At 37.6% G+C, this 72089-nt stretch overlaps 1 long non-coding RNA gene and 1 pseudogene across 1 annotated transcript; one reads left to right on the plus strand and one right to left on the minus strand.

Moving 5' to 3' along the window:
• Nucleotides 1-10144: 10144 nt before the first annotated feature.
• LOC110743160 lies at nucleotides 10145-28928 on the minus strand. Its single transcript, XR_002521760.2, has 2 exons — nucleotides 21610-28928; nucleotides 10145-11028 (listed from the first exon to the last, which is right to left on the minus strand). It is a non-coding gene; the product is annotated as an uncharacterized LOC110743160 (long non-coding RNA).
• Nucleotides 28929-32216: 3288 nt separating this feature from the next.
• On the plus strand, nucleotides 32217-33266 carry LOC101009511 (annotated as a pseudogene).
• Nucleotides 33267-72089: the final 38823 nt, after the last annotated feature.

A 72089-nucleotide genomic window follows, 5' to 3' on the forward strand; every position in this document is an offset into this window, starting at 1 on the left:
TGTCTGTTTCTTCTTGTGTGAGTTTTATCGGATTTCATTTTTCAAGAAATTCGTCTATTTCCTCTAGGTTATCAAATTTATGGGCACAGAATTATTCATAGTATCCCTTTATTATCCTTCCAATGTCCATGGGCTCTGAAGTGAAATCTCCTCCTTCCAATAGTAGTAATTTGTGCCCTCTCTCTTTTTTTGCTAGCCTGGCTAGAAGCTTATCAATTTTGTTATCTTTTCAAAGAACCAGCTTTTGGTTTCAAAAATTTTCCCTATTGATTTTCTATTTCAATTTCTTTGATTTCTACTCTAATATTTATTGTTTCTTGTGCTTACTTTGGATTAATTTGCCCTTTCTCTAGTTTTCTATGGTAAAAGCTTGCATGATTGATTTTAGATCTTGCTGCTTTCCTAATATATGCATTCAATACTACAGTAGTTTCCCCTTACCCACAGGCGCTGTGTTCCAAGACTTCCAGTGGATGCCGGACACCTTGAATAGTACCCAGCCTACATGCTGTCAATCAGAACATGTTTCTATTTCTGTCTGTCTATTTCTGTCTTCCACCCACAAATGTAATGCATTTTTCATCTTCACTAGGCACTTAGAGTGGCCATACTTTTGCAGTATGAGGTGTGACAGCAAAACTAGCATGAATTTCTTTATCCTTCTTCACAATATCATGGATAAAAGACTCATTTTTACCATAGATGTTAGCAAGTTCAGCATATAATATTTTTCTTTTCTTATTAAGTCAAGAATGTTCACCTTTTCACTTAAAGGAAGTACTTTATGGCTTCCTTTGGCATATCTGAATTGCCAGCATTTCTGCTTTTGTGCTTTGGGGCCATTAAGTAAAATAAGGGTTACTTAAACACAAGCACTGCCATATCACAACAGTCAATCTAATAACCAAGACAACTCATGCCTGTAATCCCAACACTCCGGGAGGCCAAGGCAGGCAGATCACTTGAGGCCAGAAATTCGAGACCAGCCTGGCTCACATGGTGAAACCCCACCTCTACCAAAAAATACAAAAGTTAGCCAGGCGTGGTGGTATACCTGTAATCCCAGCTACTCGGGGTGGTGGGAGTGGTGGTGTGGAGGGGGGCAAAGCTAAGGCAGGAGAATCACTTGAACACAGGAGGTAGAGTTTGCAGTGAGCCAAGATTGAGCCACTGCACTCCAGCCTGGGTGACAGAGTTAGACCCTTTCTAAAAAAAAAAAAAAAAAAAAGACAGCTACTAAATGACTAATGGCCAGGTAGTGAATGTATACAAGGTGAACAAAGGAGGATTTACATCTCATAGGGGATGAAGTGGGAAGGCAAGAGATTTTATCATGCTACTCAGAACAGTATTCAATTTCAAACTTAAGAATTGTTTATTTTTGGAATTTTTCACTTAATATTTTCAGACTGTGGTTGACCACAGATAACTGAAACCACAAAAACTAAAACTGCAAATAAGGAAGTACTACTGTATACATTTCCCTTTAAGCATTTTAAAAACTTGTGGGATGCTTGCTGCATCCCACAAGTTTTGATAAGTTGTGTTTTCATTTTCATTTAGTTCAAAGTATTTAAAATTTTATCTTGAGATTTCTTCTTTGACCTATGTGTTACTTAGAAGTGTGTTGTTTAATCTCTAAGTATGTGGGGATTTTCCAACTACCTGTTTTTGATTTCTAGTTTAATTTTATTGCAGTCTGAGAAAAGACATTGACTGTATGATTCCTATTCCTTCAAATTTGTTATGATAAGTGTTTTTTGACCCAGAATGTGTTCTATACTGGTGAATGTTCCATGTAAGCTTGGAGGAATGTGTATTCTGCTGTTGTTAGATGAAGCAGTCAATAGATATCCATTATAACCAGTTGATTGATGGTGCTGTTGAGTTCAACTCTGTTGTTACTAATCTTCTTGCCTACTGGACCTGTCCATTTCTAATAGAGCGGTGTGTTAAAATCTCCAATAATAATACTGGATTTAACTATTAGTCCTTGCACTTGTATCAGTTTTGCTTACATATTTTGACACTCTGTTGTTATGTGCACATATTAGACTGTTCTAACACACTGATAAAGACAGACCTGAGAGTGGGCAATTTACAAAAGAAAGAGGTTTAATGGACTTACAGTTCCACATGGCTGAGGAAGCCTCACAATCATAGTAGAAGGCAAGGAGGAGCAAGTCACATCTTACATGGATGGCAGCAGGCAACAAGAGAAAGCTTGTGCAGGGAAACTCCCCTTATAATACCGTCAGATCTTGTGAGACTTGTTTGCTATCATGAAAACAGCATGGGGAAGACCTGCCCCCATGATTCAATTACCTCCCACTGGGTCCCTCTCACAACATGTGGGAATTCAAGATGAGATTTGGGTGGGGACACAGAGCCAAACCACGTCATTCCACCCTTGGGCCCTCCCAAATCTCATGTCCTCACATTTGAAAACCAATAATGCCTTCCCAACAGTCCCCCAAAGTCTTAATCCACTTCAGTATTAACTCAGAAGTCCACAGTCCAGTGTCTCATCTGAGACAAGACAAGTCCCTTCTACCTATGAGCCTGTAAAATCAAAAGCATGTTAGTCACTTTCTAGATACAAGGGAGGTATAAGCATTGTGTAAATACAGCCATTCCAAATGGGAGAAATAGGACAAAACAAAGGGGCTACAGGTCCCATGCAAGTCCAAAATCCAGTGGGGTGGTCAAAACTTAGAGCTCCAAAATGATCTCCTTTGACTCCATATCTCACATCTAGGTCACACTGATGCAAGAAGTAGGTTCCCATGGTCTTGGGCAGCTGTGCCCCTGTGGCTTTGCAGGGTATATCCTCCCAGCTGCTTTCATGGGCTGGTGTTGAGTGTCTGTGGTTTTTTCAGACACATGGTGCAAGCCGTTGGTGGATCTACCATTCTGGGGTCTGGACAGTGGCCCTCTTCTCACAGCTACAGTAGGTGGTGCCCAACTAGGGACTCTGTGTGGGGGCTTCAACCCCACATTTCCCTTCCTCACTGCCCTAGCACAGGTTCTCTATGAGAGCCCCGCTCATGGAGCTACAATTCAAGATAAGATTTGGGTGGGGCCACAATCAAATCATGTCGTGATGTTAAGAGAAACCCCCACCCCCTACCTAGAATTCTGTACCTTGTGAAATTATTTTTCAAAAGTGAAGAATTAAAAAAAAGAAAATGTGAAAGAGAAATAAAGACTTTCTCAGCAAACAAAAATGGAGTGAATTTGTTGCTAGGAGTGCCTTGAAAAAACATTAAGAGAAGTTCTTCAGACAGAAGAAAATAATATAGTTCAGAAACTCTCATCTATGTGAAGAGAAACAGAGCATCAAGAAGAAATAAGGGGAAGTAAAATGCAAACTTTTATTTTTTCTTATTCTTAATTGATCTAACAGTAGTTTGTTTTTAAAAATCTATATTTTTATGTATGCTTATGTGGGTACATATGTTTAAATATAGATATATTAAGCTTATGATACTTATATATGCTTATAAGTAAAATAAATGACAACAATAATATAAGGTATGGCAGAGAGAAGTTTGGAATATTTTATTACAAAGTACTGGTAATAATATGAAGTGGTAATGTGTTATTTGAAATTGGACTTGGATTAGTTGTAAATGTGTATTACAAACTAAGAGAATCACTTTTAAAAGTACAAAAAGAAGTATAACTGTTATGCTAAGAAAGGACAGAAAATGAAATCATATAAAATGCTCATTTAAAACCACAAAAGGCAGAAACAGAATAGAAGACAAAATAAGAACAAGGTAAATGAACAGAAAACATTAACAAATATGGTAGATATGAGTCCAGATCCATTGACAATCATTTTAAAACTCAGTGGCCTAAATACACTGATTGAAATACGTATCTCAAAGTGGATCAAAAAAGAAGGCCAAACTATCATTGTCTACAAAAAGCTCATCTTAAATATAAAGACACACATAGATTAAAAGAAAATGAGTGAAGATAATTATGCTAACACTAATCAAAAGAAAGCAGGAGTAGCTATGTAACTTCATACAGAGCAGATTTCAGAACAAGGAAAGTTATCAGGGATAAAGAGGGACACAACAAAATGATAAAAGGGTCAATACTCCATAAAGACATGACAGTCCTTAATGCACTGATATAGTTTGACTGTGTCTCAACCCAAATCTCTTCTTGAATTCCCATGTGTTGTGGGAGGGATCTGGTGGGAGGTAATTGAATCATGGGGGCAGGTCTTTCCTGTGCTGCTCCCATGATACTGAGTAAGTCTCACAAGATCTGATGGTATTATAAGGGGAGTTTCCCTGCACAACCTCTCTCTTTTGTCTGCTGCCATCCATGTAAGAGGTCACTTGCTCCTCCTTGCCTTCCACCATGATTGTGAGGCTTCCCCAGCCACATGGAACTGTAAGTTCATTAAATCTCTTTCTTTTGTAAATTGCCCAGTCTTGGGTATGTCTTTATCAGCAGCATGAGAACAGACTAATACAGCAAATTGGTACCAGTAGAGTGGGATGCTCCTGAAAAGATACCCAAAAATGTGGAAGTGACTTTGGAATTGGGTAACAGACAGAAGTTGGAATAGTTTGGAGGACTGACAATGCAATAGGAAAGAAAATCCCATTTTCAGAGGAGAAATTCAAGCCAGCTGCAAAAATTTGCATGAGTAACAAGGAGTCAGATGTTAATCACCAAGACAACGGGGAAAATGTCTCCAGGGCATGTCAGAGACCTTTGCAGCAGCCCCTCCCATCATAGGTCCAGAGGCTTAGGAGGAAAAAATGGTTTTGTGGGTGGAGCCCAGGGCCCCCCTTCTGTGTGCATCCTAGGGACTTAGTGTCCTGTGTCCCAGCCATTCCATGGCTAAAAGGGGTCAAGGTATGACTCAGGCCATGGCTTCAGAGGATGAAAGCCCCAGGCCTTGGCAGCTTCCACATAGTGTTGAGTCTGCAGGTGCACAGAAGTCAAGAATTGAGGTTTGGGAACCTCTGGTTAGATTTTAGAGGATGTATGGAAACTCCTGGATGTCCAGTAAGAAGTTTGTGCAGGGATGAGCCCTCATGAAGAACCTCTGCTAGGGAAGTGCAGAAGGAAAATGTGGGGTTGAAGCCCCCACACAAAGTCTCCACTGGGGCACTGCTTAGGGAAACTGTGAGAAGAGGGCCACTTCTCCAGACCCCAGAATGGTAGGTCAACTGACAGCTTGCACAATGTGCCTGGAGAAGCCACAGACACTCAACACCAGTCCGTGAAAGCAGCTGGAAGGGAGCCTGTACCCTGTAGAGCCAGGGGGCAGAGTTTCCAAAGACCATGGGAACCCACATCTTGCATCAGTCTGAACTGGATGTGAAACATGAAGTCAAAGGAGATCATTTTGGAGCTTTACAATTTGACTGCCCTGTTGGATTTCAGACTTGCATGGGGCCTTTAGCCCCTTCATTTTGGCCCATTTCTTCTATTTGGAATAGGTGTATCTACCAAAGCCTGTACCTTCATTGTATCTAGGAAGTAACAAACTTACTTTTGATTTTACAGGCTTGTAAGTGGAAGGGACTTGCCTTGTGTCAGATGAGACTTTTGAGTTAATGCTGAAATGAGTTAAGACTTCAGGGGACCATTGAGAAGGCATAATTGGTTTTGAAATGTGAGAAATGAGATTTGGGATGAGCCAGGGGTAGAATTATATGATTTGGCTGTGTCCCCACCCAAATCTCATATCTTCAATTGTAGCTCTCATAATTCCTCATGTGTCATGGGAGGGACCCCATAGGAGGTAATTAAATCATGGGGACAGTTTTCCCCATACTGTTCTCATGGTAGCGTGGTAGTGAGTAAGTCTCACAAGATCTGATAGTTTTATAAAGGGAAATCCATTTCACTTGGTTCTCATTTTCTCTTCTGTGCCACCATGTAAGACATGACTTTTGCCTCCCACCATCATTGTGAGGCCTTCCCAGCCATGTGGAATGTGAGTCAATTAAACCTGTTTTTCTTTATAAATTAATCAGTCTTGGGTGTCTCTTTATTAGCAGCATGAAAATGGACTAATACACACCATAAATAACTTACTCTACTCTCTTCATGCTTGCATGCATTCCTGCAGAAAATTTGATGTAATTCTTACTTTTGATTCTCTAGAGGTAAGGTGTTTTTTTTCCTATGACTTCTTTCAGGAAGTTGTCTTTGATTTGGTTTGGGTTTTGTTTTGTTTTTTGTTTTTTGTTTTTTTGCATTTATCCTGCTTGGTGTTCTCTCCACTTCCTGGAGATCTCTCCACTTCCTGGATCTCTCCTTGGTGTTCTCTCCACTTCCTGGATCTGTTTGATATCTGTCATGAATTTGGGGAAAATTGCATCCTTATTGCTTTAATTATTGCTTTTGCTTGCTCTTTCTTCTCCTGATATTTCCATTACATGTATTCACACCTTTTGTAGTTTTATCACATTTCTTAGATATTTCATTTCATTGTTTTTAGTATTTTACTCTTTGCTTTTCAGTTTTGAAAGTTTCTACTGACATATCCTTAAGCTCAGAGATTTTTTTTTCTCAGCTGTCTCCAGTCCACTAATGAGCTCACCAAAGTCATTCTTCATTTCTGTCACAGGGTTATTTATCTCTAGCATTTCTTTTTTTAGTATTTATTTTTTTCCCCTCTTAGAATTTCCATCACTCTGCTTACATTATGCGTCCATTCTTCCATGTTCTCTATTTTGTCCAGTAGAGCCCTTAACACATCAATCATAATTTTTTAGAATTCCTAATCTGGTAACTGCAACATTCCTGCTATATCCAACTCTGGGTCTGATGCTTACTTTTTTCAAACTGTACATTTTGCCTCTAAGTATGCTTTATAATTTCTTTGTTTAAAGGTGGGCATGGACTGGGTAAAAGGAACTGTAGTAAATAGGCCTTTAGTGAGGTAGGACAGTGTGGGTAGGGTAGATTTCTTTAGTACTGTGATGAGCACTCAGTGTTTTAGTGAGCCTGTGCCTCTGGATTCTGACCTTTGTATGTGCTTCTCACTTATCTCCCCTTTTAGGTGGAAGAGAATGGCTAGAGTGGGGTAGAGTTGAATATTTCCTTTCCTCAGTCAGCTGGGCTCTGAAAAACTCCAATAGGTTAGGCTCTGGTAAAAATAGTTTCTCCTGAGGGCAGGCCTTGTTAAGAAGAATGGCATGCTCTGGTATACTTTTAAATGATTACTTTCCCCCTTCCCCTGCCATAAGCATGAGAGGATTTTTCTTCAATATCTACTGTGAGAATAGGGTCAATCTCTTAATGGTAAACTCATGAAAGTGTGGGGGTTCCCATATGACTGGGTTCCCCTGGAGTTTTAACTCTTAGATTTCTCCACATTAAGGCTCTAAGAATTTGTCAATTAGAATTTAGGTTTATATAGCCCAACACTGGTTCCTGTGGAGGTTTCTGCTTGTGGGTTTCTTCTCCTTTAAGTTGTGATTCTCTGTATTCAGTCTCTCTAATTTTTAGGACAGTAGTTTGTCCTGTGACCTCACTTCTCTGATAGATCTGAGACGAGTTTTTATTTTCCAGGCCCTTTTCAGCTTTTTGTCTGTTGTTAGGATAAAGTAATGACTTCCAAACCCTTACATGTTACAATGGAAACCAGAGTTTTTAGTCCAGGTTTTTAAAGCAGAAGTAGGTCATTGATTATAAGCCTTCCTTCTTTTTAAACATAAGCATGTAAAGCTATAACTTTCCACATAAGCACTTTTTTAGCTGCATCTCACACATTTATAATGTTTTCTATTATCAATCAGTTCAAAAAATTTTCTAATCCCCAACATAATTTCTCACTTGACACATGGGTTATTCAAAAGAATGCTGCTGAATTTCTAAATATTGGGGATTTTCTACTTAAATTTGTTACCAATTTCCACTTTAATACTGTTGTGGTCACAAAATATACTATGTATCACTTCAATCTTTGATATTTGTTGAGATGTGTTTTATGATGCAGCATATGTTGATCTTTATGAATGTTCCATAAGTACTTGAAATAATTTATATCTGCCTTTGTTAATTAGATCAACTTGGTTAATAATGCTGTTCAAATCTTTTGTATATTTACTGATTATATTGTCTACTTAGGCAAAGCGATGCTAACATCACTATGTCAGTCAGGGTTCTCCAAAGAAACAGACACAATAGAAGATATACATATCTATGTATTAAGACAATTATTTAAGGAATTAGCTCCTGTGATTTTAGGAGCTGTCAAGTCTGAAATCAATAGGATACGTCAGCAGGCTGAAAACTCAGGTGTTAGTGCTTCAATCTTGAGGCAAAATATCTTCTGTTCCAGGAAACCTGTATTTGCTCTAGGGTTTTCAACTGATTAGGCGAACCCACATCCACATTATCATGTAATATCCTTTAGTTACAGTCAACTGAATGTAGATCTAACCACATGTACAACGTATCTTCAAAGCAACACCTAGATTGGTGTTTGATTAAATAACTGGGCACTGTAGCTTACTCAAGTTGACATATAAACCAAATCACCACACTAGCTAAATGAGAATTTGCCTATTTCTCCTTTTGTCCTGTCACCTTTTGTTTAATGCTCTGTCATTAGGTGCACAATTAAGACCTTTATATTTTCTTGATGAATTAATCCATTTATCATTATGAAACATACTTCCCTATCTCTGGTAATAATCTTTGTCTTGACATCTCCTTTGACTAATATTTATATAACCACACCAGCTTTCTTATACTTCATTTTTTCATGGTATTTTTCCCCAACTTATTGCTTTCAATCTGACTGTGTCATTTTATTTAAATATGTTTATTTTCTTTTTTTTTTTTTTCCCCCAAGATGGAGTCTCGCTCTGTCGCCCAGGTTGGAGTGCAATGGCGTGATCTCGGTTCACTGCAACCTCTGCCTCCCGGGTTGAAGCGATTCTTCTGCCTCAACCTCCCAAGTAGCTGGGACTACATGTGCGCACCACCATGTGCTAATTTTTGTATTTTTCATAGAGATGGGGTTTCACTATGTTGGCCAGGCTGGTCTCAAACTCCTGACCTCGTGATCTGCCTGCCTCAGCCTCCCAAAGTGCTGGGATTACAGGTGTGAGCCACTGAGCCGGGCCTTAAATATGTTTCTTATAAAGAGCATATAGATAGGTCTTTCTTTTTTCCTATCTGATAATCACTTTTTGGGGGGTGAGTGCTTAGTTCATTTATATTCAGCGTAATTATTAGTATGATTGGGTTACAACCTACCATTGATTTTTTATTTGTGACATTTGTCTCATTTCATCCCTTTTTTCTTGTCTTATTTTGGGTTAATAAAGTAGTGTTTAGTATTTAATTTAATCTCATCCATTGAATTTTTAGATATGCTTCTTTGTTTTTTACAGATTGCTCAGTGTAGAATATATGCCTTTAAGTTTATCCCAATCTACATTAAAATGATATTATATTACTTCACAAACAATGTAAGAACCTGGTAAATATATAATTCTAAGTGTCTATGCTTCTGTTCCTTGTGCTCTTATTTTCCTATATTTTACTTCTACATATGCTGTAGCTCAATACATTGTTATTATTTTTATCTTAAAAAGTCAATTTTTTGAAGAAGTTAAAATTTATAGGTACATATGTATTAAAAATAAAGATGCTAAAGTAGTCTTTAATCTTTGCTGTTTCTAGTACTCTTCATGCTTCATTTAGGTTCCAACTGGTATATTTCTTCAGCCTGAAAACCTCTTCATGGCATTTTGTGTAGTACAAAGCTACCAAAGACTAGTGCTCTCAGCTTTTGTCTACTGGAAATGTTTTTATTTTTGCCTTCTTTTTTAGGATATTTTTATTGGACATAGAATTCTATGTTGACTTTGTCTTTCTTTCAGTACTGTAAAGGCATCATTTCACTGTCTTCTGGCCTGCAAAGCTGGCCATCATTTAGATCATTGTTTCCCCATGCGAGGTTTCTTTTCCCTCTAAGATTTGTTTTTTGTTGTTGGTTTTCAGCAGTTTGAATATGATTTGTCTAGATGTGGTCACCTTTGTATTTGTCCTGCTTGGTGTGTGCATGAGTAGTAGGCAGAATTCTTCTAAGAAATGTGTTGCACAATCCTAATACTTAAACACAAGATAATGTGGAAGATTTTTCTGGTGCAGACACTTTACAAATATGGGTTTATTTTACTAGAAGGCAAAAAACTCTTATGCTCAATAGACTTTGGGAGAACCTCAGGCTTCTTCTGTCTTAAATCATGGTGGTGGGTAACTTCTGGAACACAAATTGTCATTTTGCAAAGCACAAGAACAAACTTTAAAAATGTGTCAATCTCTTGGATTACGGTCAGGAAAATCTCAGGTCAGACAAGTAATTTAAAGTAATTTAAGGTAAATACAGTTGACCTTTGAACTACATGGGTCCATATTTATACATGGATTGTTTTCCATCTCTGCCACCCCTGAGATGGCAAGACCAATCCCTTCTCTTATTGCTCCTCCTCAGCCTACCCAGTTTGAAGATGATGAGAATGAAGACCTTTATTATGAGCCACTTCCACTCAGTGGAGAGTAAATACCTTTTCTCTTTCTTGTGATTTTCTTAATAACATTTTCTTTGCTCTAGCTTACTTTATTATAAAAATACAGTACCTAATACATATAACATATAAAATATGTGTTAATAAATCATTTATATTATCAGTAGGCTTCTAGTCAACAGTAGGTTATTAGTAATTAAGTTTTGGGAGAGTCAAAACTTGTACTTGAATTTTCAACTGTGCCAGTGATCAGTACCTCTACCCTCTCTGTTATTCAAGGATTAACTGTAATTTGCAGATCTGACACTCTTGTTGGGATTTTGTTTGTTTAGGTTGTCACATGTTCATATCTTGGAGCTAGAAAGAACAAAGCATTATATTTCTAGTGACTTGGTTGGTGTTCTAGTCAAAGTACCCAACAACTGGTGTAGTCATGCCCGGTCATCAGCAGAGAGTTGGTCATGGGCAGCAGTAAGGCACAGGAGTCTGGATCTGTAATCTGTGGAAAGAAAGGGAAGACTAAATGAAGACAGAGAAGACCTTAAAATCCATGCCTTTTTCTACCTCTGATTTTGGATTCCTCTCTGATAAATACCTACCCTGTTTTTCTAAAATAGAGTTAAGAGAGGGGAAAAAAAATCATGGATCACATCAGGAATTTAATTTTTAATCATCATACCTTAAATAATTATTGATCAAATCTTACCTTTTTTTGAGATCACTAGTCAGTCTAAAGGATTTCAAGCTGACATAACAATATTCCTTAATTTTGCCAGAACTGCTAATTAATGGTAATAATATAAAGTCTTGGTATGGATCCAGTCTCGAAGGATTGAAGCCAAAGTGAATATCCTGTGGACTCTAGATGAACAGCTCATTTACATCTAGATGCTCCGATTGAATTTGAATAGTTGTTCTTCCATCTCAGGAGAAAAGAGCTACATTCATGTCTATGTTGGCTTATATCCAAACAAAAATAAATAAATATTAACTTTGGCATACGCATGTATTAAAATTACATATTTAAGTATTTTTCTTTGTGGGAAACACTGATTTCAAAATGTCTTTTTCTAAATAATAGTAAGAAAAATAAAACTATAAAATGATCTGTGTATGATCTTTGTACATTTTAAAATTATGTCCTCCAATATTTAATAGCACTGAAATACTCAACAGCTACAGTGCTAATCTCAAGTTAATATTTTTATTTGGTCTTATAAATAAATGGGAAGATTTTTTTCATGCTAATAAAGTCACAGACTATTAGTATAATTTACAATTTCATGTTGTTAATTTGCTGTATATCAAAATGTATTTAATCACATAAAACTTACAACATACATGAGATGGTAGACTAGGCAACATTTTTAAAAAAGGTATTTCGAAGCTACGCAATTTTGCTTATAGTAAAAAGTTCAACTAATAAAAATACCCTAAAATTAGAAATTCAGATTTCTTTTATGTAATGAGTATAGTGATTTTATTCCTAAACTTGAGAGCAATAGCATGAAAGAAGCAAATTAGTCAATTTAATAATTCATTTACTCATTTGTCCCACCAATTGTTTTTATTGTGTGTTAATGCTGGAGATAGGTGGTAAACACAACAAATGCAATCCCTGCCTTTCAAGAGCAATCAGAGCTGCTTCAGGAATAGACAATAACCAACAAACTGTGCAATTAGAATTGTGGTAAGTGAAATTAGGCAGAAATACACAGAACGAAGGAAAGTCTTGCTTCTCTGAGGAAATGACATTTCAACTCAGATATGAAGGATGAGTAAGAGTGAGATGAAAGGAGTGGGAGGTCTATAAGCAGAGGGAAGACAGCATGAGGGAGCCTCTTAAAAGAGGGGATTGATAAGTATTCATGGATGGAATACAGTAAGGGGAGGCAGAAGTTAGAGAAGAGGTTTGTGAGGTTAGCAGGGGAGGATCACACACATCATTGTATGTCCTATTAAGGATGTTGGTCTTCATCTTAAGAGCAATGTGCTGGTAGTTATTGAGAAGTTTTAAGCAGGGAGAAATGTGATAAGATTTTGCATTTTAGAAAGTCAACCAACTGGCAACAAAGTAGAGAATGGCTTGGACTGGTTTCATAATAGATAAGACCAGTTAAGAGACTCTTCTGGAAATTCAGCCCTAAAAAAGGGAATAGTTTGATTTGGAGTGGTGGGGATATAGAATAAGATTCAATGTTGTGACATTTAGTAAACAGAATCAACAGGAATTAGAGACTGATTAAACATGGAATGGAAGGTACAATTAAGGGAAATGAGTAAAGAATGATGTCCATGATGTCCCAGTTGCTGGGGTGTGGACATTGGTGCCATTTGCTGAGGGGAACAACACTGGAAGTGGCTCACAATTTTCTTTTTTGCATGGTTGCAGAGGGAGTAGAGACACAATTGAGAATTAAGTTTAGGCATTCTGAGTTTGATGTGCCTATGAAATGATCAAGAGGAGATGGTGAGTCAGCAATTTTAAATCCAGAACCAACAGGAGACATAAATTTGAAAGCGTTAGATAACTGAAGCCATGAGTGTAGGTGAGATTGTCTCAACAAATTTTCTCAACAGAAGTTCTACAGAATCCTATTGGGCTGCTAAGTGTCTCGAGAGCTTCCGTGTGGAATACTGATTGAAGAAATATTAAACATCAGATTTTGTCCTACTGTACATAGGACAATATTTATTTAGATAAATCCATTCTCAGATACTGATGCCAGGTGAGGGAGGCCTTGGATATCTGTTGAGTACTATGCTACACAAAGGTGAGGAAGGTAGGAAAATGATGTCCAACTTCTCCCTCCAAGTTACCTTTCCCACCTCCCTTTATACACAGCCTACTGACAAGGAAGCAAATAAGCTCTACAGGTGTAACAGACAATCAGTGGGACCTTTTCACCTTAAAGAAGATACTTATACACACCAAGACTGATGTGATCCCTGCTGCTTGTTGTAATAAATGCTGAACGTGAATTTGGTAAGTTAAAAATAGACCATATTGTAGGTTTTGCATTTCTTGAGATTTTCTCAGTTATTGTACCTTTCTGTTTTTGTTTTTTTGTTGTTGTTGTTGTTATGGTTTTTTGTTTGTTTGTTTCAGTTTTTTGAGATGGAGTCTGGCCCTGTCACCCAGGCTGGAGTATAATGGCATGATCTCAGCTCACTGCAACCTCCCGCTCCCAGGTTCAAGCAATTCTCCTGCCTCAGTCTCCAGAGTAGCTGGGATTACAGGCGCGTGCCACCACTCCCAGCTAATTTTTGTGTTTTTAGTAGAGAGAGGGTTTCACCATGTTGGCCAGGCTGGTCTTGATCTCCTGACCTCGTGATCTGCCTGCGTCGGCCTCCCAAAGTGCTAGGATTACAGACGTGAGCCACCGTGCCCTGCTGTACCTTTCTGTTTTATATTTTATCTGCGTTTGTGTTCCACAAATATATCTGAACATTGGGTTGATGATTTCTGAAGATGAAGTATGAGATAGAAAAGAAAGATTCTAGGCTTAGGCTTCTGGACAGTTTTGATAAGGTTGGATAAGGAAATAAAATCTTTTGAGTCAATTCACTGCCCCAGTGCAGAGAATCCAAAAGGAAGTTCACCTTTACAATGAAAGCTACTTAACAATGAGTTTTATATCCCAGTTGATCTATTCTATTGTGCACAGTCAATACCAAACAACTAAAAATGCAGCAATAACTAGCAAAATTGAAAAGACATTTAACTACAAATTACAGTCATTTAACAAATAAAGATGCTGATTATTTTAAACAATAATTTGAAACTCAAACAAAATAAATATTTTGTTTTAAAAAAAAGTCACACTCAAGGAAAAGGCTCTGAAAGCAAATTATTTTGGAGTTATCCAAAGCATGAAGTATAGCCTAGGAAAGGAAAAGTTGCATAGTTGATGAGAACTTAATAATGATAGCAGGTAAAGTCATAATTAGGAAAATGCTAGAATGAGATTCCATACAAAAAACTGAAAAAGTCATGCTCTCAACCAGCATAGTATGTTGACATATTGATGGCATGCCACATGATGCTGAAGGTATTTTGTATAATACATTGAAAAATTACGGCTTCTTTGTCCATTTTGATGAATAAACAAATTTCACCAATAAACATCATGCTGTAGCATTTGTAAGATTTATAAATAATGTTGAAATTTAAGTACTTTTTTTTTCTACTGCAGAATGTTGCCCAAAACAAGTAAAGGAGAAGATGCTTTTTCTCTTCATCTTTATATCTGAAAACAGAAAGTCTATTTTGCAAGAATGGCACTGGCATCTGCATTGATGGTACCCCAAGAAAATTCACCTTCACACTGACATCACAAGACACTGACTTCTTTCCAGAGAACTACTGGTGTTGAAAACTCTTAAATACAAAATGAAAAAAAAAAAAATCTGAGTAACGCTACAAGGATGATTACTATTAAACACAGATCAGTTCACTGAAGATGGCTTGAAGATGGTATGAGAATCTTGAAGGAGGCCACCTAACAAACCTTCTTCTACATCCAGTGGATTGGCAGAGGAAGAGTTCTCAACAGGGTGTTTGAGGTGAAAGGGAGCACTTCCAAGAAATTAGTAGGTCAGATTTTGCTAGAGGCTTTCAAGATAAAGAGTGGCTGCAGAAACTAGGCTATTTAGCAGCCGTTTTCCATCACCTTATCCAGACGAACAAGTCTTTGTATAGCCCAGAATTTTTTTTTTTTATTTCAAATAACAGGATTCTTGAATTTAAAGAAATTGAATCTTTAGGAAAAAGCAAGTCACAGAAGGAAATTGTGAAATGTTTCACAATGCTGTTTGGGCTTGAAATTGAAGGAGGATATGAGCGTATTGAAAACCATCCAGAGAACTGCAGAGCCACACTGAGTGTACTTTTCCCTTCAGTCCAAGTGTCTGACTTGGTGAGGGATGCTTTCTCTAGATTTTCTCCTTACATGAGAACTTGATTTTCAGAGCAGAGGAAGAACTCTGAGCTTCTGAAGTCTGATTATTCACTACAAATGACGATAAGAGTTCTGCCCCTATATGAGTTCTGGGTTTCTATGAAGACAGAGTATCCTGCCATTTACAGTGAAGCAGTGAATATTTTGCTGTGGTTTTCAACTTTTTTGATTTATGAGCAACGTTTTCTTATTTAAGAAACACCAAAAACAAGGACAGAAATTGCCTGATCATCGTCGAAAATGAAGTAGTTGAATGCTTACTTCTTACATTTGACCTAGAATTGAGTATTTTTGCAGCAAAAACCAAGCACAAGTTTCAAATTACATGTGTAAATTTCATTCTTTCCTTTTGGTTCGAATAATACTTTTAAGCATATTTAGGCCTATAAAAGAGATTGGGAAACCAACACACATCTGCATAATAATTTTGTAACTTCTAGGTCTATATTTGAGCCTCATCATGTCACTCACAAAGAAAATGATTTGTTAAAGCTTTAAATCAAAGACTTTGACTTTTATATATGTCCTAAGCTGCATTTTTATTTACACTGCTTTGACTTACTATTTTAAGAGGTTTACTATTCAGCATTCACAATAAATCTTTGTGTTGTAAATAATATTAATTAAATTCAACTGACAAATTTAATTAAATCTATCAAGTTTACCTTTAAAAAAGTAAATCTCAGTTGCAGTACATTGAGCTCCATAAAGACAATGCCAGGGCAAGTGAAAACCAGATGGGCACTGGGTGATTGTGGATAATTCTGTGCCTCACTGACGAAAAATAACTAAACTTGGGCAAAGGACAGCCTGAGAAGCCAAGAGGCAAAATATCTGCACAGTATTCTTTGTGAAAATTTGCTGGGAGGAGCAGAAGAAGCAGCACCCAAATGTTCAGTCCATTTCTCAGAGTTTTCTAAGAAGTGCCCAGAGGGGTGGAAGACCATGTCTGCCAAGAAGAAAGAAAAATTTGAAGACACGGCAAAGGTAGACAATGCTCGTTACAAAAGAGAAATGAAACCCATGTCCTTCCTAAAGAGGAAAGAAAAAAGAAGTTCAAAGATGCCAATGCACCCAAGAGGCCTCCTTCAGCCTCATTCTTTTCTGAGTATCACCCAAAAATTGAAAGAGAACATCCCAGCCTATCAATTTTTGCAAAGAAACTGGGAAAGACATGGAATGACATTGCTGCAGATGACAGGCAGCCTTATAAAAAGAAAGATGCAAAGCTGAAGGAAAAATACCAAAAGAATATTGCTGCACACTGATCTAAAGGGAAGACTGATGTAGCCAAAAAAAAAGGTGGGGTGGGGAGAGGGAGTAAGAACAAGAAGGAAGAGGAGGAAGATGAAGATGAGGAGGAGGAAAAAGATGAAGAAGATGAAGATGAAGATGAAGAAGAGGAAGAAGAAGAAGGAGGAGGAAGAGGAGAAGGAGGAGGAGGAGATAATGACAATGTTATTAAGTTGGGTCTAGTGCAGTGTTTTTCTTGTCTTACAAGCATTTAACTCCCCTGTACACAACTGACTCTTTTTAAAGAAACAAATTGAAATGTAAGGCTATATAAAATTTGTTTTTAAATTGTACAGTGTCTTTTTTGTTATCGTTAACACACTATCCAATGTGTCTTTAGATAGCCCTGTCCAGGTAGTATTTTCAATAGCCACTAACCTTACCTGGCACAGTATGGGGGTTGTAAATTGGCATGGAAATTTAAACAGGTTCTTATTGGTGCACTGCACAAATTAGTTATACGTGGAAATGGTAGTTCTTTCATCTTCAGTTGTCTCTGATGCAGTTTATACAAAATAATTGTTGTTTTGATAACTGAATACAACTCTATAATTGTAAAAAAAAAAAAAAAAAGAGTTGCAGCCATGTTGTTGACATTTTGAATGCTTCTAAGTAAATACAATTTAAAAATTATTTTGGCTTGAGCCAGTTATTTATTAACAGAAATGTATTATGTTAACCCCTGAGTTTTAAGAATTAATGAAAATAAAGGAATTACATTTTTAAAAGACAAGCTAAGCTTATTGCCTTTCTTTTTTCAAGAAAGGTTAGCTAAAAAGTCATCTTTAGTTGTAAATAGGGAAAAAGCACTCTTGCCATTCACCGTGTACCACCTACCAGACCGTGTTAGCATTTTTTATGGTAGGATTTATGGGTTTGGGGGGTTTTTTGGTAGTTTTTTTTTTTTAATGGACTCTTGCTCTGTCACCCAAGCTGGAGTGTGGTGGCACAGTCATAGCTCACTGCAGCCCCTAAATTCCTGGGCTTAAGTGACCCTCTGCCTTAGCCTCCTGAGTAGTCGGGACTGTAAGCAAGTTCTACCATATCTGTCTAATTGTTTTTTCTTTTGTAGAGACAAGGTCTCACTATATTGACCAGGCTGGTTTTCAACTCCTGGCCTCAAATGATCCTCCTTTCTCAGCCTCCTAAAGTGTTGGGATTACACACTAATTACATAGTAGACATTTGTAATAAGAATTTTAAGTCTATTTGGATAAGGTTTAAACAGTCCAGAAGAAATTTTAATTAAAAAAAAGAAAAACAAAAGTTTGCCCTACTCATACTATTGACTTACATTCAAGTTGATATCCTTAGCGGGAGGAGAATCACACAAAATGAGTGGGCTGATAACATTAGCCAAAATAAACATATCCATAGAAAACTATCATTCTATCTCCAAAAGAGTATTAATAGTATTTTTAGTTTATTATGTCTGCAACTTACTGATCATGCTGATATACTGGAAGTTACAGCAATAATTTTTTGTGAAGGATTTTTTTTTTTTTTTTTTTTTTTTGAGGCAGAGTCTTGCTCTGTTGCCCAGGCTGGAGTGCAGTGGCACCATCTCGGCTCACTGCAAGTTCCGCCTCCCGAGTTCATGCCATTCTCCTGCCTCAGCTTCCTGAGTAGCTAGGACTACAGGCGCCTGCCACCACGCCCGGCTAATTTTTTGTATTTTTAGTGGAGATGGGGTTTCACCGTGTTAGCCAGGATGGTCTCGATCTCCTGACCTCGTGATCTGCCCACTAGTGCTGGGATTACAGGCATGAGCCAATGCGCCCGGCCTTGTCAAGGATTTTTTAAGACCCAAAAACTACTGAGAAATCTTGGTCTAAGGAGAAGAAAAGAGAGCCAAAGACTGAAGCTTAAAGAAGTCCAGCGTTTCAGATCAGATGAAGGAGCACTGGTAAATGAAGAAGGAGAAGGAGCAACTGAAGAGGCAGTAGAAAATCCAAAAGGATCTAGTATCATGGAAACCAAGTCAGTGGAGGATCTACTGGAGTGGCATGGTCAGCTTTGTTGTGCTTTGAAAAGAGGGTAAATGATAAGAAACTTAAAGTTTGTGAATTTAGCTTCAGGGAGATGATTGATAACTTTGGTTTAGCCCTTTCAGAGGAAGATTAATTAATGAATGAGAGCTAAGGAAATGGAGCTGTTGAGTAAAGACAAGTGTTGCCTTGCTGTGCTGCTGCTTATGCACAGGTAAAGACAGAGAGGATTAGGGTGGTAACAGGAGGGGAAAATAGGATAAAGAGATGTTTGTAAATTAAAAGACTTCTATATGTTTAAATGTTGATGAGGAAAATCCAGTAGAAAGAGAGGAGAAGATATAGAAGAGAAAGTGGGTAATAAAAACAGGATAAGAAAGAAATGGGCTTCTGATATTGGTGAGAGGATTGGCCCAATGGCAAGGAGCGTCACCTCCACAATGGGAGGAGGAAACAGTGGGTACATAGGCAGGTAGGCTTGAGTGAGGAAGGTACTTTAAGTTTAGCCTGCTCAGAATCCCATCATTTTAGTTGTTAATTCTGTGCTCTCCATTACATTACAATTCCTTGAATGTAAACTAAAACAAGAGGGTTTAAAATAACAGTATTTTGCATATTCATGTCTTCTTGCTTTCCTTTTTTATGCCCTTCCACTACCTTGCCTGTGCTCCCCTTTCCCCCATGGGACCAAGAACAAGGAGCTCTCTTAAGCTTATTGAGTAGAGTTAATAATTCAAAACCCTTTGTGGTCTTGTATAATGGTGAACATTTTTGCCAGGAATTATACCATAATTGGGCTTTGAATAAGAACAGAGTCCATATGCCACTACTCTTTTCAGGCATTAAATCAAACAGAACGGGGGAAAAAACTCTGAATTCAAGCACATAACATGTCACCCCTCCTACATCATGTCAGTGTATATTGTGAATGCTATGAAATTTAGGAGGTTTCTGGTAAGGAAAATTATTTGTGCTTTTGAAAGAGAGTAGGTAGAAATACGGGAAGTTAAACGTTAATTAATTCTTCCAAGCAGGAACAAAACTGGGCTACTGTTCAACTTCTCACTTCAGTTTTGATTCTAAATTAGCTTTAAAAATCACAACAAAGTGGACAAATAAGTAATTCTTGATGACATGGCACAAGGATGAAGAAATCATTTATTACTTTGGATGCTTCATACAGAAAACAAACTCTTCTAAATGAAACCTTGTATCAGGGAAATAATTTCATTATATCGAAGTATTTTCATTGTATATTTCATTATACAGAAATATTTCTGACCTATAGAATTTTAGATTTCCATGGGCACAAAATTTGTAATTAAGTATAAAATTTTTAGAGGCATTCTTTTTTTATACACCTAAAACCTTATATTATATTGAAAGCTCTTTAAAGGGGAACTTGTTTTTGAATAAGTTGAACTGTATCAAATTTCTGACTTTTGAGCTAAAAAGGATAGAATAGCCACAGTGGCATGGGGTTCAATTTAATACTAGAACCATGTGGCACATGATAGGCACTTGATACATTATTTTAAAATGAACAAATAAACCTGAGAACTCAGGCATGTATTCTAGTCTATCTGGAAAACACATTCTAGAAAAGGACATCAATAGCAAGCCAACTTCAGATATTTGACAAAACAGCACATGGTTGCAAATTAACTACTATACAAACACAAAAACTTATAATTATCAAATGAGTTCTTGACAGTTTTTGATAGTGTCAACAAAACTCAACTGTGGAGAGTCTAAAATTTACTCAGTTGGTATTCTAGAAATGCCAGCCTTGTAGAGGTCAATGAAACATCAGCCAAAGGGGGAAACAAATCCACGCTGAAGGATGTAGGTCCAATTACTGAAAGTAACTTTTTTTCCCAATTTCATTTTCATTTATTAGGAAAACATGAGAAAAAGTTCATAAACTCTGAAAATAAACAAAATACAACTTTTTGCAATTATGTTGAATTTCAACTTGAATGTTATCATAAACCTGGACATTTTTAGGTTGAGCACACTTAATACAAGTTGCAATTTTCAAGTAATTTTGAAATTCAGACATTAAGACTAGTGGCCAATCTAAATTTCAGAGCATTACAATGCCTACAAACACACACAGCCCACTCCTTATCATAACCTCCTATTTTATTTTTTACAGCACTTATCATTTAAAACAAATATTTATTTAATAAATAGGTGAATCTATTCATTTTGTAATTATATATTGAGCCCCCATCCTGTAAAAACAATTATATTTTGTTTCTTAGTCATAAATTTTTTTTAACAGATGATAGCTCTAATTCAGGATGCAGGAAATCTTCTTTTTCTTTTTATCTCACTAATGAAAACATAAACTGTTCTATGTGATAAAAGTCAGTTACATTAGTCATGTATTTTAATAAAGCCATCATAAATTACTAACTTTTAATAAAAAATTTTAAAAAGCCATGTGTGCCCATTTTTGCAAGCAATTCAATAATAAACACAGCTGTTGCGCTGAGACGCCTCAGTAACTGCTCTAATTAGTCATTTTTGAATCTGTGCTCCCGTAATATATTTCTGGCACTGCGTGCTAAACATTGTACGTGGCACATCTCACTGAATTCTCACAAAAATCCTTTGTGATAGGAGTTAATGTTGTCACCATTCCTTTACATAAGGAAACTGAATCTCAGAAAGATTAAGTAACTCTCCCAGGGTGACATGACTAGCAGGAAATAAAACTGTAATTCATATCCACACCTCATCCAAATCCCCTGCCTTTAATTTCTATGCTATATGGTCTCTCACTTGGGAATAAGAACTTCTTCTTTTTTCAAACACTTAATATTGTCTCACCATCACAAGAAGTCACCAGCATCAGGAGAGGTGGCAGGCCATCTTAGGGAGGCCACAGAAACTATGGTCCTCTTCCCATGCCCTACAAGAGATACACGTTTAAATAATTTAAATATTGAAGGCTCACTCTACTTCTTAAAATATGCAGCTTTAAACCGTGTTTAAGAACTTCAAAGGTATACCCAAGTTCACAGCCCCCGTTTACAAATTATTCTCTCTGCTTCAGAGCCATGATCGACAGCAATTCCCTTTCACTGGAATGATTACACCCTTCCCTCCACTCAAAGCATAACTTTACGCTTTTTCTCTTGGACTCTCTTCAAGACTCTCCTTCTCAATGAAATGATTCCTGAATGACCTTAACTGACCCCAGGGCGTAAAAAAAAAAAAAGTGTTTGCTTATTTCCACCAAAGGCTCCCCATGCTCCGGAAGAGCTGGGTGTATCTTTGTTTCTCTCCCCTGCATAAGTCAGTATCAGTCCTGTCTACGTTATTACACTGGTGCTCCAAAAGGAAAGATTCTACAGTGAGTGTGTTCTCAGTAGTTATGACTTAAATCCAGACTAAAATGCTACAGATGATTGTGTCATTCTGCTGAAAAGCAAAGTTCTGTTCACAAGGTCACCAAATCCTTTCCCGCTTTAGGTGTTTGCTATTACTGGCTGCCCCGCAGTCCTGTGCCACCTCCCAGACCAGGAAGCACATGCTGTTTCCTATCCCTCCTGCTACTTTGCAGGAAATGCTTGGCTTTGAGTAATCAGGGATGCATTGGCTGGAAATGCTAGTGGTGGAGACAGAGGGGAGGCTGACACCAAATCCAGACAGTGTAAGGACTTTTCCCCAGCCAGGTGTTTGACTTTCTACATTTCCTCCTGCTGTTCTGCCTCTCAGTCCTCTCTACACATAAATAGTCATCTAGTCCAGTTAGATGTGAAGTCTAAATACTAATATCACTAGTAAAATACCCTGAATCATCATATTAAAATGATTTTTTGGTCCCAAATGCTGTTTACAATTTCATTCTAAATTGTTACTATCCACCTAAATCAGGAGGCATTTTGTAACTATCAAACAGCAAGAATGTTTCCATGGTTCCGTTAGGAAAAACAACATAAAATTCCAACTCACTTTAATTCTATATCCACCAACAGTAAACAAACTATTCATGGGAAGAAAACAAATTGATTTTGAGTCACAGAGGAAAGAGTAAGATAAAATTGCTAATATTTATTGTGTGTTTATTACTAGGTCAGTTCAGATTCTCCAAGAAGCAGGCACCAAGACAGAACGAGATGTGAAAGAAATACACTCAGAGAAATGCTCTTGAAGGATAAAGACGCCAAGGAGCAAGAGGAACTCTAAAAGCCTCCAGATCATGTTGCTGTTTTCAATAGTTCTTTATTTAGAACTCAATGAAATTGCCTAAGTTTTAACAATTCTAATATTTTATTTCTGATTAATCAGAAAATAGTTTGCCATAAAAATTGGTCATTTCTGATATTAGCACATAAATTTGTTTTTATTGTAATTTCAAAACTAATGTCAAGACTGAGCATATCATAGGATGGAAGCAACTGTGAGCGCCTGGGACCCTCAAGATCATCAAATTCAGCTTTCCCCACAGAGATGGCCTTTCAACTTTTGCCTGAACATTATCCTTGTGAGGGAAATCATTTCATCGCAAAGCAATCCAGTTTATTACTGGAACACTGCAATTATTTGAAAGTTTGTCTTTTTCATTTCTTTTTATGTAGCCTTTAGAGAAAATCTTCCTACAGCCTTCCACCTACAGCTATGAGAGGGGATACTGGAAGAAAGTTATTGGGAGCCCCCTTCTTCTCTGACCTGAGCTAATGAACCCTAGTTCATCTCATGATTTCTTCTATAAAACTGTTTCTGGAATAATAACCACCTCAGTCAACCTCCTCCAGATCGCCTATAAATTTTTTAGTATCCTTCAAAATATATGGCAACCATAACTTGATTGTCCAGCCAAATGAAGCGACTACACTGAATACAGTCGGATAATCTAGTCTCTGTATTTCTCCTAATGAATTAGATTTTTGGCATCATGTGCCACAGCATTGCTTCATATGAATTGGTACTTAAAAGAAAACTTGATGCCATAGAACTATAAAATTAAATCCAGGAAGAACCTCAAAGACAATCTTCTTCCAACATCCTCTTTCTCAGATAAGGAAATTAAGATTTTAAAAGATCTTGTGCCAAAAGTCAAACAGTTAACTTGTGGCAGTTGAGATTAAATTTTAAAACTCCTAATGCAATGTTTTGTTTTGTTTTATCTTCCTGCAAAGTGTGATTGAGCCTGTTCTCCCTACCCATCATCCACTTGTTTCTTAAGCTAAGTGCAAAATTTTACATTTATCCTTTTGCATATGTAATTTAGACTTTGTGAGCTCTCTGAATCACCAGCCATAGGAGTCTTTTTAATGATTAGGTGAAGAGAATTCGAAAGTGGGCTAGTAAAATACCCTGAATCATCATTTTAAAATGATTTTCTGGTCCCAAATGCTGTTTAGTCTCACCTTTCTCCCAAGGGCAGCCCCTATGTTCTGCTCTGTCTGGGCCCATTCCTTTGCCTTGCCTACTTTCTTGGTCTTGATAGCAAAACATCTGGATCTATTGGATAACACTGCTCACCAACACTGATTATCTTTGTCTTTACCCAAGGCAAGTGTGCCACCTTATAACGGACTTTGCACTGGAAACAATGACTTACACCCTACTCGAGAGGCTGAAGTGGGAAGATCATTTGAGCCCAGGGGTTCAAGACTGCAATGAGCTAAACTCATTCCACTGCACTCCAGCCTGGGTGACAGAGTAAGATCCCTTATAACAATAATAAATAAATAATAAAGGAGTTTGCTTCTGTTGATCTCTGAGTCTTTAAATATGATTCCCACCTACTCATTCTCCTTAGTTGAGACCTTAGCAAGTGTTCTGACTAAACAGCTTATCCTAGCAATGGTTGATCATGTCATTTTACTCGCTCACTTTACCTCCCCAGAGGGCAGATCCTCGTTCCCCAATAGGTTTTGGTGCCATTAATTCATAGGTTTATCTCCACCTATTCATGTCCATCTACATTTACTCAATTATTTTTAGCATGTCTGCTATGAGTAAAGCACATATGAGCTTTCACTTTTTCATTTGGTGGCTTGTTGTGGCTCTTTAAACTTATAGTTAAAGCCTACTGATTTCTTCCCAGGTTTGAGTATTTCACCCTATTGTTAAAGTCTACCAATTTTTTCTAGCTAATGTACAAATGCATTTTAAGTCAAAGGAAACCAATACTCTGAAGCCAAATGTAGCATGTATACATCTTAAATATGTAAATGAGAAATATTTTGGCTTTAACTGGCAGGTATGGATTTATCGGTTTGCTAAGAATTTAATAGTACTCTTGCTGTAGTTATTTGATCTAAGATACTCACTGGAACCACAATTTAATAACATGGCCTACACAGCCAATATATTAAGTTGCTGTTGTAGAGGACTCAAGTCATTAACTCAGTAATTTCATTTTAGCTTATCTGTGTTGGTGGTGGTGGTGTTATTTTACTTCTGTTCCTCCTTATATTCCTGGCCCCCACCAAAGATAACATAGAGATTAAATGATTCCATATTCTATGCTAACTATGGTCAGGAAGGAAAAAGAAAACTATCTAGAGGGCACTCCCTCTCTCAATAGCTTCTGTTCCCTACCTGCCTATTGAGGCTTAGCAGGAGACAATGCCTTGAAGGACGACTAAGTCATTTAAAGACTGCCATTACTTCCTGGTAACAAAATGAAACATGGCAAGTTACGATTTTATTAATATGAGCTTTATTTTTCTTTCTCTCAATTATCCATATATCCATCTATTTATCTAAAAGCAAACAAGCAACATATTTCAGAAGCCCCTCCTACGAGCTCAGCAGTTTGATCTAGTTAATTCAAGGGAACATTGGGGTGAGAAAATCTTCAAATGCTCTGAAATTTAACATAAATTCACATGAGAAGGTATGAGAGTTTTATACTTGGTTTCAGAAAAGAGAGATCCCTATGAAAACTTTGAATTGTTGGAGGACGATATAGTAATCCCAGCTTAATTCACTCTGCATTTGGTTGACATTGACTAGTATACCCTGATATATCCTAATACACCTACTGTAAATTCCTTGTCTTGACTTAGCTGATCCTCTAGATAGAAGCTTTGCTGCCCCTACACTGGTACTCCCCAGGAATCATGAAAAACAGTTCTAAAAGTTTAGGGGAAGTCACTCAAACATACCAAACACGGGAATTATAGAGGCACATGCCACTGGACTATTTCTGAAATTAGTAATCTGATTAATTATTTACTCCTTGCAACAACTCAAGGCAGTCTAGTACAGAGTAAAGAGCTAATCTACCTACATCTAAATCCTGTCTCTGATTCTTACAAGTTGTGTAACCATGTACAGTTTTCTTAACATTTTTTGTCTCAGTTTACCTATAAAACGAAGATGTTAACAGTACTTATCAAGAAGGTTAAATAAATTAATACATGTAGAAAACTTAAATAGTGTGTAGTAAGTGTTATAAGTGTTAGGTATTATTTTCCTAATCTCAACCTTGTAATAATAAAACCTCAACCTTCTAATAATAAAAAGGATAACATAAACATATTCCATTATGTTTAAACTCCATACCATGCAAATCCTTAGTAGTAATTCTAATTGTCTTAGTCTGTTTTATGCTGCTCTAACAAAACACCTAAGACTGGGTAATTTATAAAGAAAGAAATGTATTTGGCTCATAAATGCATTTGACTCAGGCTGGGAAGTCCAGGATCAAGGGGCTGTATCTTGTGAGGGCCCTCTTGCTGTGTAATCCCATGGCAGAAGACAGGAGGGCAAAAGAGCATGACAGAGGGGGAAGAAGGGGACCAAATTTATCCATGTATCAGGAACTCACTCCTGTGACAACTAATTCACTCCTGCACTAATGGCATTAATCCATTCATGAGACCAGAGCCCTTATAAACTAATCATTTCTTAAAAGTCCCACCTTTCAAACCTATGGCATTGAGAATTAAGCTTCCAACACATGAACTTTGGAGGACAAATTCAAACCATAGCACTGGTATACTGTCCATAGGCCTTTGTTTATAATTCTTTGACATATCTGACCCAAGACCATACACGCTGTGACAAATCAAAAGATTTTCTTCTGTTGGTGAAACTCTGTCATCAGGCCAGTGAAGGCATGAAATGACTGAAGTAGCCGTTACATGACCATGCTATTTATTATTATATGTAAACAATTAAGTATATAAATGTCTCTTTTTCAGGGTTCACAACTAACTTCTATGTTAAATGGAGAACTGAGGCAATCATACAAGCTTGGCAGATGAGTGTAGGGCAAACGAGAGAGGTAAAAACATGGTTTGAATTAGTCTATGAATTGTTTCGATATCTTCTCTCACTTGAGTATGATTAAATAAACATTTACATATTCACAATAGTAATTAGAAGAAAACATTTTAAACATGTTGGATTAAACTAAAAAATCTAAAAACATACAAACCACCATTCCAACCACTACCTTGAACCTACAAGTACTATTTCATCCTTCAGGATCCCAAGCAATACATAAATTTAAAGCAGAGCGCTCACAAGAACCCCAGTAGAAAGGAAACAGCTGGTTAGCAGCTGCATAGTGATACTATATGCCAGTTTTCAATGAAAAATAACACGTTTGATTAGAGCCCATAAGCTAAACCTCTTATTCCTGGTTATTTCGTGGCTAAACAAGGTTCTCTCTTGTTTTATTCCCTTCACATTTGGGCCCCATCCTGCAGCCCTAGATTAAAGGCAAAGAAGAAACATGGATTTCAGTCACATTCTCTGCTTTCTAAATCCAAATTCAAAACTATTATTCATTCAAAGTAAATATGCATAGCATATCATGAGCGAGAACATTTTGTTCAAGGAGACCCAAAGAAAGCATGTTAATTATAACTTGTATTCACGTAGCACCTAACTTAGGAGGAGTTCAAAGCAAATGCACGTGTGGAAAAGGTCAAACCCACCAGCTAAACAGGAAAGCCATGGAGCTTCTTTTCCATTCCATGTCATCCATATAAGGCGGGGTTTCCTTTTATGTCTAAGTTTAGACATCATCAGAAAAGTCAAACCACAAGAGAATGATGAAAATTGTGCTAAAATGTGGTTGATGTTTATGTCTTCTGTGCCAACACAACCCTTTGGTGGAAAGTCTGAATCAGCTTCTCTGAGAACTTACTTATGATACATAATTAGAAGCTTTTATTCTTAAAAAAAAAAAAATTTTAGCACTCGGTAAAACTCAGCATATAGTTTATATAACCAGCATACAAGGTTATAGCACTATGGGAGTTCAGAATATAAATGAAACATTGGTTCTGTGGTGGGAGAGGTCAATTATATCCACAGGTTGAAGGCAGCTGTTATTCAATAGGCAGAAATAAGGAAAAAAAAAATAGGACCTACACACAAGGTGGATAAAATGACATAAAACAAGACAAAGAAGAGAAAAAAGTGAGGGATATAAAGGGAGTGGTTAGTGGCCCTATACGTCTAAAGATGGGTTAGGGTTAGAAAATTTATGACATGGAGAGTATTGTATAGGGCTTAAAAGTGACAGTGTGAATCCCAGCTCTACCACATGGTACTCTTGTGACCCTGAATAAGTTACACAAACTCTTCAAGCCTTCATTTCCTCTTCATTAAAATGGAGTTAATAATATTACATAGCTCATATGGTTTCCATGAAGATTAAGTGAGATAATCCCTGTGATAATCACAAAGGGAGAAAGTATGTTCTATTATTCAACTTTATATGTTTGGAAGTAAGCACATTGCTTGATATATGGTAAGTGCTCAATAAATGTTACCTTCCATGATGATTAAGAATTTTAAGATAAGACAATAAAGATCCAGAGCAACAAGACTTTGGACTATCACATTAAGGAACTTAGATTGTATATAATGATAAATGGAGAGACAATAGTAACGTTTGTGATCAGATCATTGCTTAAATTACTCTAGAAAATAAATTGTAAGGAGACTAGAGTTAAGACTACCATGGAGGAAGTTAAAGAGAGTCCAAGCTAGATGGGTGACTGTGTGTCTGGAAAGAGGAGAAAGACAGAAGTATCTTGGAGGAAGCTTAGGCGCAACCCACAAGAAAGCCATAGAATATTTTCTTTAGCCAGGTGAGGTGGTGGGCGCCTGTAGTCCCAGCAGCTTGGGAGGCTGAGGCAGGAGAATGGTGTGAACTCGGGAGGCGGAGGTTACAGTGAGCGGAGATTGCGCCACTGCACTCCAGCCTGGACAACAGAGCGAGACTCCGACTCTACAAAAAGAAAAAGAAGAAAAAAGAAAGCCATAGAATATTTTCTACATCTTCATAAAAACAAAAGGGCTGAATTCAAAAATGACTTAAGCTCAACATTAGACTGATGATTGGGACAATAAAACAAACTCTAAGACTCGAATATCCTGAAGATATAAATTTCAGATAAATTAGGCTTACTTTCATCTTAACGAAAAAAAATTCAGGAAAATAGACTATTTCTATGACTTAGACCTCAATCAAAGTCCCAAGGGAGATATTTATTTAACAAAATAGTTAGGAGTGCTGACTGGGTAGCCAAACTGCCCGAGTTCAATTTCAGCACCGCCACTTTCTACTTGTATAGCAAGCTACTCAACCACTCCATACCTGTCTGCTCCTCTGTACAATACTCACCCCTGCTGGTATCTAGTTAATAACAGTATTCATTTTTAAAGGTTTCTGTGAGGATTAATGATTTAATACACTTTAAACACTTAGGACTGTGCCAGCTACATAAATAACCATTGATAAATGTTAGCTACCTTTTTTTTTTTTTTTGTGAGATGGAGTCTCACTCTGTCACCCAGGCTGGAGTGCAGTGGTGTGATCTCGGCTCACTGCAACGTCTGCCTCCCAAGTTCAAGCAATTCTCCTGCCTCACCTTCCCAAGTAGCTGGGACTACAGATGCATGCCACAGTGCCCAGCTAATTTTTTGTATCTTTTTTTTTAGTAGAGAGGGGATTTCACTGTGTTAGGCAGGATGGTCTGGGTCTCCTGACCTTGTGATCTGCCCACCTCAGCCTCCCAAAATGCTAGGATTACAGGCGTGAGCCACCATGCCCTGCCAAATATTAGCTATCTTAATTCCTGTGCTATTTCTATTTGCTTTGGGCCAAGATTTACTGGTGGCATGTGGATCAATCCCAAATGCTATGCCACTTTCCCTGTGATTCATGATCATGACCCATACCCCATGGTATACCACTGCCCCTAATAAAACGAATTCATTTTTCACTTCCCCAACCTCCCACATACCAAAGATACAAAGTTTGACAATTTTGCATAGTTTGAAATATTACTCTTCCTTGCATGCATCATGCATGTTCACATCATAAAGTGGAATGGCTCTAAAAACCAAGTATTGTGGCTTCAGATGACCAATAATAGATGTTAAAACAAATTCCTGATTTAGTTTAAAAACTCTCAAATACTTTCAATATTTGTATGATTTTTGAAAGATACATTTTTCAAATATAAGTTACAAAAACAAAATCCATAGTCAAAGTACATTCTGTATAGGGATTTAAAAGAAAATTAGCTGGGCATGGTAGCTCATGCCTGTAATTCCAGCACTTTGGGAGGCCAAGATGAAAGGATCACTTGGGGCCAGGAGTTTGAGACCGGCCTGGGCAATATAGTGAGACCTTGTCCCTACAAAAAAAAAAAAAAAAAATTAATTAGCTGAGTATAGTGGTGCATCTGTAGTCCCAGCTACTTGGGAGGCTGAAGTGGGACGATCACTTGAGTCTGTGAGGTGGAGGTTGCAGTGAGCCAAGATTGAGCCATTGCATTAACAGAGTGAGACCTTGTCTCAAAAATAAATAAATAAAATAAAATAAATCAATTTTGTGTTATCTTTTTAGAAAATGAGTTTAAAAATAATAAAAGTCTTCTGTTTATCATCACAGAGTAGGCCATTTCTCCATAACTACTATGTAAAATATAAAATGTAGACAATGAACTCATAAAAAATAAAATAATTACACTGTTTATCACCACATAATTGCTATATAAAATTATGAAATATATATTAATTCAAGTGTCTTATTCTAACACACAAACTTTCTGTTGCACATAATGGGCCATTTCAAGCCTTTGATGTTTAATTACTATTTAATGATAGACTGCTAATTCCAACCCAGTTCACAAGGTTGAAACTGTTTCTTGGATCAGTTCAGCATCCACTGCAATTTTAACTACCCTGAATTACTAATTTAGTTTCATCATAAATATGCTAAATGAATTATTTCACTCAATATTGAGCATAAGCTAAGTGCATTGGAAATCTATATTTCCGGAAGAAATAAGAAAGTAAGAAAAAGCTACAGATTTTTAAGAGCATTCAGAAAACTTCAGAATAAATTAGTGCAAGTAACGACAACTCTCTAATTTCTAGGTAATACTTTATTTCATTAAACATGGAATCTTTGAAATATTCCTTTAACACAGAATAGTTTTATGTATTCCAACTTGTCCCATACTGATCAGAAAGCGACAATCATGAATGCCTAAAGAAACCCTTTAAAAGTCGGGATGACCTTTCCAGAATGTACACTCCCATTTTGTGCATAATTATTCTACATGGCAAACAAAAAGACCATGATTATTTTATAAAACCACATCTGTCTAGATAAAGCAAACCATATTTTTATGTCACTCCATAATATTAAGCAACATGATTAAGTATTCACATCTGTTATCTTTTTATTCTCCTTTATCATCAACCAAAAAGAAAACATGAAAGAAGTGAATTGATCTTTAACCAGAGGAAAAAGGAAAATACCCCACCTTTGGCTTATCAACACTGGCAACTATTGCCAAGCTCTGGGCTCAAAAGACTTTATAATTACCTTCGGGGTAAGGGACAGTAACAACATTCAAATTCCTCCCACCAGACCTTCCATGCAATTTATCTTATTGCCTCCTAGAAACAAGATGTGTACGTTAGGTTTGCAGTGTCAGTGTGATCCTTTCCGTTCCTCAGTGTGAGAAATAAGCAGGTAGCAGTATGTATCATGGCTAAAAACTCAGGCTTGTATTAGAATGCCGGGAGTTCAAATCTCAGCAACCCCACTTACAGAATGTATGACACTGGACAAACTATTTCCCTAAACTTAGCTCTTTTATCTATAAAATAGGTTCACATAAAGGGCTTAGAACAAACCCTGGTACAATGTAAGTCCTCAATAAATAGTAAACAATAAAATTATCATCACAACTTAATCAAGAGTGACAGATACATTCTGCAGCAAAGGCATGAATGATGACTGTATTTGTGTGACTGGATAAGGGGCTTTCTGTTTGTTACTTTCAGTCAGAGGAGACAGTATTAGAGAAATAAATGAGGCCAGGATTCAGTTCTTAGAAGCATAGAATAAGTCCTATTTTGGCTCCCTTCTCCTCCCATTAGAGACAGCCGCATTTTCTTGTGCAGCACAGTGCCAGCCACATCCCTGAGACACAATGGTGTAGGTGAAGCCCGGAGTCAACGAATTTGGCTATGCTGGGTGCCTGGTCACTAGGGCTGCTTTTAACTCTAGTAAAGTGCATATTGTTGCCATCAATGACCCCTTCATTGACCTCAACTACATACTGGAGCATGTAGGCCAGTATGTAGTTGAGGAGCATGTAGGCCAGTATTCCACCCATGGCAAGTTCCATGGCACCTTCAAGGCTGAGAACGGGAAGCTTGTCATCAATAGAAATCCCATCACCATCTTCCAAGAGGAAGATCCCACCAAAATCAACGGGGCGATGCTGGCACTGAGTACGTTGTGGAGTCCACCAGCATCTTCACTGCCATGGAGAAGACTGGGGCTCACTTTCAGGGAGGAGCCAAAAGGGTCATGATCTCTGCCCCCTCTACTGAAGCCATCACGTTCATGATGAAAGTTAATTATGAGAAGTATGACAACAGCCTCAAGATAATCAGTAATGCCTCCTGTACCACCAACTGCTTAGCACCCCTAGCCAAGATCATCCATGACAACTCTGGTATTGTGGAAAGACTCATGATGATAGTCCATGTCATCACTACCACCCAGAAAACTGTGGATGGCCCCTTCAGGAAACTGTGGCCTGATGGTCACAGGGCTCTCCAGAACATCATACCTGCATCTACTAGCACTGCCAAGGCAATGGTCAAGGTCATCCCTGAGCTGAACAAGAAGCTCACTGGTATGGCCTCCCGTGTCCCCACCACCAACATATTGGTTGTGGACCTGACCTGCCATCTAGAAAACCTGCCAAATATCATATCAAGAAGGTGGTGAAGCGGGCTTCAGAGGACCCTATCAAGGGCATCCTGGGCTACACTGAGCACCAGATTGTCTCCTCCAACTTCAACAGTGACACACAGTCTTCTACCTTTGATGCTGGGCCGGCATTACCCTCAAAGACCACTTTATCAAGCTCATTTCCTGGTATGACAATAAATTTGGCTACAGCAACAGGGTGGTGGACCTCATGGCCCACATGGCTTCCAAGGAGTAAGGCCCCCGGACCACCAGCCCCAGCGAGAGTACAAGAGGAAGAGAGAGATCCTCAGCTGCTGGGCAGTCCCTGCCACACTCAGACCTCACGACACTGAGGATCTCCCCTCTTCACAATTTCAACGCAGACCACCTGAAAAAGGAGGGGCCTAGGGAGCTCCACCTTGTCATGTCCTATTAGTAAAATTCCCTGTGCTCAGCCAAAAAAAAAATTCCTAGTTTATTGAGCAGCCATTATTTTTTAAACCAGGCATGTAAATAATAAAAATAATTCAAGCAGTAGGGGTGGAGGATGCAGTCAATGAAGAAGAGATTGCTATGCTCAGTAAGAAATCAACTGTAATAGGTTGGGCGCAATGGCTCACGCCTGTAATCTCAGCACTTTAGGAGGCCAAGGTAGGTGGATTACCTGAGGTCAGGAGTTCACGACCAGCCTGGCCAACATGGTGAAACCCCATCTCTACTAAAAATACAAAAATTAGCTGGGTGTGGTGGTGGGCCCCTGTAGTCTCAGCTACTCAGGAGGCTGAGGCAGGAGACTTGCTTGAACCTGGGAGGCGGAGGTTGCAGTGAGCTGAGATCACATCACTGCACTCCAGCCTGGGAGACAGAGTGAGACTCTGTCTCGAAAAAAATAGATAAATAAAAAGAAATCAATCGTAATAATTTAAACTAGAGAAGCTTAGGACCTGAACTAAGGTAATGGAAGGAATTTACATTGCAAAAACCTTGATGCAACTCCAACACTCAAGTTATTAGATTCTGGGTTTTTAGCCTTAAGCCTGCAAAGAGGGTTGATCTGTTTTATGGAGTAGGAAAAAAAGCATTGCCCATATTAAGGCTCATTTTAGCTAGAGTTTTTATCCTAAAAATATAACCAAATATTAACTAACTTTATAATTAATTTAAGACCAGTACTCAATAGTTTTTTTTTTAATAATACAAATAATAAGACTAGGGCAATAAAGTGATGTTTTTGTTATGTATTCTGTAAAACTAGAATAAGAATGGTACCCACCTTATCATGTTATTGTAAGAATTCAATTAATATATGTAGACTGTCAATACCTGACACATCCTAAGTAGTTTTAGTTAGTAATAATAGTAATGGTAGCAGTGTTGTTTAGAGTATTATGAACCAGATAAGCCCATATCTAAATATTAGTTTTCTGACAACCTCAACTCTTCAGAAGTAAGAAAAAGGGCAGCAGGTTACCATAGATTTTATCTTAGCACTCCTTCCTTTAAGACCTTTATTCTTTTTTTATTTAACATGTGATTCTTAGGAAGCTTCTAGATTATCCTACAACTTAGTAAAATTGACAGACTAAAGGAGTGCTAAACATGAAAACTAACGGTCTGATGCTTAGGAAATGGATAGGAAAGCTGAAAACCAAACGCCACAGGGAAAGAAATATTTGTTAGCTTCAGTTGCTTAGTGTACGTTAATTCATTTAATCCTCGTAACAGTTCTTGAAGATAGTGAGAATTCTATCCATTTTCCAGATGGCAAGCCTGAGATGCTGAGCAACTAAGTAAGGAGCCCGTAATGTAGAGAGAGCCTTTGACATAAGTCGCTCCGCCTTAGAAAAAGACTCCATCACGTTTCATAGGGCACCTTGCCAACAAGGACAAGGTGTTTTGCTGAATAAATAAATAAATAATAAAGGCTGCATCCAACCAGGTAAGGACATAAAGCATACTATTCTACTATCAGTCCTCAGCAGAGGACTGTGGCCATAAAAAGAGCTAAGAAATTTGTAAACAACTCCATGGGGCACCTTTCCCAAGCTTCTCCCTCTGTGCTATCTCTTTCCCACTTACTGGTTCCTAGGAGCTCTTCTTTTCAGTCCTCCAGCCAAAAAACTGGGGCTTTATTTACCCCCTTCTCTGCCACCTACTTCCTGCCGCTGCTTCCACACTAAGTGGTGGGAAGATGGAGACAGAGAAACAGCAAGAAGGTTTGTTCTGCCATCTTGGGACCAGACTTCCTCAAATCAAAGTTCTCTTCCTTCAGAATTTAAAGCCTCTGAGAGCGTTGACTGCCACCATTGCCACTAACAAGAGGCCACTTTCATGCTCTTTGAGTCTGAACTAAATGGCGTCTGCGGCTGTGAGTTTATGACAAGGTGCTCTCTCAGGTCTCAAGCTGCCTTGAGTCTAAGCCAGAAGATACCAGAGGAAAAAATGAACAAATTCCGGTCTTCCTCCCACTACATCTGCTATTATTTATTTTTTAGATTTCTCAAATATCTGCTTTATGTATTCTGTCCAGGATGCATACTTTCATTCAGTGAGAGAGACAGAGTAAAATGTATTTTAAACGACTCTCATCCTATTTACCCCTATTCCAAAATATGGCAATAAAGAACTATGCTTCCATGATGTATTTTAGTGTTGTTAAATGATGATAATTTTCATTTTAGAGAGCAGAAAAAAATGTGAATATTCATCAAGTACAACCAGGTACAACAGTAATTAAACTATCCCCCCAAAATACTTCCTATGCAATAAATTATATATATATTTTTAGAGAGAGGATCTCACTCTGTTGCTTAGACTAGTCTCAAACTCCTGACCTCAAGTGATCCTCCTGTCTTGGCTGCCAAAGTGCTGGGATTACAGGCATGAACCACCACACCCAGTCCCCATGCAATAAATATTTCATGAAGAATGACAGGTGGCCTATTTGGAGGTGGAAGGCAAATCATCAGGAGTTTATAATAACTTTTTTTCAATTGTCAAAATTTAGTTCAATGGCTGTTAAAAAAATTACAATATTAGTGATTAACCTGTATACTTTGTCCTTATAAAATGTCAAGTTGTTATAGTTGTGTTATTAATTATTATTATTTTCTGGTGCCCTGGTAATCTTCCTGAGAAATAAATTTCCAGATAATTTAATATGTGATTTCCGTGACATAAACATTTAGATTACTGGAAATGGTAAATTGCTAAATGTCACCCTAGTTTAAAAAAATAGTTTAATGGTCAAAATATAGTATTTCACCTTGTTATATAATCAGTAATACTATAGTTATTTTCACAGTAGGACTTGTTAATGCACTGAAATCCTCTAAACTGGTGACATTGATACATAAAATAATGTATTGTTAAAGTCACAGCTCGGTCAATAAATTCTTCTAGGCGCCCCCTTTACCAACAAATAACAATGTTTGGTTTTGAGTCACAGAGCAGGACATTCTGAGTTCTAGAGCAGGATTATGAGAAAGAGGCCGAGGAGATCTGAGGAAGATCCTCCTCACATACCTTTTCCAACTTAGGTAACAGGCAAGAAAGACTAAGAGTTTCCCAGTGGAGAATCATCTGTTTTGACTTACACTTCACCCCCACTCCCCTTCTTGGTTGATAGCACAAAATCCACAAGGCTGATATGCTGAACAACCAGTGGTTCACTCCCCAGATGGCCACTTTGGGATGAAGTCCTCATCTTACCCAGCTATTGAGTATGTCCACTGCCTTGCCCAAGGCACCCTATACCAAACTAAGGACTGGTCAATGGGAGTGGCAGGAGGAAGTTGGATTCAGAGACCTGTCTCAATTCAAGAACACTCTGAGGGGCCTTCTGAGCTCCTGAGCTCCCCTTGGGATGGCTGGAGACCTTCCTGTTATTGCACCCGAGTTCAGCCTCTCCTGCTCAACCACCTTCCTTCACTCCCCTTATTGTATTATTGCTGACAACATTCCCCACTAAATCTCCTGCAAATAAACCTCTGTCTATGGAGTCTGCTTCTCAAAATTGGTCTAGGACAGCTGAGCAAGGGAAAGGGACAGGAAAACACATACAAGTTAACAACACTGTATATAAATTAGTTTTTCAGATCACTTTCTTACTTTGCAGGAAGAGATTAAGGCAAACAAAAGGTACCAAATCACATAAGAGAAGGCAGAGTGTGGGAGGAGATGTGAATCTTTTTACTCAGTGATTTAACTCCAAATGAAGTATGTAAGGCAGTTAACAGAAAACCATATGATTATTTATTTTCAAAAAAGTTCATCACATCATTATACATAACAGTGAAAAATATGAAAATAATCTAAATGTCTAAGAATGAGGAATTTATTAAATAATGAAAACATCATATGATGAATTGTCCACTAACCATTAGATTATACATTATTGTTAAGAGACAAGCAGTAAATGAACTTATATATGATTCCAGTTCTGTTAAAAATTATTATTTATAGATATGTATTTTTAACATAACAATGATTTGCTGGCTATGAAAATATGGATGATTTTTATATTCTATGTATTTTTCTGCTTTATAAATGTTTTTAATGAAACTGCATCATTTTATAATCAGAAAAACACAATTTTATTAAAAAGTTTCACAAATATATACCTATACAAAATTCCTTCACTAATAAAAATTACTCAAATGGAAGGTAAAAATATGTGCTTTTACAAAGGCTTATGTTTTCATGTTTTTTAATTGCTAAAGGCATAGAAGCAATTACTTAGGCAAGATAACACATTTTTAGAATATTTCAATGATTGAAATTCATTATTTGCACAACTTTATCAAGAGAAGATACCTTATTTTGCAGGGCTGAGTAGGAAGTAACTTTATTTTGAAATTGAATCCTTCGAAAATGTAGTCTGTCTGTGTGCATTTTTTAGTTCAAAAGATTATTTGGTGCATAGAGCTGTTTGAGATTCATGATTTTAAAATACAGAAGAATAAATATCCCAAGTAACCCATTACTAGACTATATTAGGAATATCAAAAGAAGATGAGCAGGGACTAAATACTTGTGAAATTGTTCTTTATAAGACTGGATAAGCAAACATAAATAAATATACATTTAAACATTGTTCAAAGAAAGTGTAAACTATCAATAAACAAAAAAGGTACAGAGATGAATATGTGTTCTTTGTACTCAGGACAAGAGAGTACAGGTGACAAAATATAAATAAATGATGAAAATCAAGTATTATACAGGATTTATGAAAAGAACAGTCACTTAATAGATTCGAACTTACAAAGACAGTACACACGAGCACAATGCGACAAAGTGTGCAAGACACAGGGAAACGAAAATTGCAAAATGTTCTTCAACACAGCCAAATAAGTTTTGCCTGAAGTTTAATCAATGAAAAGACAAAAAGTAATAGTGGATTTAAGAAAAAAAAACAAATAATATAGTTGTATCTTAATATGTAACTACTGTTGTTTTTAATAAGGAAATAAATTGGCACCCCCAAAATGGCAGGCAGAATCAAGAAGAGACAGAAAACAGAATCATGGGGAGAAGGCATTGGGTCCCACTTCACTGAGACCCATAGACGCTGCAACACAACTAGTAGCATTACTAATTCTATCAACCCTAACTAATTGTACATGATCTCAAGGTGATTCCAACAGTACAGGCAGGATAAATATTCATGGAAGTAACTGTGAGTCACACAGAGCAGACCCTTCCTCAGGAATGGCAAAATGGACTGATTTTGACTGGGAAGTGACCTGAGAGACAATGAAGCACCTCACATATAATCACAAATCCCACCTTGAAAAATGGAATTTTAAAACTACATATTAGAACAATGGCAATACACTTGCATTTCTAATATTTTTTAAATTGGCTTAGCTAGAAAAATTTGGTTCATGGCTAAAAAATAATATATAAGGTAGGAGAAGGGTTATGTCTTATCCAATTTCATATAAAAGCAATTTAGCAATTTTGTAGAACACCACAGAGCATCAGCAGATTAAAGTCACTTTTACATCCATGATAACTTTGAGAAGTTAGTAAATCCAGATTAATGACAAAAATTGATTTTGATCACTAAAACTGTGTGGCTATTTTTAGGTTGCTTGTCACTTCTAAACTTTCAGGCCTCTCAATTTGCCTTCTATAGAGTGTTTTTTTTTTTTTCCTTCCAAAGTTTGGAAATATATAAATACCCATGAAATAGCTACCATGCCTAAATACTAAAATAGGATATATAAAATAGTGTGACTGGCTGTTATTCAAAATTATTTATTATACACATGCAATGTGCCAAACACTTCTCTTGACACTATGACTACGACAATGAACAAAATAGATAATTCCTGCTCCCATGGTGCTATGTTCATGGAGCTATGATGGGGTTCATATAAGCAAGTGAAATACATAGTATATTAGCTATGAATGAGTGATAAGAGGAAATAAGCATAAAAGAAACATAGGGATTATCAGTAAGATTGACTTTTAAATTGGCAGACAAGGAAGTTGTGCAAATGCATATCTAAGTCTCAGCTCCAGAATTTTCTCTAGAACCTAGGATGTAGTTAAAACTAACAGTTATACAAAAATCGAGCCCTATGAAAGGCCAATCCTCGTGAAGGCCATATAAAGAACTGCTTCATATATACTCAGGGTGTTTTGCTTGAGCTTTCTGCTAATTGAAAATTAGCACATATTCACTACCTGAATTCAAAATAGTCTACAAATCTATAGTAATCAAAATAGCATGGTACAGGCATAAAAACAGACACAACAAGAGGAACAGAATAGAGAGCCCAGAAATAAATCCAGGCTTTTCCAGCCAACTCATTTTCAACAAAAGTGCCAAGAACGCACAGTGAGGAAAGGACAGTCTCTTCAATAAATGGTGTTGGGAAAACTGAATATCCACATGCAAAAGAATGAAAATAGACTCTTATCTCACACCATATACAAAACTCAACTCAAACTGGAGTAAAGACTTAAATGTAAAACCTGAAGCTATGAAACTACTGAAACAAAACGTAGGGGAAAAGCTCTATTACATTGGTCTGGACAATGATTTTTTTGAATATGACCCCCAAAGCACAGGCAACTAAAGCAAAAAGAGACAAGCAGTAGTACATCAAAGTAAAAAGCTTCTGCACAATAAAGTAAACAATCAACAGAGTGAAGAAACAACCAATGCAACGGGAGAAGATATTCGCAAACTATACACCTGATAGAGGGTTAATAGCCAAAATATTTAAGGGGCTCAAGTCAGGAAAATGAAAAACCCAATTTAAAAATGGGCAAAGGACCTAAATAAATATTTCTCAAAATAAGACATACAAATATCCAACTGGTATACGAAAAAAAAAAAAAAAGCTCAATGTCACTAATTATCAGGAAAATGCAAATTAAAATCACAATGAGAGATCATCTCTTTATGGAGTGATACTGTTCTGCCTTTACACGTGTCATTCCCATGCCTTGGTGTCACAGGGACATTCACAAAAGGCAAGTGAAATTGTAATTACAGCAACAATTGCCCCCACTGAAATATCTGGTAATTGTGTTCCGCAGCAAACTGAAGTTTGGTAAATGTATATAAGAAAATCCTGTTAGAGTGGCTATTATCAAAAAGACAAAAGCTAAGTGTTGGCGAGGATGTGAACAACCCACCTTGCACACTGTTGGTGGGAATAAAAATTAGTACAACCATTATGGAAAACAATATAGAAGTTCCTCAAAAAGATTGCCATGCTGTTAAAAATGGCAAAATTTCCTTCTTTTTTATGGCTGAAAAGTGTTTCATTGTGTATCTATATGACAGTTTCTTTATCCATTTATTCACTGATGGACTCAGGTGGATTCCATTTTTTGACTATTAGGAATAATGCTGCAGTGAACATGAAAGTGCAAATAACTCTGACATATTGATTTCATTTTCTTTGGATATATACATATATACTCATTACCTCACATATTACAAATAGAACTACCATACAATCCAGCAATCCCACTAGTGGATATAATCACTCACATCAAATTTTTATTAATTTATTTATTTATTTATTTATTTTTTGAGATGGAGTCTCGCTCTGTCTGCCAGGCTGGAGTGCAGTGGCAGGATCTCGGCTTACCGCAACTTCCGCCTCCTGGGTTTAAGCGTTTCTCCTGCCTCAGCCTATGGAGTAGCTTGGATTACAGCCACCTGCCATCACGCCCGGCTAATTTTTGTATTTTCAGTAGAGACAGGGTTTCACTATGTTGGCCAGGCTGGTCTTGAACTCCTGACCTCAAGTGATCTGCCTGCCTCGACCTCCCAAAGTGCTAGGATTACAGGCGTGAGCCACCGTGCCCAGCCCAAAAATTTTTATAAAGCAAAAATTAAAAGAATGATTTTTGAAATTATATCATTCTATCATTATCAGCAAAACCATTGGAGGTGGATTACCACTTTAAACAGGGTGATATATTCAATCTTTGCTTGATTATTTATCACAAATGTTGTAATGCATCCTCTAAAACATAATTGATGCTTTTAAGAAAGCAACTCTAGGCTGGGCACAGTGGCTCATGCCTGTAATCCCAGAACTTTGGGAGGCCGAGCGGGTGGTCACGAGTTCAAGACCAGCCTGGCCAACATGGCAAAACCCCGTCTCTACTCAAAACACAAAAATTAGCTGGGCATGGTGGCACACCCCTGTAATCCTAGCTACTCAGGAGGTGGAGGTTGCAGTGAGCCGAGATCATGCCACTGCACTCCAGCCTGGGTGACAGAGTGAAACTCTGTCTCAGAAAAAAAAAAAAAAAAGCAATTCTAGGTTCCTTATAATGCAGTGACTCTTGGGTGTTACAGGAGTGAGATCCGACCACTGCTATCTACAGAACATAGATACTAGGTCAGCACATAAGCCCCTTGTAATGCAGGGTCACCACTTGCTTCTCTAGTAGGAAAATTATTCCTGACAGTGGTTCATTGCTACTCCTCCAGAGTTAAAAATTATCTGAGGCTAGGTATGGTGGCTCATGCCTGTAGTTCCAGCACTTTCAGAGGCCAAGGCGGGTGGATCATCTGAGGTCAGGAGTTCGAGACCAACCTGGCCAACATGACGAAACCCTGTCCCTACTAAAAATACAAAAATTAGCGGGGCGTAGTGGCTCATGTCTGTAATCCCAGCCACTTGGGAGGCTGAGGCATGAGAATTGCTTCAACTTGGGAGGCGGAGGTTGCAGTGAGTCAAGATCATGCCATTGCACTCCAGCCTAGGCAACAGAGCAAGACTCTGTCTCAAAAAAAAAAAAAAAAAAAAATTCTGAAACTTTACTACCTGGTGGTAGATTAGAATGAATACATGAAATATATTTACATGCTATATAACTGTGTTTAGTTTACAAATATTGTATGATATTACATCAATATTATATATGTAACAAAGTCAAGTATTTAAATATATTTCATCTTGACATTAAGACCAAACATGAATAGTTGTTTAATTAACATTAATTAATAATATGTTACGATAGCATTATGTTGTGGATTACCTAGATTTTTCACTATTCCCTGAACGTAGTTTATGCCTTTCCACTGCTCTGCCTTTGTTCATGTCATCCCCATGCCCTGGTGTGACAGAGACATTCACAAAAGGCAAGTGAAATTTTAATTACAACAAACCTCATCCACATTCAAATATCTAGTAACTGTGTCCTTCGACAAACTGAAATGTGGTAAATGTGCATAAGAAGACCGTGATCAGCAAACTGCCATGGCACATGTATACCTATGTAACAAACCTGCATGTTCTGCACATGTATCCAGAACTTAAAGTAAAATTAAAAAAAGAGAGAATATGAGACCACTTACTAAATTGATAATTGCCATTTTAAAACAATGTATTAAGTGTCAGAATTTCTAAATGTTTTCTGTATAGTTACCTCATTTAATATTTATAATACCCTTAAGATATAGGTTCTGTTTATATCCCCATTTCACAGGTGAGGAAACTGACGCACAAAAAAAATGTATCTTGCTGAAGGTCACACAAGAAGTAAATGGTAAAGCTTGGAGTAATATTTAAGGAGTTTGACTCCAGGGCTGTGCGCTAACCACTGCACTGTGTTGCCTCTTTCATGTGGAGTATTTGTCATCTCACAAATGCTGGAGCTGTTGTGAAGATATCAATTTTGCTACATTCTCAGTGGAAATTTTTACCATCCTACCCTATTCGCCCAGCTACAGAGAAGAAAAACACCACCTCCGGTGCAAGTGAAGAGGCACGGTGTCTACTGACTAAAATCCTTCATATGTTGAATAAGTCCTCTAAAAACACTTAATAATAAAATTTCATAAATGATAGATAATACACATGTATCTTGTTTTATTGTATGTTTTTTTTTTTTTTTTTTTTTTGAGACGGAGTCTCGCTCTGTCGCCCGAGCTAGAGTGCAGTGGCCGGATCTCAGCTCACTGCAAGCTCCGCCTCCCGGGTTCACGCCATTCTCCTGCCTCAGCCTCCCGAGTGGCTGGGACTACAAAAAAAAGATACATTCACTTTTTTGCATTTTTATTATAAAATATTATATGGGCAGAAACTCACCATTTCTCAATTCAGAGATAATCTAATTTAATGTTATAGGTTCTCTAATTCCATATATGATTTTACATAAATCAGAGATGTCAAAAAATATAAGCTCTCCATGTCACTTACAGATGACAAAAACTTACTGGTAGATATATGAAAAAAAGTCACCAAGATACAATTTTTCATCAGTAATGTTAGTAAAATATGTATAATTCAATATTAGTAGAATTTGGCAGTAGAAGGATTATTTTAAGTTGATGAAAGAGTAAATTAGTACAACAATGCCGTTAATAGGAATCTTTCCAATGGAAATTATTAGAGATGAATGCAATTACATATGCACCTAGATGCTCATTTCAGTGTTATTTTAAACAATGGCAAAGATTCAGAAATATCTTAAATGTTTTAAATTGCGTAATAACAGAGGAAATGGTTAAATAAAATCTGGTGTGTGTATATATATTCACATAGAAAAATAATACAATTATCATAATTTTTATTCTCATTTATTTTGATATGATGAGATATGAAACAAAATTTGAGCCAGGACTCTTTTTAAAATGCCTGTTTTTCTTTTTTTTTTTTTTTTTTTTTTTTTTTTGAGACGGAGTCTCGCTCTGTCACCCAGGCTGGAGTGCAGTGGCCGGATCTCAGCTCACTGCAAGCTCCGCCTCCCGGGTTCACGCCATTCTCCTGCCTCAGCCTCCCGAGTAGCTGGGACTACAGGCGCCTGCGACCTCGCCCGGCTAAGTTTTTGTATTTTTAGTAGAGACGAGGTTTCACTGTGTTAGCCAGGATGGTCTCGATCTCCTGACCTCGTGATCCGCCCGTCTCGGCCTCCCAAAGTGCTGGGATTACAGGCTTGAGCCACCGCGCCCGGCCTTAAAATGCCTGTTTTTCATAGACTCTCGGGCCCCTCAGCTAATAGATCCTTGAAGGACCTTTGAAGGTCCAAAATCCTGTGGGTTTTTGGACATGTCTCAATCCACAGAGAAGACATCCCATTTAGGGAAGCCTCAGGAACTTACACATTTTCCCCACCGACTACCCCTAATCCCAATAACTGTAATTGAACTGAGCAAATATTTTTAATGAACATACAGAATCTACAGAAATTTATTTAACTTGAGAGGAATATAATATACACAAAGACCAATTTAAAATCAAGAATACCATTGAGATTTTTTGTAAACATAAAGAACATTTATGCTTACAATGCTAAAATGTTCAAATTATAGGTCTTTAATATAACTTTCAAAATTATAAACGTATCATTTATTAAAACCTGCTAAAAAAAGAAAAACACATAAAGCCATTTGTATATATTCTCCACACCAATCTTGTAAAATTGCTAAATACAACTTTGACACTATTCTGAGCACTTACTGGCTAGAGTTTGTCATTATTGGACATATTCATACATAGGGCTGCTGTTTAGAGATCAATCTTTTCTAATAATGGCAGCTTCAGTGGAATTATTTTAAAATACTATGAATTAGACACTACAACTTCTCTGGGTTGGGACACGTACAAACATAGAGAATCACACAGCCTGGTCAGATAAAAAGTACTTTAAAGAAGGAATAGAAGGAGGAGAAGCAGGACTAGGAGTTAGGCATACCATCTCTTAGGCAGATTGTTGAAACCCTCTGAGTGTCCATTTCCTAATCTGGCAAACGATGATGCTGATATCTATTTAGCCTAGGTGACAGGATTGCTGTGATGACTGAAGCATTTTGTGCATTCTTACACCTACCAGGAGTTAACAATACTAAAATAGAGCAGGAGTCTACTCTGAATCTGTTTCTTCATCTACACACTGTGGAGATGGAACAAATTAAAGGTTTTCAAAATTATTTTTGCAAGAGAACTCATTTTTCACGCCAACTCATACAGAACATTGAAATACAAAACCTATGAAATCAGAGCTATAGTGGAGGATGTGGACATGGGAGCCAGGAGACTCCTCCTCTTCCAACCACCACCCTCAGTGGGCCCCAAGGTAATGCCATGGAACCCAAGAGGCTCTGCAGAGCACCCTCTGCAAACTGCTAGTCTTGAATCTGCAAAACCTGTCATTTAAATTATGGATGTTTCAATAAAAATCAAAGAGTTCTTTATTACCTGCATGCCTGCTCCCACTCCAATAGTCTCTCATTGCTTTGAAAAATTAAATAAAATTACCTGCTGCTGCTATAAAAATTATGATGGCTGATTAAGCTCTAAATTAATTTTCTTACTGTGTATTCAAAAGCAGAAAAGATTTAGCAGATCCTCACAGTGTATAAGCAAAATGATTTTTAGAGAGTTTTATTTTTAGTATTCATTAGTTTGTTAAATGTCTGCATTAAAAAGGAAACATTCTACATACCTTTGGTTGCTAATGACTCTCATGCTAAGAGCAGGGTCCTTCATTAAAGTCGTGTGACAAATGAAAAGTATAATGAGAAACAGTAATATTTTCTGACTTCTAACAATGTTCCATTCATCAGATCAGAATCATTTTTTTTTATTAAGCATGAAAGAAAGTATGGCAAATGTGTAATCCTTTCCAAACCAACCCTCTGTACCTCCAAAATGATTCTGCCATAAACTCTGAAATATTTCCTCCTTTTACAGAACCAAGCAAGTACTCTTTTTATAGAAAGCATGACTAGGTGTATATATGTATATAAACAGTGTAAAAGTATCCATGCCTTTCTTACTCATATTCTATTTTCTATACATTTGAGTTTCCCCTATTAATTTTGAGTTGTGTCTCTTTGCTCAAAAGGAAAACAGACATCATTTATGATATGACTAGAGAAGTCTTTCCTTTAAGACTCATAGCTATTTTTCCATGGAATGTTTTGACTTTGTAACATAGAGTATTGTTACTCATAAACTTTCCTTGAAACTAATTACAATTAAATTCTCAATATCACTTTTTAAAAATAGAAGTAGACGTTCTGTCTTTTAATGGTCATAAAAAGTGCCTGCTAATTCATGATACTATGAATAAAACATTAAAAGCATAATAAGAAAATAAAATCACCCATAATTTTCAACATAAAAATACCCTGATAAATACTTTTTCATATATTTAATGAACATACAATCATATATATTATTGAAACAAGCACCTACCTTACATTTAATCATTATGGCATGGATTTCTTTCATGACAATAAATACAAGCATCATTATCTTAACAGTTGTATAGCAACCCATTGTGTGGATGTACCAACATTTATGTTTATCAATTTTGTATTAATGGAACTTAGAAATTTTCCAAATGTTTACTATTATAAACAATCTAGTGACTAATACCATTGAACTCAGAGGTGATATTTACAATATATAACAGGCTGAAATATCAATCGATCAAAATTGATGTCAACTTTTTAAAAAAAGTATAGCCTTACATGTACAACTGTTACAGGACCTTTGGGGTGTCACTTTTCTGGCCAGAAACCTCTGTGGCCGGTGGTGCCTTTGCCTTGAGTTTCACTTAGGCCCGCTGGGCTCATTCCACCCACTTGGCCTGGCAGGCTGTGCTCGGCTCACACTACCAGCCTGGATCCCTGGGAGCCAAGGAGAGACTGTTTGGAGCACAAGGGATGTGTGAGTGAGCATGAGGTCCAGCCACTGTGCAGTCAGACATGCCAGCTGCTGCAGCAGGGCAGGAAGCTCCAGGTGCCAGCAGGAGCGTCTGCTGTCCACAAGGCTGCGGCTGGACCAGGTGCACTGAAAGCAGCTTCCGCAGCTGGCACCAGGGAACACGGTGGTGCCCAGTAGCTTGGAAATGCTGGGAACGCAAAGAGGGAGTCACCGCCCTGGCTTGGGGAGCTCCCAGGTCTGGGCTCTCTGAAAGGCTGCAGCTCTTCTTTCCTTCTCTTTGCTTGCAGTGTGGTGAGCAATGGGGCATATCTCAGCCTTGTTTGTGTTATGGCTCTTTTAGCCTCATTCTGTGGGTCCCGAGTTCTTGTCCTACACCCAAGAAGAATGCAGACAAGTGTAGGGTGAGCAAGATGAAGAGGAGCTTTACCGGGCAATAGAACAGCTCAGAGGAAACCATCAGAGGGCAGCTCCTTTCCACAGCTAGGGCTTCCCCAACATGTGTTCAGCTTCTAGTAGAGAGGGTTGCTCCTTTCTGCTAGGCAAGTCATTCTGACAAGTATTCAGGTATCAGCAGAGAGGGCAGCTCCTCTCTGCAGCTGGTTGTCCCTTCATCTGTGTAGCTCTCAGTAGAGAGGAGGCCCCAGAATGGGGTGCTCCTCTTTGCAGGCAGATGCTGCCATGACAACTGGCTCTCTATTAGCCAGGTTTATACTTGTACAACCTTTGCACATTTGCCTAATTGTTTTCCTGTAGTAAATTCTTAAAAATGGAAGTATTGAGCCAAAAACACACACCTTTAATAAAATTTTGAAACACACTCTCAAATGGTCACTTCAATTAGCCATTTAGACTCCCACCTTCAGCAGTGTGTGGGAGTACTCATTTCCTAACCCTCTTGACGACACTGACTATTATAAGCAAGGTAAAAAAAACTTCTACTAACCAATGTGCAAAAGATGGCATCTGGTATATTGTATTAATGGCCCCAAATCTTGGCCCTTGCCTGTATCCATGTCCTTTACCATATGACTTTTTAGTTCATCGTTTAAAAGACAAGATATATTTCCTTTCCCCTTGATTCTAAGTTTGGTCATGTAATTGCCATTTAGCCAATGGGATGTTAGCAGATGTGACACAAGCAGAAGCTTAAGAAACACTTGTCCAGCTAGGCTTGCACTCTTGTACTTCCGCCATTGCCACAAGAAGGACATGCTTGGGCTGGCCCATTGGTCCCAGAAAAAGGATGAGAAATACATGGAGCCCTAGCAGACTATGAAAGACAAATAGAGCAGGAATGCTCCAGCTAAACTGTCCCAGGCAAGTCCAGCTTAGAGATAGACCCCAGCCTGCATACAGAAACAAGAGCCAGCACAGTTAAGCTCATCCTAAAGCAGCCGACAAACCCTCAGACAACAAAAAGACATGTACATTATTATAACAAATAATTGCTGTTTTAACCATTGAATTTTGGGAATGTTTGTTACACAAAAATAGCTAACAGACACAAGATCTCTGCTAATTTCAGCGTATTTGGTGATTTTTTATGGTTTTGTGCCTCTACATTTATTTTATGCCTTCCCTGCTCATGCCACTGATCATTTTTGTTAGAATTGTAAACTTTATTATTGATTTTTAATAACTCCTATTAATGACGCATCTCATCTATTATATATCCTGAAATATTTTCTTAACATTATTTGTGTTTTATCCTCATATGCTGATTTTAGTGCAAAGATTACAAAATCATTTAATTAAATCTATCAATATTTTTATTAACTTTGTCCTTGATCACCTACTTTGAAAGACCTTCCTCCTGTCCTTAGATTTTAAAAATATTCACCTATATTTTCTTTTAATACTTACATTGTTTCTGGTTTTACACTTAAATATTTATTGTATCTGGAATATATTTTGTAGTAAAAATACAAAGTATAATATTGAATGTTATTTCTAATAGCCAGTTATTCTAATATCACCTGCTGAATAATTAATCTTCCTTCCACCAATTTTAAATAATATGTGCATCATGTACTAAATTATCCCAAAATACTTGCATTTGTTCCTATATATTGTGTGTCACTGAGTTATTAGTCTTTTACTATGCAAGCGCCCCTGTGAGTTATTTTTTATCAGATAAGCTTTATGCAATTTTAAATTTTAATGAGGAAGTCCACATCAATTATTTGTTTTAATTAAAAAATTGTGTATGACATTTTAGAAATTTACTCTTGCAAATTAATTTTAAAAGCACTTGAGTTTTGGGAAAAAAAATCATTTGTATCTGATTAGCTTAGAGAAAGTAGGTATTTTATGATATTTAGTCTTCTCATCTAGAGATATGACATATATGCTAAATGATTCAGGTATTAGATATGACTATACCTAGAATCATCATGGCAGATGGGAGGCAGGGCTAGATTGCAGCTCGGACTCTCATGGATAGAGCAGCATGTGGAGGCTCACTTCATGAGTTTCAGCTCCAGAATAACTGCAGGAATAAACCAGGAATCCCAAGAGGACACACAGACCTTCTGAAGGAAGCGGACTTCTCCTGCAGGACCCAGAAGTCACCCCACATCCTGTGAGTGCCCAAACTGCGGAAGTGGGAAAGGGAGATCCTCCACCCCTAAACTCACACCCCCACCGGGGAAACTAAAAGTCTAGTTTGTGGGAGAAGGTTCCAACCATAACTGGAGCTGAATCAATTTAGAGAGCCGAGTGAAATACAGGGGTAGAGGAAGCAGCAGGAAAGGCCATGGAAGCATCACAGGGATACTTTGGGAGGGGGTCCAGAGGCACCGGGTAAATGCCACAGGGAGAAGGAAGTCTCCAGCTGAACTTCGTAACAATTTGAACCAGTTGAGAAGCCTCCTTTTCTTTTGCAGCTTGGGGGCAGGTAGCCTGGGGCAAGCTCTCGGGTCTGCTTGCCCACTGCCTAGAAACAGACCCAGTGCTCTATCGGGGGCACAGTGGGAGTGAGACTGGCCCTTCAGATTGCATGGGAGCCGGGTGAGGCCTATGAGGCTGGCTTTCCTCCAGTTCCCTGACAACCTGCATGACTCAGCAGAGGCAGCCATAATCCTCCTAGGTACACGTTTTTATTGAGCTGGAAATCTCATCCCCATCCCCTACAGCAGCCGCAGCAAGACCCGCCCAAGGAGAGTCTGAGCTCAGACATGCCTATCCTGCCCCCATCGGATGGTCCTTTACTACCCACCCTGGTAGTTGAAGAGAAAGGGCATATACTCTTGGGAGCTCAAGGGCCTGGCCCACTGCCAGTTCCTCTCCATACTACTATAGCTAATGCTCTCTGGAAAGTGCCACCTCCTGGCCTCAGAGGCCAACCAGCACAAAAATAGAGCATTAAACCATCAAAGCTAAGAGCCCTCACAGAGTCCATTTCACCCTGCTGCCACCTCCACCAGAAGAGGCACTGGTATGCATGGCTGTGAGACCCATAGACAGGTCACATCACAGGGCTCTATGCAGACAATCCCCAGTACCAGCCCAGAGCTTGGAAGGCATACTGGTGGCTAGACCCAGAAGAGAAATAACAATCTCTACAGCTCGGCTCAGGAAGCCACACCCATAGGAAAAGGGTGAGAGTACTACATCCAGGGAACACCTCGTAGGACAAAAGAATCTGAAAGCAGCCTTCAGCCCTTGATCTTCCTTCTGATGAGCTACCCAAATGAGAAGAAAACAGAAAAGCAACTCTGGTAATATGACAAAACAAGGCTCTTTAACACCCCCCAAAATCACACTAGCTCACCAGCAATGGATCCAAACCAAGAATAAATCCCTGATTTACCTGAAAAGGAATTCAGAAGGTTAGTTATTAAGCTAATCAGGGAGGCACCAGAGAAAGGCAAAGCCCAGTGCAAGGAAATCCAAAAAACAATAAAAGAAGTGAAGGGAGAAATATTCAAGGAAATTTATAGCATAAAGAAAAAACAATAAAAACTTAAGGAAACATTGGATACACGTATAGAAATGCAAAATGCTCTGGAAAGTCTCAGCAATAGAAGTGAACAAGTAGAAAAAAAGAAATTCAGAGCTCAAAGATCTTTGAATTAACCCAATATAATAAAGACAAAGAAAAAAGAATAAGAAAATATTCTTATTCCAGGAAGTCTAGGATTATGTTAAACAACCAAACCTAAGAATAATCACTGTTCCTGAGAAAGAAGAGAAATAAAAAATTTAGAAAACATATTTAGGGGAATAATAGAGGAAAACGGCCCAGTCTTGCTACAGACCTAGACATCCAAATAAAAGAAGCCCTGAAAACCACCTGGGAAATTCATTGCAAAAAAAATCATCACCTAGGCACATTGTCATCAGGTTGTCTAAAGTTAAGACAAAGGAAAGGCTCTTAAGAGCTGTGAGATAAAAGCACCAGGTAACCAATAAAGGAAAATCTATCAGATTAATAGCAGATTTCTCAGCAGAAACCCTACAAGTTAGAAGGGATTGGGGCCCTGTCTTCAGCCTCTTCAAACAAAACAAGTATCAGCCAAGAATTTTGTGTCTAGTGAAATTAAACATCATATATGAAGAAAAGATACAGTCTTTTTCAGACAAACAAATGCTTAGAGAATTTGCCACTACCAAGCCAACACTAAAAGAACTGCTAAAAGGATCTCTAAATTTTGAAACAAATCCTGGAAACACATCAAAACAGAACCTCTTTAAAGCATAAATCTCACAGGACCTATAAAACAAAAATATAATTTAAAAAGCAAAAACAAAAAACCAAGGTATACAGGCAACAAATAGCACGATGAATGGAATGGTAACTTACATCTCAATATTAACATTGAATGTAAATGGCCTAAATGCTCCACTTAAAAGGTACAGAACTGCAGAATGGATAAGAATTCACCAATCAATTATCTGCTGCCTTCAAGAGACTCACCTAACACATAAGGACTCACACAAACTTAAAGTAAAGGGGTGGAACAAGGCATTTCATGTAAATGGACACCAAAAGTGAGCAGGGGTAGCTATTCTTATATCAGACAAAACCAACTTTAAAGCAACAGCAGTGAAAAAATAGGCAAAGAGGGACATTATATAATGGTAAAAGGCCTTGTCCAACATGAAAATATCACAATCCTAAACATATATGCACCTAACACTGGAGCTCCCAAATTTATAAAACAATTACTAATAGACCTAAAAAATGAGATAGACAGCAACACAAAAATAGTGGGGTAATTTAGTGCTCCACTGACAGCACTAGACAGGTCATCAAGACAGGAAGTCAACAAAGAAACAATGGATTTAAACCATATCTTGGAACAAATGGATTTAACAAATATATACAGAACATTTCATTCAACAACTGCATTAAATAACCTGCTCCTGAATGATCATTGGGTCAAAAACAAAATCACGATGGAAATTTAAAAATTCTTTGAACTGAATGACAATAGTGACACAATCTATCAAAACCTCTGAGATACAGCAAAGGCAGTGCTAAAAGGAAAGTTCATAGCCCTAAATGCCTACATCAAAAAGACTCTAGGAGCACAAACTGACATTTTAAGGTCACACCTCAAGGAACTAGAGAAACAAGAACAAACCAAATCAAAACCCAGTAGAAGAAAGAAAATAACCAAGATCAGAGCAGAGCTAAATGAAATTGAAACAAGAAAAATATAAAAGATAAATGAAACAAACAGCTGGTTCTTTGAAAAGATAAATAAAAATGATACATCATTAGCAAGATCAACAAAGAAGAGAGAAAATCCAAATAACCTCAATAAGAAACAAAATAGGAAATATTACAACTGACACCACAGAAATACAAAAGATCATTCAAGGCTACTATGACCCACTTTTATGCACATAAATTTGAAAACCTAGAAGAGATGAATAAATTCCTAGAAAAATAGAAACCTCCAAGCTTAAATCAGGAAGAATTAGATACCCTAAACAGACCAATAACAAGAAGCAAGATTGAAATGGTAATTTAAAAATTACCAACAAAAGAAAGTCCAGGGCCAGATGAATTCACAGCAGAATTCTACCAGACATTTAAGGAAGAATTGGTACGAATCCTATTGACACTATTTCACAAGATAAACAGGGAACCCTTTCTAATTCATTCTATGAAGCCAGCATCACCCTAATACCAAAACCAGGGAAGGACATAACCAAAAAAAAAAAAAAAAAAAAAAAAAAAAAAAAAAAAAAAAAAAAAAAACAAACCTACAGACCCTGAAGATATCCCTGAAGAACACAGATGCTAAAATCCATAACAAAATGGTAGCTAACCAAATCCAACAACATGTCAAAAAGATAATCCACCATGATTAAGTGGGTTTTATACCAGGAATGCAGGGATAGTTTAACACATGCAAGTCAATAAATGTGATACACCACATAAACAGAATTAAAAACAAAAATCACATGATTATCTGAATAAATGCAGAAAAAGCATTTGACAAAATCCAGCATCCCTTTATGATTAAAATTCTTAAAACTCTCAGCAAAATCGGCATACAAGGGATATACCTCAATGTAAATAAAACTATGACAAACCCAGAGCCAACATAATACTGAATGGGGAAAAGTTGAAAGCATTTCCTCTAATAACTGGAACAAGGCAAGGATGCCCACTCCCATCACTCCTCTTCAACACACTACTGAAAGTCCCAGCCAGAGCAATCAGATGAGAGAAAGAAATAAAGAGCATCCAAATTGGTAAACAGGAAGTCAGACTGTCACTGTTTACTGATGAATGATCATTTACCTCGAAAACCCTAAAGACTCCTCCAGAAAGGTCCTAGAACTGATCAAAGAATTCAGCAAAGTTTCTGGATACAAGATTAACATACACAAATCAGTAGCTCTCCTATACACCAACAGCAACCAAGCAGAGAATCAAATCAAGAACTCAACCCCTTTTACAATAGCTGCAAACACACACACACACACACACACACACACACACACACTTAGAAATATACCTAACCAAGTGGCAAAAGACCTCTACAAGGAAAACTATAAAACACTGCTGAAAAAATTCATAGATGACACAAACAAATGGAAATATATCACATGCTCATGGATGGGTACAATCAATATTGTGAAAATGACCATACTGCCAAAAGCAATCTACAAATTTAACACAACCCCTATCAAAATACCACCATCATTCTTTACAGAATTCGAAAAATTATTCTTTTTGGTGTTTTGTTTTGTTTTGTTTTGTTTTGTTTTGTTTTTTCGAGACAGAGTCTCATGCTTGTCACCCAGGCTGGAGTGCAATGGTGTGATCTCAGCTCACTGCAATCTCTGGCACCTGGGTTCAAGCTATTCTCCTGCCTCAGCCTCCCCAGTAGCTGGAATTACAGGTGCCCACCACCATGCCTGGCTAATTTTTGTATTTTTAGTAGAGACAGGGTTTTGCCATGTTGACCAGGCTGGTCTCAAACTCCTGACCTCAGGTGATCCATCCACCTCAGCCTCCCAAAGTGCTGGGATTACAGGTGTGAGCCACTGCACCTGGCAGAAAAAACTATTTTAAAATTAATGTGGAACAAAGAAAGAGCCCACATAGCCAAAACAAGACTAAGGAAAAAGAACAAATCTAGAAGCATCACACTACCTGATTTCAAACTATACTATAAGACCATAGTCACCAAAGCAGCATGGCACTGGTATAAAAATAGGCACACAGACCAATGGAACAGAATAGAGAACCCAGAAATAAACCCAAATAGTTACAGCCAACTGATCTTCAACAAGGCAAACAAAAACATAAAGTGGGGAAAGGACACCCTTTTCAACAAATGGTGCTGGGATAATTGGCTAACTACATGTAGGAGAATGATATTGGATCCTCATCTCTCGCCTTATACAAAAACCAACTCAGGATGAATTAAGGACTTAAGTATAACTATAAAACTATAAACTATAAAGGTTCTAGAAGATAATATCAGAAAAATCCTTCTAGACATTGGCTTAGGCAAAGATTTCATGATCAAGAACCCAAAAGCAAATACAATAAAAACAAAGATAAACATCTGGGACTTAATTAAGCTAAAGAGCTTTTTATCACAGCAAAAACTGAGTAAACAGACAATGCACAGAGTGGGAAAAAATCTTCACAACCTATACATCTGACAAAGGACTAATATCCAGAATCACAATAAACTCAAACAAATCAGCAAGTAAAAAACAAACAATCCCATCAAAAAGTGGGCTAAGGACATGGATAGACAATTCTCAAAAGAAGATGTACAAATGGCCAACAAACATACGACAAAATGGCCAACATCACTAATGATCAGGGAAATGCAAATCAAAACCACAATGTGATAACACCTTACTCCTGCAAGAATGGCCATAATCAAAAAATCAAAAAACAATAGATGTTGGCATGGATGCAGTGATCAAGGAACACTCCTACACTGCTGGTGGGAATGTAAACTAGTACAACCGCTGTGGAAAACAGTATGGAGATTCTTTAAAGAGCTAAAAGTAGAACTACAATTTGATCCAGTAGTTCCTCTACTGGGTATCTACCCAGAGGGAAAGAAGTGATTATATGAAAAAGATACTTGCACATGCATGTTTATAGCAGCACAATTCGCAGTTGCAAAATCGTGGAACCAACTCAAATTCCCATCGATCAACAAGTGGATAAAGAAACCGTGGTGTGTGTGTGTATATATATACATATATATATACACACACACACATATATATACACACATACATACATATATACATATATATACACATATATACATATATATATACACACACACACACATATATGATGGAATACTACTCATCCATCAAAAGGAACGAATTAATGGCATTTGCAGCAACCTGGATGAGACTGATGACTATTATTTTAGTGAAATAACTCAGGAATAAAAAAACAAACATCGTATGTTCTCACTGATGTGTAGGAGCTAAGCTATGAGGACGCAAAGGCATAAGAATGATACCATGGACTTTGGGGACTTGAGGGGAAAAGGTTGGAGGGGAGAAGGGATAAAAGACTATAAATAGGGTGCAGTGTATGCTGCTCGAGTGATGGGTGGACCAAAATCTCACAAATCACCATTAAAGAACTTATGTAACTAAATATCACCTGTACCCCAATAACCTATGGAAAAATTAAAAGTATTTTTTAAAATTATTCAAGTATTATAATCTCATTATTAACATTTTGGAATTTTTAACCCTATAGGGCCTTTACATCTCTACTAAAATTTGTTCTTAGGCATTTTAAAATTTTTGTTGTTACTACAAGAGGAATCTTTTTTATTAGAATTTCTAACAGGTCATTCTTTGTATGAGGAAGGCAGTGATGTCGTAACTAACCATTTTATTAAACTGTGTTATTTATTCAGTAGATTTTTTATTGATTCTCTTGAGTAAGCAACTATATCATATTTGAGAAACTTCTCTCAGATAAAAAAATTATACATAGTTAAGAAAGAAAATATTTTTCTTTTAAAATATGGAATGCTTTATTTTGCATTGCATATATTCTCAAAAGCTTTTGTGCAGAAACTGCAACTAGAGATTTGATCAAGGATTTTCAGCAACTTCTCAGTTGTAAATTTTCAAACTATTCTTCATGATGTTTATACCTATCCAAAATTGACAAAAGTTTTATTTATTTATTTATTTATTTATTTATTTATTTATTTATTGAGACAGGTCTTGTTCTGTTGTCCAGGCTGGAGCACAGTGGCATAATCACAGCTCAGTATAGCCTTGAACTCCAGAGCCCGTGTTCTTCCCACCTCAGCCTCCCAAATAGCGAGGACTATAGGCATACACCACCGTGTCCAGCTATTTTTTTGTGTGTGTAGTTTTTGTAGAGATGGGGTTTTGCCGTGTTGCCCAAGCTGGATTAGAACTCCTGGGCTCAAAGGATCCACCTACCTCAGCTTCCCAAAGTGCTGGGATTACAGGTGTAAGACACTGCACCTGGCCAAAAATTGAAAGGATTTTTTATTTACAAGTAGATGAAGCTTTTGGTGAAAAATTTTACAAATTTATATAATTCTATTTTAGATAGTAAAAGCTGCTGGTGAATAATGAAAAGCTCTTCTTTCAGAACGCTTAATAATACTCTGTCTTCTCAATCAAGAGCTTCTAGCCTATATATTTTAGTAAGATTTTTCCTCTAGTTGCTAGAGAATAACTTTAAAAATTCAGATCCACCCACTGTCCACCCACTGTCATCACTAATGTTAAAAAGAGATGAGCATTTGGGTTGCATAAAGAATGTAAGCAAATGTGTAAAATATCCTAAGTCATATTTTTTATTTCTTTCTAGTTGCTAATATAGTTTATAAATTAATAAATACAATAATATATTTATACAATTCAAATGTTATTATTTAACAAGAAACTATGAGCTTGTATGTTTGTGAAGTTAAACTTTAAGCCTCTAACAAACCAAATTTAAACAGTAATATAGAACAGAATGGAGGAAACTCTAATTTCTACTATTTTTCTCCCTGAACAGAATTCGAACTGTCTTTTCACCTTGACTATACATTGTCCATATGAGAAACATTATAATAAAAATAGGTGAGCCATATAAAAATCCAAACTCTCTTTAGACAACTTTGTGTTCCTGAACTGTTCTGTGTACAGAGAATTTCCATAATTGAATAATATATTTCATTGACTCCAGGGCACATTTAAAATTGTTTTAACATCCTTAAAATTAGATTAAGTCTTCTAATAATTAGTATCTCATGATTTAATTGGCAACATTTCTTATTTCTAAGGAGCTTCTGCAAAGCAAAAGAAACTATTAACAGAGTAAACATACAATTTACAGAATGGGAGAAAATATTCACAAACTATGCATCTGACAAAGGTCTATTAACAGAATCTATAGGGAACTTAAATCAACAAGCAAAAAAAAAAAATACAACCCCATTTAAAAAATACGGCAAAGGATGTGAACAAACACTTCTTAAAGGAAGACATTCAAGTAGCCAATAAATATATAGAGAAATGCTCGGCACTACAAATCATCAGAGAAATGCAAATGAAAACACAATAAGATACCATCTCACTCAGTTAGAATGGCTCTTATTAAAAAGTCAAAAAACAACATACACTGGTGAGGCTGCAGAGAAAAGGGAATGCTTATACGCTCTTGGTAGGAATGCAAATTAGTCCAGCCACTGTGGAAAGCAGTCTGGAGATTTCTCCAAGAACTTAAAACAGAGCTACCATTCAATCCAGCAATCCAATTACTAGATATATACTCAAGGAAAAATAAATCATTCTACCAAAAAGACACACGCACTCATGTGTTCATTGCTGTGCTATACACAATAACAAAGACATGGAATCAACTCAGGTGCCCATCAGTGGTAGACTGGATAAAGAAAATGTGGACATATACACGATGTAACACTTCACAGCCATACAAAGGATGAAATCATGTCCGTTACTGCAACTTGAATGCAGCTGGAGGTCATAATCCTAAGCAAACAAATGCAGAAACAGAAAACCAAACACCACGTATTCTTGCTTATAAGTGGACACTAAACATTGAGCACACATGGACATAAATTTGGAAACAACAGAAAGTGTAGACTACTAGAGGTGGGAAGGGAGGAGGAGGAATGGGGGTTGAAAAACTACCCACTGGGTAAAATGCTCACTACCTGAGTCACAGGATCCATACTCCAAACCTTAGCCTCATGCAATATAATAAACCTGCACATGTATCTAAAGTAAAAACTGAAAATTCTTAAAGAAAAAATTAATTGGTAGCAAGACAGCATGTTCTCACTTATAAGTAGGAGCTAAACAATGTGTACACGTGGACATAGAGTGTGGAATGATAGACAATGGAGACATAAAGGGTGGGGAGATGGAAGGGTGGGTGGATGATGGGAGATTACTTAGTGGATGCAATGTACGTTATTCAGGTGATGGATATCCTGAAAACCCTGATATCACCGGTATACAATCTATCCATGTAACAAAATTACACTTGTATGCCATAAATTTATACAAATAAAAAAATTTTAAGAAAGATTCGATTAATAGCTATGAACCACAACCTTATGATTGTGCATACACTCAAAATTCCCACATCACTTCACTAAGTTCATACAATAATAGTGTTCTTTCCTGAATGCCCAGAATAGTGGTTTTTTTTACAGCAGCAGCTACTATAAAAATATTAAGACTACAGAGGCACAGGAATTACAGCCTTAATGATTTGCATGGAATTCTAATCCTGAACACAATCAGGGCTGGTACTGCCTTCTAGCTAGACCAAACTTCCATCTGTGGATTATATGCATTAGAATCACATGTTGTTTCTGTTAACATGCAGATTTCTGGACCTCATGTTAGATATAATGAATCCAAATATATGGGTGTCTTGGCCTTTGTATTGGAAATTTCTAAAAGCTCTCTCTCCTCACTATTCAAATTATGGTCCACAGACCAACAGCATTGATAGAGTCTGGATATTTCTCCCTGCTCATACCTCATGTTAAATTGTAATCCCCTATGTTGGAGGTAGAGTCTGGTGGGAGGAGTTTGGATCATGGGGGCAGATCCCTCACTGCGTGGTGCTGTCTTTATGATAGTGCTTTCTCACAAGATCTGGTCATTTAAAAGTGTGTGCCCCTCACCGCCACCATTCTCTAATGCTTGCTCCCGATTTTCCCATGTGATGCGTCTGCTCCCTCTTTCACCTTCTGCCATGGTTGAAAGCTCCCAAGACCTCCTTAGAAAGCAGATGCCAGCACCATGCTTCCTGTAAAGCCTACATGATATAGTTCAAATATTTGTCCCTGCCCAAATCTCACGTTGAATTATAATCTACAGTGCTGGAGATGGAACCTGGTGGGAGATGTTTGAATCATGGGGGTGGATCCTTTATGGCTTGGTGATCTCTTCACAATAGTCGTGTGAGTTCTTGTGAGATCTGGTCATTTCAAAGTGTGTGGCACCTTCCTACCTATTCTGTTTCTCACTTGCCCTTGCTTTCACCATGTGACCCACTTGCTCCCATTTCACCTTCCACCATGACTATGAGCTTCCTGAGGCCTCCCTAGAAGCTAAGCAGATGCCAGTGCCATGTTTCCTCTAAAACCTGCAGAACTATGAGCTAATTAAACCTCTTTTTAAAAAAATAAATAAATAAATTACCCAGTCTCAGGTATTTCTGTATAGCAAGGCAAGAATGGCGTAATAAAGAAAATTGGTACCAGGAGAGGAGTATTACTATAAAGATAACTGAAAATGTGGAAGGAACTTTGGAACTGAGTAACAAGGCAGAGGTCAGAAGTGTCTGGAGGGCTCAGAAGAAGACAGGAAGATAAGGGGAAGTTTGGAATTTCTGAGAGATTGGTTAAATGGTCATGACCAAAATGCTTACAGAGATATGGACAGTGAAGGCCAGGCTGTCAAGGTCTCAGATGGAAAAGAGGAACTTATTGGGAACTGTAGCAAAGGTCATGCATGTTATGCCCCAGCAAAGAGCTTGGCTGCATTCCATTTATACTCTAGGGATCTGTGGAAGTTTGAACTAAAAAGGGATGGTTTAAGGTATCTGGAAGAGAAAATTTCTAAGCAGCAAAGTGTTCAAGGTGTGGCCTGGCTGCTTCTAACAGCCTACATTCAGATGTGGGTGCAAAAAAATGACCTAAAGTTGGGATTTATATTAGGTTGGTGCAAAAGCAATTGCAGTTTTTGCAATTAAAAGTAATCATTTTTGCAAACTGTGATTGTTTGGCATCAACCTAATATTTAAAAGGAAATCAGAGCATGAAAGTTTGAAAAATTTACAACCTGGCCATGTGGCAGAGAAAGAAAAAGCTTTTTGGGGAGAATTCAAGTAGGCTATGGAGCAACTACTTGCTGGATTAATTTTATGCAAAATTAAAAAGTTGCATAATTAAAAGGGAGCCAGGTGCTGATAGCCAATACAATAAGAAAAAAGCCTCAAAGGCATTTCAGAGAACTTCACAGCAACCCCTCTCATCACAGGCCCAGAGGCCTAGAAGGGAAGAACGGTTATGTGGGCCAGGCCCAGGGACCTGCTGCCCTGCACAGCCTCGGGACACTGCTCCCTATATCCAGTTGCTCCAGCTCCAGCTCTGGCTATGGCTCAAAGGGGCCCAGGTATAGCTCCAGTTGCCACTTTGGAGTAAATAAGCCTTGGGGTGGCTTCCATGTGGTGTTAAGCCTATAGATATACAGAATGCGAGAGTGTGATGAACGCTTGGGAGCCTCTGTCTAGATGTCTGAGAAAGCTTCCAGGCAGAAGCTTGCTCAGAGAAAACCTCTACTGGGGCAGTGCCAAGGGGGAAATGTGGGCTGGATCCTTCATACAAAGTCCCCACTAGGGCACTGCCTAGTGGATCTGTGAGAAGGAGGCCACCCCCATCCAGACCCAAGAATGGTAGCTCTACTAGCAGCTTGCACCCTCTGTCTAGAAAAGCTGCAAGTATTCAACAACCTGTGAGAACAACCCTGGGAGCTGAAACCTGCAAAGCCATGGGGGTAGAGCTGCCCAAGGCCTTGGGAGCCCTCCACTTGCACCAGTGTGCCCTGGATGTGGAAAATTAAGTCAAAGGAGATTATTTTAGAGTTTTAAGATGTAACAACTGCCCTGCTGCATTTCAAACTTTCATGGGACCTGTAGCCCCTTTATTTTGGCCAATTTCTCCCTTCTGGAATGGGAATACTTGCCCAATGCCTATACTCCCATTGTATCTTGGAAGTAACTAACTTATTTTTTATTTTACAAGCTCCTAGGTGGAAGGGATTTGCCTTGTCTCAGATGAGACTTTGGGTTAATGTTGGAATGAGTTAAGACTTTAGGGGACTGTTGGGAAGGCATAATTGTATTTTGCTATGTAAGAATCACATGAGATTTGGGAGGAGTAGGGCAGGATATAGTTTAGATATTTGTCCCCAACCAAATCTCATGTTAAATTATAATCCCCAGTGCTGGAGGTGAGGCCTGGTAGGAGGTGTTTGGATCATGGGGGCAGATCCCTCATGGTTCGGTGCTGTCTTTGTAATAGTGAGTTTTCACGGGATCTGGTTATTTTAAAGTGTGTGGCACCTCCCCTGGCCCACTCTCTCTCACTTGATCCTGCTTTTGCCATGTGATGTGCCTGCTCCCCCTTCACCTTCTGCCATGATTGGAAGCTTCCTGAGGCCTCCCTAGAAGTTGAGCAAATGTCAGCATCATGCTTCCTGTAAAGCCTGTATAACTGGGAGCCAATTAAAACTCTTTTCTTCATAAATTACCCTGTCTCAGGTATTTCTTTATAGCAATGAAAGAACAAGCTAATCAAGCATCAACATCACTTGTGAGTTTGTTATAAACTCAGACTCTCAGGTCCTACCCCAGAAGTCCTCAATCAAAATCTGCATTTTAATAAACTCCCTAGATGATTCACAAGCACACTAAGGTGTGGAAGCTCCATTCCAGGAGATTCTAATGTGCAGCCAGGGTTGAGGGTCATCACAATAAGCCATACATCTTCCCATTCTATAATTTCATAACAGAAATTATTGATTCTATGTAAGTTTGTTTTGATTTAAAAACAAATATTTTGCTGTAAAAGAGAACAAGAAAGATTCACCTTGTTCCTTAAGATAGAATTTGCCATAGAGAGATAAAGAAAGAAATAGTCCCATAAAGGGGAACATCTCTCACTAAAATCTTAATTTCTTTCAGAATATTAAAAGATTTTGAGATTAGGAACAACTAATTTACTGCATTCATGAGAATATTCCTTCAATTAACCTTGTCAGGAGATATTTCTAAATGTTCTCAAATTACTAACAGATTTACAACTTAGATCATTTATCTCTGCTGTTATAAGGTTTCAATTCTCTTTCTCTTTTTCCACCAGTTACAATGAATTAAAGACATATAGTGTATTATATTATCCTTTCTGGCATCAAAAATAACACAAAATATTCTCAGGCTTTAGGAAAAGAACAGCTTAAAAAATACTTTTAAAATAAATAAAAGCAGCAGGTACAATTGAAGAATATTTTATATATTGGTTATCTTCTCCATAAGCTCAAGAGTAGTAATCAATGATTGATTGATCATTAAGCTAATGATTTCTAATTTTTGTTTGTTTAGTTGGTTGGTTTTTGTTATTGATCATTGAAGGGCAAAGTAAACTTACAAAGTTACTTTGCTAAGCACCGGTATTTTAGGGGAGTTTTACCTAGTTCTATATCTGGAAAGATAAGCTGACCTATAACCTTTTGCATGATCTGCGATTCTCCAGGACCTGTAAGAAAACCACAGAAACAACCACATTTACGCACATCAGCACCATAGCAAAACCACATGAGCTACAAGGTGGAAATAACAGCTTGGGCCAGTGCCACTGGAATGCACTTGTGACATAAACATCCAAAAGAGCGGCCCTCCAATTAAAGCCCCATGAACAGCAAACAGCATTTAACCTGTGTGTTATGCAGTGTGTTTTCTCAGCAACAAGTGCTAACAAGAAGCTGGTTTCCATGTCATCTCTTTTGCATTCTTTCTCCTCCAGAGTTTCAACATAGGATTAACTATCAACTCAGCTGATAATTATCAGAATTAACCTATTAACTATCAAACTGGCCACAGCTGTACTAAGCTTCTCCAGGTCACTCACAGACTAGCCTCCTGTTTACTATGCAAGAAAGCCAATTCTGTTGCTTCTGCCGTCTTTATGAGTAGTTAATAAAACCAGTCTTACCAAACTGTATATAGTTAACCCATTTGTCTTGTGAGGTTGGTCTTGGAGCCTCACCAACAGAAGGGGGAATGCCAGGATATCTTTTGATTATTTTGTCTAGATAAAGCAATCTGTGATTCATGCATTCTCTGCCTTAAACAGCCTGGTTCTAGGTTGTTGACCGCAGCTCTGTCAGTTCCCTGTATGTGGAATGCTCTTTCACTGATTTTACAGCAGTGGTCCCTGCGTGCCATTCCAGTCTTCTTGGATTACTCACTCCAAAGGAGCCCCCAAGTCCCTCCTTATGTCAGACTCTGCCTTGTTGTCGTCAGAGCACCCATCACTATCTAACACATTCCTCTTACATTTTGAATACTGTCTGTCTTTCCTCATGAGAATATTCACTCCACAAAAACAGTGATCTTTTCTATCTTGTTACTAACTACATTCCCAGAACCAGAATAGAGTTTGGCTCATTTAAGGCTTTCAGTAAATATTTACTGAATAAAAGAATGATCCATGATAGCCAAAGGAATCAACTGTTACAAATATCGAATAATCGGATGCGTCAAATATCAATGTTAGTGTGCAATGAAAAACAAGGGGTCAGGCAGAATAATTTGTTTAAAATTAAAACCAGAGCATTTATAAATTATCTCATATTAGATCTAGATTAGAACAGGTTTATTTATCTTGTGTTGCTCCTTGTCATTTATCCCTCACAGTAAGAAAGAAGTACCTAAGGCCCCACCATTAGAACCTGACTCTATGGTTCTTATGCTTCAGGCCAAGGAGGAAAACACTGTATTTAAAATGCTTGCAGTACTTTTTTTCTTGCAAAATACTTAACTGTTTCAAGCAAGTGGGTTTTCAAATAGAATAAGAAAAGCATTCTTGTATTTTTGGTCCTTATCTTATTGCTCTAGAACCCTCCACAAGTGTATCTATTTCCAAATTTAAACAATATTTATTTGATTCCAAAACAAATGTATTTACTGCACAACCTTTCAATCAAGAAGGTCTACAAATGTCAACTGTTAAGAATCTCTGTGGTAGTATTTTATGTTGTAGAAGTGTGAAATACGGCCTCCCTAGAGAGAAACGATTTGGAAATAGATACCCTTGGAGAGGGTTATAGAGCAGTAAGGTAAGCACCAAAAATAGGAGAATGCTTTTCTTATTTTATTTGAAAACCCACTTGCTTGGAGCAGTAAGTATTTTGCAAGAATAGAAATACTGCAAGCATTTTAAATATAGTGTTTTCCTCCTTAGCCTGAAGCATAAGAAACATAGAGTCAGGTTCTAACGGTGGGGCCTTAGGTACTTCTTTCTTCCTGTGAGGAGTAAATGACAAAGGGCAACACAAGATAAGAGAGAAATGATGTTGTTAAGACACAATTATAAATCAAGTGCCTATTCTAATTAGTTCAGGGATCAGAATCTCTAGCACAATATTTGGCATGGTCCATTTGGTCTAAGTATCCACAAATATCAGTACCTGAAAGTATTCTATAGGATAACTTAAGAAAACAAAACCAAAAATTCTGTTGAAGATGCTGAATCCACACTCTTAAAATTTTCTCCACTCAAATTATCTAAACTCTAAGGAATATACAGTAGGTGGGTTTTTTGGGTTTTCTTTTTTCCTTTTTTTTTTTTTTTTTTGCGACAGTGTCACGTTCTGTCACCCAGGCTGGAGTACAGTGGCATGATCTCAGCTCACTGCAAACTCCACCTCCCAGGTTCAAACTATTCTGCCTCAGCCCACAAGTAGCTGGGATTACAGGTACACACCACCACACCCAGCTAATTTTTTGTATTTTTAGTAGAGATGCGGTTTCGCCATGTTGGTCAAGCTGGTCTCAAACTCCTGACCTCATCATCCGCCCGCCTTGACCTCCCTAAGTGTTGGGATTACAGGCGTGAGCCACTGTGCCCAACCTACAGTAGGTTTTAATAAATTAACAGTTACTCCTCACAGAGATTTGATGATAACTTCAGTCAGTTTGGAAAGGAAGTCTATGCAGTAATTAACATCTCAGACTCTGAAGTCAGATATCTCAGCCTGAATCTGGCCCTGCCAACCATTTGCTGTGAAACTTAAGCAAGTCACTTGGTCATTCTGCACCTCAGTTTTCCCAATGAGGAAAATAGTACCTACCTCATAGTGTTGTTGGAAGAATTAAATGTACCCAAGGCATATAAACCGCTCAGCATTACCTGGTACACATCCAGAAGGAAATGTCAGCTGTTTTGTGACCAATATGCTCCCAATTTGTAGTTAATCTGTTAATTATATTGATTATAGCAGCAATATACTAAAAATATTCTTTTGTGTCATGAGATCTATACATGTACTCCACAATTTGTCAGGGGTAGGTGGCTTCTAGATAGCCATTAGTGTCAACTGAGAGATTAGTGCTGATGTCCTTTGGATCCTTTCTGTGCATCCCACTGCCCCTTGTTGTTCTTGCCACACTTCATTTTTTCTCCCTCCATTCTAGTCTTTGATCCCTCATTTTCTGAATCATTAGGTGGTGAGTCTGTATCAGCTGATTGCTGTGGAAGTTTCTGAATCCCATCTACACACTCAGCTCTGTACTCTTACTCAGTCTCTGTGATCTGCCCTCTCACTGTGGTTAGACGGCTCTGCTCCAGTCCTATTCTCTCTGTGGGACAAATGTGGATTTCCATACACTGTAGTAATGGAAAGGGGATATGGTAGAATGAAACTTCTTTTGGCACTGCTAAATTAAATAAACAGAAGGTCATTAGCCTCAGGCTGTCTCTATACTTGGAGTTTCTACCTAAAGAACTGCAACCTGTAGGGCAATCTAACTTAGGAGTTGAAATAGCCAGATCTCACCCAATCTCAAGCAGCAGAGCTTCAGCAAATCACAGGCAGCCAGTTGTTCATACCACGTCCAAATAAGGCAAAAGCCTAGCTGTAACCAATCAAGCTATTTCTGTGCTTCCATGGTCTTCTGTCTATAAATACTCACTGCCCACATTGTAGAGCAGAGTTCTCTGAACATCTTCTGGTTCTGAGTGCTGACCAATTCATGAATCAATCTTTGCTCAGATAAATGCTGTTAACTTTAGTAAGTCTAGAGCTTTTCTTGTAACAGTAGAGACATTTCCTGACTGAAGTTAGAGCTGAAAACGAATCCTCCCTGCCTCCACTGCCCACAAAAGTGAGTCATAATATTTTCTGTGTAACCCATTTAAATATCTATCTGCCCCAATATTAGTTATTGCCAGTGAATTGCTTCTTGCTTAATGTTATATAATCTGTGTGAGCACATATTCCAGATTATAAATAAGCATGAGCTCATGAGTAGCTTCCACAGTCATTGATGACTCACATGACCAAGAGGTAAGAATTTTGTGTTTCATATTTTAAGAGTTTGTGAAAAGACTGAGAAGCATTAATTTTATAGTATAAATATTATTAGCTAAGAAAATATCAACAAGATAAATTTAAGTGTTTTAATCAACTATTCTATTAGGATAAAGTTTATAATAGTAAATGTATAGTACCATTTCTATTAGGTTGAATTTAATAATAATAACCATAGTAATACTAGTCAAAGATACTCATCATTGACTTTCAGTAGTGTTTTTGCCTTGATGATATTCCTCTAAAGCAATGCTTATAGTTTTCTGATTATAGAGGTAATATATATTTGTTGTAAAAAATTTGGTATATGTGTGAAAAACAGTACAAATAAGAAAACTGAAGTAACCTAAGTTTCCTAGTCTCTCTCTTAGTGTCTCTATCTAGAGGGCCACTGTCAATACTTCTAACTACAGGTCTGAATTATCAGGCTACAAATTTGAGAGTGGATATTTTCTTTGTTTTCTTGATCACTGAACTTATTTTTTGTCTCAAGCCTCTCTGGTGGTAAAAACATAATATTAGTCAATATGTGGTGAATGTGGTTTATTCTAATTTTTTCTTCAATGAAATCAGGGTTTTCCTACATACCTTCTTTTTTTCCAGGACTTTAGTTTCATCCCAGAGGTTTATGTAAGTCCAAGGCATTGGGAAAGATGTGGAGCATGTAGGTGTCCAGTCCTCCAACACCATACCCCAGGATAAGACTGATCAATGCCATTGCTCGTGTCAACAACATACCGTCCTCTAACATGGATGCCACAGAAAACTGCTGCCAAGGAAGTAGCTCTGAACTTTTCCCCATCCTTGCCCCATCCTTATATTCTTAGCTTAAGATACAATTAGGAAAATGAGTTTTGCTGTTTCAAATTCTGCCTCCTGGGGAATGTCCTTTCTAAACCAACTCTGAATGGAACTGAACTTCTTCATAATTCGTTTGGCCAGTTATAGCACATGATGCCATATGATGCAGAGCCATCTGTAAAGCAGACTCATAGTCATACCTCCTCAGCCAACTAGTCACTGGAAATGTCCACAGGCCACAGGAGCGAACTGAAGGGTAATAAAGTGAAGGCACACTGGACATGTGAATGCCCTATTCAGGAAAGGTACTTTTGCCTTCAGGAACTATTGAGCCCTATTGAGAATATCCACGTCCACTTAATGAAGGAGTGTGGTTAGCATGTCCCTGACTTTATGGCCAGATGGATCTTATAGCACAGTTCGTGATGGGCAGCTGTTTTTCAAAAGGAGAATATTATTTAGAATATCGTTTGTGTTCCTGAAAGAGTATCTCAACTTGAGTTACCATGCCTACAGAAGGCTGAAGGCATAGACTGAGACAGAGTGAGAGGCCAGAAAGAATGCAACAGGAAGAATGAAAAGCCATTATAAGAGGGTATTCTTGAGGCTGTTCCTTCCAGAAAAGCAGTGGTTCTTGAGAGAGAGAAAAATAGCTCTTAACTGATAAGAATAGCCTGGAACTACCAACTAGACTTTGGTTTTGCAAAGAGCTGGCCTGGCATTCACAGGGAGGTCTCAGCATTCTCCTCTTAGATATGAACAATTTTCCTAGAACATCACCATCAACAAGGCCACACCATAACTGTAATGAATTAGAGCAAAAATACCACTTTGTAATCACATCGAAAACAGATTAAAAACAACATTATCCAAACCACACAAATGACCAAGCGTCTCCCTAACCTTGCTAATATGATTCTTCATTAGATTTACCCTCACTTTAGTCTTCTCACCTTGTAAAGACTTAAGACACCCAGTCAGAATTATCCTCACTTCCTGACAGCATCTAATCCACAACAAAGCCCTGCATTCTTGAACTCTCCTCGAAATATCTGGCATAGCTAAAAATCCTATACGTCCTTTTAACACCATCTTACAGAAATGTCCTAAAGATCGCCGTGAGGGGAGTTCTCCCTTATTGCAATGAACCTTGAACCGAACTTGTTCAGCCACAAATGTGTTCTTAGTGGTATTTGGCTGTAGTACATTAACACACAATTCTGTTGAGGGCTCCTGAGAAGTTTCCAGATATCTCCCGAATTTTCTATCAGAAAGAGCAAAACAGAAGAAGCATTTATCTATCTGCTTTCTTCCCCCAATTAGTCAAAAGTTTCCCTTGGGGTATTAACTCACCCACACTTCTGAGCTGTGCATGGATTCGGACCAACCAAGTTATTACCAGCTTCCTTGGTGATGGAGGCAGAAAGTGGAGTGAGACGAATTTCCATCCCAGCTGCATCTCAAATCAAAGGTACCAGTCTCTTTTGCAATCCTCTTATAGGACTTGCCACAGCATTTGGATCTTCCATAGACACTTTAAGCAACACGGGAGCCACATGGTTTAGCTGTTTACACTGCAGCCTGGGTCATCAGGAGAGCCTTCCCTTGTTCTGGGCCTTAATGGGGAAGCTTTTCAGGTCATTCAGTTAATAAATTAGGCAGCACACACCTATACATGGGATAAGTTGCCTACAAAATCTAACAGATCCCCTAAACATTGAAGGATGGACAAGGTTTAGCAAATCATTGTTTCAGAGCATGGTAGCTCACACCTGTAATCCCAACACTTTGGGAGGCCTAAGTGAGAGGATCTATTGGGGCCGGAAGTTTAAGACCAGCCTAAGCAACGTAGTTGAAATCCAATCTCTAAAAAAAGATAAAAAATAAAAAATAAAAAATTTTAATTAGCTGAGCATGGTGGCATGTGTCTGTAGTCCGAGCTACTCAGGAGGCTGAGGTGGGAGAATCACTTGAGCCCAGGAGTTCTAGGCTGCAGTGAGCTATGACTGTGCCCACTACACTTCAGCCTTGGTGACAAAGTGAGACCTCATCTCTTTAAAAAAAAAAAAAAAAAATTAGTTACTTCAGTAAAGATATCTATCTTTCTTGACCAAGGCTCCTAAATTCCAAAAAATTTAGTTAAGTGCCAGGCTCCTGTATTTTCAGCAGAACATGTACTCTAAGGCACCTAGTGCTCTCTTTCTTATTCTATCCAAGAATCTACATGATATCTTCAATGTAATGGATGAGTATGATGTCCTATAAAATGGGGAGATGATCACTGCCCCAGGAGCTAAATGGATCAGTTAGTGAAAGACATGCTGCTGGTGTCTTCCGTTTTGAAATTTTTTTTTAAAAAAGGAAACATTTGCAGGATTTCAATATGGAGATTGTAATTGGAACAGTTGCTATTATTAGAGTGACTACTTGATTAATCTACCATCATTCTCCAAGATAGCCATCTTTCACTCTGGTCAAACTACAGAATTAAATGGGAATTTTAGAGGATTGCTATACCTATATATTTTATAATGGCATCTCTGTGATTGTTTTCTACTTTCTGCTTTGAGACAGGGAAGAAATTTAACAAATTTTGTGCAACACCTATACAAATATCCTTGAGAAAAATTAAATGATATACACAAATAGATAAGGCATACATGTTTATGAATTAGAACACTGAAATTGTCAAAAGGTCAATTATATCCAAATTGGTCTGTAGATTCAATGCAATCCTAATCAATATTCTAACAGGCTTTTTTTGACATAAATTTTCAAGCTGATTCTAAAATTTATGTAGAAATGCAAAAGATTCAGCATAGCCATGGGGAAAAGTAGAAGATTTATACTTGTTAATCTCAAGACTTACTATAAAGATAGAGTAATCAGGAGAATATGGTATCAACATAAGAATACTTACATAGATCCATGAAACCACACTGAGAATTTAGAATAGACTCACACATCTATAGTCAATTGATTTTCAAGATAATCAAAGTGTCAAGATAATTCAACAGGGTTAAAATAGTCTTTTCAACAAGTGAACTAGACCAACTGTATATCCATATGGTGAAAATGAAGTTTAATCTTTACCTTGCACCTTTTAAAAAATTAACTCAAAATGATGGATTATAGTCAGTAATATAAATATTAAAACTATGAAACTTCTAAAGGCTAAACATTTTTAAGGCTACAATAGCAAGTACATCTTTCCTATATAGTTGGTGGGTGTAAAATGACATCATCACCTGCAAGCAATTTGATAGTCTCCTAAAAAGTTAACAACATAATGAAACAGCAAAAATGAGTATATTTTCTAGAAGAATGGTGAACTATATCAAATTACTCATGTAATATTAGAGGTAGCAATTTTTTTTCATTCTTGAAATTCAGAAATAGGGAAATTTCAAAAAAGATTCAAGCACAGTTTTGAATGTGAAAGTGATCACTAATAGAATTGGACCTAAGCCATACAGATGCCTTCTAATGCAGTAGGCAATTTATAAAAGCAAACAAAATATGCTCCATTTAGCAACAGCAACACACAAACACATACATAAACTAATAGTCTCTAAAATTTAGAATACAAAAGTATTGGCATAGAAAATGAAGCCTTAGACAATATAAAACAAAATGACAGGGGACAGACTAAATATATTTGTTATAACTAAATTCAAGTTACTTAAATTCAATTCAAAAAGTGACAAACATACAGAATAATTCACAAAGTAGTATTCAAACTATTCCTCCTTGGAAAAGGTATGTTAAATAAATATATTAGAAATATTACAAATGAAGAAAAAACAATAGCTAATTAAGACAAAAAAAGGTAAAATAAATAAAAATAGCAATATTGATTTCAGGTAAAATAAATTTCAAGGTAAAAATACACTATAATAAAGAAAAATGTCAATATTTATAAAGGAGTATAATGAATAAAGTAAATAACAGTTATGAATTTTCTGCCCTAAAGAACTTCCTTTAACATTTCTTGTACAGGTGTACTTGTGACAAATTGT

Source organism: Papio anubis, chromosome 6, assembly GCF_008728515.1.
Source record: "Papio anubis isolate 15944 chromosome 6, Panubis1.0, whole genome shotgun sequence".
Taxonomy (NCBI): Eukaryota; Metazoa; Chordata; class Mammalia; order Primates; family Cercopithecidae; genus Papio; species Papio anubis.